Below are 72089 nucleotides of genomic sequence, written 5' to 3' on the forward strand. Positions count from 1 at the left end.
TCATATATACACACAGAAGGACACTATTCTACATATATACACACAGACGCACACTCTTCTACATATATACACACAGATGCACACTATTCTACATATATACACACAGACGCACACTATTCTACATATATACACACAGACGCACACCATGTAGAATGTAGAATAAATAATGTGATAACACTATTCCCTGGGTCAGCATCATTACAGTGATCCAAGTTTATACAGTTTTTATATATTTTGCTATTTTTGTATGCTAAAATCACTTTAAAAATTATTTGTTTTGGTTTTGACGCATTCCAAGAGCCATAACATTTTTATTTTTCTATCAATAGAGGTCTATGAGTGCTTGTTTTTTGCAGGATGAGCTCCAGTCTTCATTTGTTACATTTTTGGGAACATAATATTTTGGTCACTTTGTATTTCATTTCTTCTTGAGGCAAGATTAACAACATCTGCAATTCAGAAATCATTTTTTATTTTATTTGACATGCTATCTATGTAGTATAAATAATGTGGTAAATTAATTTTGCAAGTAATTACAATTACGTCAATATCAAATTTATAAAGATTTTTCTATGTATTGCTGATTTTTTACACTTAGAAAAAAGTAAGATTTTGTATCACCGCATTTAAAGACCCTTAGCAGTAACTGCTGTTAAAAGACATATTGGCAGTCACTAGTCAGTCAGTATGGGTTAATACACAAAATCCATTGTAAAACAATTAAATGAGTAAGAAAATTGTGATGCAAAAAGTTATCATAATGTGTTAAAAATTATGTTAAACTATAAAAGTCTGTATGCTTACCATCTTACTGTTAGATTGGCTTCCCGGGTCTGCCACCCTGTTGTAATTGTGGGCAGATGTGGGCATTGCTCTACTCCTTCTGCCTAAATGGCTCTTAGCTGTGAACTCTCAATCAGCACTGCTGGAGTTAATCCTCCCCACTGCTGGATGCTTTCCATCATCACTGCAGGAGTTAATACCTCTAAGTGCTCTCAGGCCATCTGCAGGTTAATGGGTTATTACCCTCCCATTTAGCTGAACTGAGGATCCTCCTCTTTGCCCGAGTGTTGGGGTATGTTTGCCTGTCACCTAGCAAAGGCCTCCTGTTTCTGTCTTTGGGTGCTGCCCTGTCTCTGCCCAGATTTGTTGACTTACATAGTATCATTGCACTCTGCCTGTCCTAACATCGTTCTGGATTCTGTTCATAGCTTGCATGGTTTCATGCTGCTCTGTACCAATGTGTGACCTCTAAAGGTTAGCTGCCAACCACAACGGAACTACTCTTGAGGTAGTGGCCTGCTCGGTGCCCCACTGGGAAGTCCTGATCCCTGTACAGGGGTTAAAGAGTGAATACTAGGGACCCATCAGGATAACGCCCTCAGGATTAGCCCAAAGTCAAGTAAGTTGGTTGGCACAGTTGGTCCACACTTTCTGCCTGTTGCACTTGCAATGTCCAGTTTAAGGGCTTGTTCACACACTGCAGAATTGCAGTGGATTTATTCTTGAGATTTGAGAGCAGAGAATCTACAACAGATTACAGTACTGGAAAAGTGAATGTAATTATAACAAATGTTACCCAAACACTGCAGTACACATTTTCTGCACTGTCTGGTTACAGGGAAACCCCTCTACAATATCAATGCCTGCATTAAAATAACAAACTGACATATACTTACCCCCTGACACCCCAACAACACCAGGATATAGTGCTGCAGCTTGCTGCGGTCCCGGTGATTGTGGTCTTGATCATCAGGATTAGCTCCTCAATGGAGGGAGTCCTAGGGGATCTCCAGCTCATAGACAATGGAGGAGAATATGGCATGCTAGTTCCTTCACTGGACGAGATATAAGATTATTCTCCAATAGTAGGACAGCTAGTTTAGGAGTCTTGGGAATATTTGTTCCCATGAACCTTTTTTGGAGGGAGAATACCTTACTCCAGAAGGTAGACAGCACCACCAAAATATGTGGAAGAGTATACCTGCATGATCACATGTTCTTCAGCACTGATCACTTGTACTAGGATAGGATCGAGATAATTTTGCCTTGGTATTATACCACCCACTGAATAACTTCAAATTTACCTCTAACCAGTGGGACTTAATTGATGATCTTTTAGCACATTCAAAAGAAGACAACCACTGGCCAACAGAAAACTGCTCCCTGAGATCCTTCTCCCAGTTCAAAAGATAAGCTTTCTTTGTGCCTCCCATATCTCCCAAGGTGGCATCATAGCACACTCTAATAAGTGAGCGGGGGGCAAGGGTAGAGTTGTTAGGCATTTTGTTTAGCTTGTAGTGGAATGCCACCCTCTGAAGAAAAGAGGATCCCAGAAGACAGCGGATTTGTAAGTACTTAAAAAAGTCCTCTGAAGGAATTTTGAATTTCTCTACAAGGGCTGAAAAAGGGAAAAGCATGTCATCTCGCATTAATGTGCATAATTCCTCTACTAATCCATGTATTTGTGCATAAGTCAGGGATAAGGAAATCAAGGATTCCCAGTGGTAGTTTGACTATATTTTTTTCCTGTCTGACTTCTCCTGCCCTGGCTGACCCTCACTATACAGGCAAACAGAATCTCATTATTAACCCTTTTTGGGACACACCAATTGCTTGAATATTTTAAACACCAGCTGAACTGATGAAGGGGTTATCCTCAAAACGCGTTTTCATATGCTGATCACGTATTTTATTAAATAAAAGGCGTTTTCCACACTTTTGGTCACTTCCTACATGCTTTAACCTGGAGTGTTGTGCCTTCTTCACTGCCAGTTTTCAGTCCTATTCTCTTGCTCTATCCCGCCCACCCAGGTAGTGCATCACCTGGTTAGGCAGCACCTCCACCATTGAAGATACCACTCTACTGTCTTCACCACATATGTAGTTTCATCCTTCACAATAAACACGACTGTACTGTTTTATCTCCACCCCTCTTTTTCCTCCACGTCCACATCTTTGAGATTGTGTAGCTTAGAGTACAATATGATGAATTCATCAGCTTTGTCCTGACAGTGTGATAGCTTTATCCAGAGCCATCTTGCTTAAAAAGAAAGGAAATTTTGGATATAGAGTGGTGTGGTTTAGCAATTTTGGCCATCAGACTTGAATGGTTGTTAAACGAAGCGGCGTAGTAATTCATTCAGAAGAACTTTACCGTCTTATTATATTCCTCAATTAGGACACAATGCAGAAGTGCCAAAGTGACATAAGTTCTTTATGGAACACATCTGAGAGGAATAGAATAATTGCATAGTCTGCTTTAAGTTGGAGATCTGTGAGAGAAGATCGTTTATATGTCATTGTGTCGCTAACAAGTGGTATATACCTCAGTGGATACACAGTATTGAATGTCAGAATGATTTTGATCATTCAGATGGAGATTCTGGTGTAGAAGCTTTAGCTTAACGGTTGCATGCTTAGTGACTGGGAGTGTTGGCTCTCTTCCAGCTCTCTACATGTATTCTTCTGCATTGATTTTGATATTTCGCTTGCTGAGACGGGTTCAGTAGACGAGGGTTTTGACATATACTGAACACAGGGATGGCAATCCTCTGACAGTTGTGGTTTTAATGATATGACATAGCAAATACTGAAGATAGGGTTTGCTACATTTGACAGTTGCTATAGGAAGTTCCCTTGCCAAATTAAAAGAAAAACGGAAAGTGACATTATTACTTAGAGTGACACTAATGCTTTGTTGAGGCACATATGTGTACCATTACTTTGTTGAAGAACTAAAGGGCATAAATATCTTGTTACTTTTCAGGGCCACAAAATAAACACCATTACCTTCTGGTTTGGCACCATGGTAAATTAAATGGGTGTTATCCTCCTTGGACTAATAAGTCCTTAACCCTCTTGTGTCTGATTTCAAATTGGATGTATATTAGGGTTTCATGAGCTTGGAAAGAACAAGACAGACACTAGCATCTTGTGGTATCCAAGTAATTATCTATTAATAGCATCTTGCTACATATACAAACAAAATAAAGTAACAGTGGAGATACATAACCTTAAAGTCATAGGAACTCAGGACAGGTTCTAATTAGAGATGAGCGAACACCAAAATGTTCGGGTGTTCGTTATTCGGAACGAACTTCCCGTGATGCTCGAGGGTTCGTTTCGAACAACGAACCCCATTGAAGTCAATGGGCGACCAGAACATTTTTGTATTTCGCCGATGCTCGCTAAGGTTTTCATGTGTGAAAATCTGGGCAATTCAGGAAAGTGATGGGAATGACACAGTGACGGATAGGGCAGGCGAGGGGCTACATGGTGGGCTGCATCTCAAGTTCACAGGTCCCACTATTAAGCCACAATAGCGGCAAGAGTGCCCCCCCCCCCCACTGTCAGCATAAAGATCGTTCTCCTCTGCCACAGCTGTAACAGCTGTAGCAGAGAAGAACGATGTTTGCCCATTGAATTCAATGGAGCCAGCAATACAGCAGGTTCCACTGAATGCAATGGGCTGCCCGCGATCGCAGGATGAATGGTCGGAAAGGGGTTAAATATATAACCCCTTTCCTACAATTCATCCAGAAATGTGTTACACTAAAAATATATACCGGCGTATAAGGCGACCGGGCGTATAAGACGACCCCCCAACTGTCACCTTATACGCCGGTAATACAGTGGAGCAAAGAATAAAAAGCATTACTCACTTTTTCAGATGATCTGCGGCGCTCCTGCAGGCTGTCGCTCCTTCCTGGTTCCCGGCAGACTATTCCTTTCTCCACGAAAGGCTTTAAATCCCTGCCTCCAGAAACACAGCCAATCACAGCCAATGACAATGATGTCATTGAATGGCTGTGATTGGCTGTGTTTCTGGAGGCGGGGATTTCAAGCCAATCACAGCCATTCAATGACATCATTGTCATTGGCTGTGATTGGCTGTGTTTCTGGAGGCGGGGATTTCAAGCCTTTCGTGCAGAAAGGAATACTCTGCCGTGGATTAGGAGGGAGCGACAGCCTGCAGGAGCGCCGCAGATCATCTGAAAAAGTGAGTAATGCTTTTTATTCTTTGCTCCACTGTATTACCGGCGTATAAGGTGACAGTTGGGGGGTCGTCTTATACGCCCGGTCGCCTTATACGCCGGTATATATTTTTAGTGTAACACATTTCTGGATGAATTGCAGGAAAGGGGTTATATATTTAACCCCTTTCCGACCATTCATCCTGCGATCGCCGGCAGCCCATTGCATTCAGTGGAACATGCTGTATTGCTGGCTCCATTGAATTCAATGGGCAAACATCGTTCTTCTCTGCTACAGCTGTTACAGCTGTGCCAGAGAAGAAGGATTTCTCTTCTATATGTTCTCAATGGGGTCAGCGCTGCTGCCGCCGGCCCCATTGAGCGCATATAGAGAAGATTTATGGCCCTAAGAAGGACCGTTGGGGTTCTTGACACCTAAAATACTCCTAACACTCTCCCTATAGCAGCTCCAACACGATAGCGCTTTCCCTAAACTCATGTCAGAATGCATCCATAGCGAGCCGCGGGAGGGGCAGATTTCAATACTCGGGTGACACCTTATCTCCCCAGCCACTCACAGCAGGGGGGTGGTATAGGGCTTAAACGTTGCAGGGGGAAGTTGTAATGCCTTCCCTGTCTTTATATTGGCCAAAAAAAAGCGCTAACGTCTCAGGGAAGAAAGTTAAATTAACCAGAACACCGCATGGTGTTCGTTACGAATAACGAACATCCCGAACACCCTAATATTCGCACGAATATCAAGCTCGGACGAACGCGTTCGCTCATCTCTAGTTCTAATCTCTAATTATTAACATATGTTTATGCCTTAAGGTGTGTGTTACTACTACAACACATGATGTCTAAGAAACAAGAAGAAATGAAACTTGCACTATGATCATTAGCCTAAAAATGCAAAAGTAGGGGTTGAAGCTGTCTTTATCAGTGAAGGGGACTGAAACCGCTCTCAGGAGTTTTTCCCTTGGAATGATACATGGGAGAGAATACAAGAATCTTGCCCATGAAAGCGTATAGTATTGAAGAAGTTAACTATTTAGCTGCTACTATTTACCTGCTGCTTATTCTAGCAGGAGGACATGCAATATATATATATATATATATATATATATATATATATATATATATATATATATATAAATTGCCCAGTCTAAGAGACTTGATGTATTAAGTCCCCTTATCCCTCACAATCCCACCTTTGTGACCACTATGATAGGCTAGGATAGGATAGTTCTAACAATTGCTGGTCCCCACAGCACTAAGTATTAGGGGAATTCTCCATACCTATTAGTGTGCAACAATACAATTTTTCAGGGCATTATCATATCTGGTTGGTGCAAGGGCCAAAAATTCCTTAATGGAACCTTCACAAGTTAAGTACATTGTTGGTGAGGTGAGTGTGGCCTTGACGACCGTTTTTGAGATTATGCCTTTAACACAACGAGAGTAACAAACAGAGAAGTCCTCCTGAATCATATAAGACCTGATATATCACTGGACGGCAAGTTGACCAGACTCATACTCATGTATTTTGGCCATCTAAAGTGAGCAGAGTTGCTAAAAAAATCTATAATGCTTGGACAGATCAGTGGCAAAAGAAGACCTGGCCACCAAAGAGTATGATGGCTTGATACTGTCAAAGCTAAGCCTGGCATGGATATCACACAACTGAAAGAAGCAATGCAAAACCGAAAAACATGTGGGGAGCTCGCCTTTAAGATCACTAAGGGTCTTGAATGACGGAACGGTTGACAACAACGACAACAATATAACATCCAACAATAAAACCAAAAAGTATCAACCCCCAGAGTTTTCTGCTAGTTTATCAGATAATGAAATCATACCTTGTAAAGCCTTGGTGATGTTCCACCTGGTGCTGTGTTGTTGAGTATAAATGTGCAGTAAGATGCTCCAATCATTTTGCAAACACCCTTTTTTCTGCTAGCATCATGTCCAGAGCAATCCTATTCTGGAAAGTCATCACAGAGGTGGGTCGGAGTTGTTCTGCAATTTCTCTTATGACATCACTTGTGTAGTTTACAAATCTCTGTTGATAATACAAATAATTAATCCAATTCACATTCTTATTGACTGTCACTGTTGCAAAGACAGATTATAGCACAGCAGCAACCTGATCCTGTGCCTTAAATTCTTCCGAGACACCTTTTGTTATAATTAACCGGTCTAATAAGGAAACGCCATGTTTATCTGAGGTTTATAACCCCATGGAGAACCTGTATTCCAGCCCACACTATACCAGCTTTTAGAGTTTGAACCTTTTTACCTGTTTGGGTGGATGCTACACATACATAAGTGGTTCAACTACTTATCTCTTTTCTCCATACATTATCTTTGTAGGGGCAGTTTACCAATGAACAGTAGTTAAATTGCCATACCACCTTACTGCTGTATTATTGTTCTACAAGGTATATTGTCCGTCTTTGATGGATACAACTGCGAAAAAGATAAAAGGGATTAAACAACTTAAGAGAAAGCATACGGTTATCATGGTGGGGAGACTTTTGGTCGGGAGCACTTGGTATGGACCATTAAATCTGGGTTCCAGAGCTTTGCAGATGTGTCTTTTGGTAACTACCCAGTGTCCTGGATTCACAGAATGGGTTCCTTCTAAGCTGTCAGAATCTGGAAGGAAAACATAAACCTGAGAATGAACATTAGTTAGGTTTGTGGGAACAATAGTTTGTCAATCTATCATGCTGCATCTGGAGTTATTGTAGAAAGTACAATCCTAACCTTGGGGCCGACCCAAAAAGTACCTCATATGGGCTAAGGCCTGTTCTCCTGTTAGGTGTGTACCTTACGAAGAAGAGGGACAGGGGGAGGCACTGGGTCCATGGTTTGTTGAGTTCTGCCATGGCCTTCCGAATCTTTGTTTTTAACGTACAATTTAATCTCTCTACTTTAGCACTACTTTGTGGATGGTACAGAGCATGAAAGGCCTATTCTACCCTCAATGTTTTCGTTACTTCCTGCATCACTTCTGCTGTGAAGTGAGTGCCTCGGTCACTCTCAATTGTCTCTGGTGCACCGTACATGCATACCACCTCAGAAATTAGTTTCTTAGTGGTGGCAGTGGCGTTTGTGACCGAGTAGGTGAGCCTTCCCAACCTGAGAACGGACCCAGGCAGACCAGAACGTACTTGTACCTGCCCACCCTTGGCAGTTGGATGTAGTCTTTTTAAAGACACTGGAATGGGTAGTCGGGATGAGGTATGCACTTCATGGGAGTCGTTGTTCTGTGCAGCCAATTACAGGCTGCAAACTTCCACGGCGCATGCTCCTCCCACTAAGAGACTACAGTTGTGAGTGGTCACAACTGCAGTTTATTGGTGCACTGCCAGCAACATGATTGGTTCAGCTGGCAGAGCACTGACTGTGCAAGGCAGAGTTTCTCAAAGTGTGCTCCACCAGCAATTGCCAGGGTCTCCGACGGAGGGTCTAGGTTCCCTCTATACTCACCTGAGCTGGCTTCAGCCTTGCTATGCCAACCGCAGGTCCTGGACTTTAATTTATAGGCTGTACGGACACTGCTCCAGAGTCGAGTAGAGCAGGGATCAATGGTGGATTATAATAGGGGTATTTGGGGTGACCCTGGGCCCGAGACTGCAGTGGGCCCACGGCCATCCCAATTGAATTGCCCCTATTGTAATCCACACTGCTATACTTCCAGCTTCATTATGGGACCCTATTAATACTGGGGCCACAATGGGGGACTCTGTCACTTTTGGTATGGCAATGGGGGACCCTATTACTACTGTGGCAATATAGGGTGCTATCACACCTGGGGCGGCAATTGGGAAGCCTATTACTACTGGAGCCACAATAAGGGTCACTATTACTACTGGGGACAATATAGGAGACACTATTACTAATAGGGCAATATAGTGGTCAATATTACTACTCGGGCCAATATAGGGATCATTATTACTACTGGGGCCAATATAGGGGATGCTATTACTACTGGGGCAGCAATGGAGAGTGCCATCACTATTGGAGCTGCAATAGGCGTCAATATTACTACTAGGGAGAATATAGGGGACACTATTACTACTGGGCCAATATAGGGGACATTATTACTATTGGGGCCAATATAGGGCACACCACCGGCATTCCTCTAGGGGTCGTAATTGTGCTGATGGGGTCCAGAGGCCCACACTAGAGATGAGCGAGTATACTCACTAAAGGCAATTGCTCAAGAGAGCATTGCCTTTAGCGAGTACCTACCCGCTCGAGACTGAAGGTTCGGGTGCCAGCGCGGGGGAGCGGTGAGTAGCGGCAGTCAGCTGGAGGGAGCGGGGGGGAGCGAGGGAGAGAGAGATCTCCCCTCCATTCCTCCCCGCTCTCCCCCGCAGCTTGCTGCCCGCCGCCAGCCCCCGAACCTTCAGTCTCGAGTGGGCAGGTACTCGCTAAAGGCAATGCTCACTCGAGTAATTGCCTTTAGCGAGTATACTCGCTCATCTCTAGCCCACACCATATACAAAATGCACTCTGGTTGGCAGTGAGATTGGCCTGGAAATATAATCACAGTGTGTAGCTGTTGGAGAGGAGAGGAGGGGAGGCAGATGCACGCAGTGGAGCATAGCTGGATGATGATGTCATTATCCAGTTGCTTCTGGACACCATTTGCACAGTGTCTGTACGCCCTCCTCTTACTGTGCTAGGCACTAAAGGTGTGGTGGTTCTATAACTCTACCCTCTCTGCCTGTGTGAATTGTGAAAAAAAGTCACCCCTCCAGACAATTCAAAGTTGCAAGGGTTATACTTTTGTCTAGTTTTACTACAGGTTATCCCTTATATACAGGATAGAGAATAACCTGCTTGTTGTGAAGGTCTAACACCGCTGAGAGACCCCCAGCAAGAACAGGGATCCCATGGGGTCCATCCTCAATGCAGGGTTAGGGCTTCTTCAGATGAGCATGATTTGGGAATATTTTTCTGGCATGATGACATGAAGCCCCTGGTTGCAATAGTTTTGCTTTCCCTAGTGCAGCGATTCCCAAACTGTGCACCATCAAGGGCTCCAACCAAGGGCCTAGCCATCGGCTGCTCACCACAATAGTGATTACCGGCCGGCAGCTCCCCAGCTGGTAATCACAGTGGTGCTGCTGGCGGTGCTGATGGGGGTGCACACTCTGATATCAGTGTGCACCAGGAATCCTCCTCCTCTGAGTCCTCTCCTTGTTACTTTCAGATTAGAGGACAAGGGAGGAAACGTTCCGGGCTCACACACTGATGTCAGTGTGCACCCAGGATCAGTGCCAAGAAGAGGAGTGGTGGTGCTGACTACAAGGAGGAGGCAAGTATATGGGCTTGGGGGGCTAATATTACTGGGGCAACTGAAAGGATTAATATTACTACTGGGGCTAATGTGGGGTTAATATTACTGAAGGGGTTAATTTTACTGGGGCCACTGTGGAGTTAATATTACTGGGGCTACTGCGGGGCTATTATACTTGATAGGGTTAATATTACTGGGGTTACTGTGGGGTTAATATTACTCCTGGAGCTACTGTGGGATATTATTATTACTTGGTTACTGTAAGGTTAATATTACTACTGGGGCTACTGTGGGCTATTATTATTACTGTTGCTACTGTGTGGTTAATATTACTACTATGGCTACTGTGTGGTTAATATTGCAGCTAGGGCTACTGTGGGGTTAATATTACTACTGGGACTACTGTGGGGGTTGCTATTACTACTGAGGCCACTGTGGGGGTTACTATTACTACTGAGACCACTGTGGGGATCACTATTACTATTGAGGTCACTGCGGGGTTTACTATTACTATTGGGGCCACTGTTGGGGTCACTATTACTACTGGGGGCCAATATAGGGGATACTATTACTACTGGAACTACTGTTGGGGTCACTATTACTAGTGAGGCCACTATGGGGGTCAGTATTACTACTGAGGCCACTGTGGGGGATCTGTATTACTACTGGGGTCACAATAGGGGTCACTATTACAACTGGGGTGAATGTAGGGGGCGCTATTACTACTAGAGCTACTGTTGTGGTCACCATTACTACTGGGGCCAATATAGGGGATCATTATTACTACTGGGGTTGCATTAGGGGTCACTATTACTACTGGGGCAAAAATAGGCGTTGCTATTACTACTGGGGCCAATATAGGGGGCGCTATTTCTATTGGAGCCACCAATATAGGGGTCACTATTACTGCATGGGGCGGATTTGCTGCAGAATTTACAGTAGCTGTAGCAGCAAAGTAGATGAGATTTTGAAAAAATCTGCCCAAAAACCATGCGGATACTGACATGCGGTGCGGGATTTAATTCCACTGCATGCTCATTTTAAATATAATGTATATCAATAGCCCATCCAGTGTTCCAGCATTCCTCCCTGTTTTCTTTTTTTTAAAATGGCCCTGTACTTTTTATAACAACGGAGTGAAAATTATATGTTGTGATAAGCCACACTCCTAACCCCTCCCCTGACCGCACCCTCTGTCCTGCTTTGGGGCTCCACAAGAAATTTTTGCTTTAAAAAGGGCTCCATGTCTAAAAACGTTTGGGAACCACTGCCCTAGTGTGATTCTCGCATGAGAAAAACTAGGCGGCGCCCCATCTTTCTTGACTGTAGTTTTTGTACGTGCTAAGAAATATAGGGCTGGACCCATCTTTCTGTTTTATTTTTTCACATTCAAAAGAGAAAAAAAGACTTTTAAAAGCTTCATGTGCAAATACACTGCATAGAGGCAAGCGTATTTGCGCATGTGCCCATCTGAAGATGCCCTAAAATTGCAGGGGGTGAACTCTGCTGCGGATCCTCATTGAAAATCTGCATCTGTAATGTGGATTTTGGTGTGGATTTTATGCTAACCAAAATCTGCACCATTTGAGTTCCATCTGAACATACTGTAAATCACACCAAAATAATCTAAAGAAGAGTCCCACACAGACCATGCAGGTAATATTGTGGACAGTTTGGGGTACTGGTACACAAGGAGAACATATGAGAGCTTGAGCGGTTCAAAGACAGGTAACTAAAATAATAAACAGAATAGGCGGACTACAATACCAAGAGAGGTTATCATTTGTTGTGGAAAACTGATCCCTTGAAGGCAGGCTATAGTACCCTGTTGTACTACCTCTAGCTGGGATATAAGATGTGATACAGGTGGGCATGGAGGCTCTAGTACTTTGTTATACCACCTCTAGCTTGGATACAAGATGCAATACTGGTGGGCATGGAGGCTCTATTACCCTGTTGTACCGCCTCTAGCTTGGATGCAAGATGTGATACAGGCGGGCATGGAGGCTCTAGTACCCTATTGTAACACCTCTAGCTTGGATACAAGATGTGATCCCAGCGGGCATGGTGGCTTTCGTACACTGTTTTACCACCTTTAGCTTTGATACAAGATATGGTATGGCTGGGCATGGAGGCGCACAGTTATGTATTATACCCTGCTGCATATCTGTACACATTTGCTGTAACTGAGCCTCTAGATCATCCAAACTCGTAGGCTGTGGAAGTTGATGTTCCAGATAGACCCATACACATTCTATTGGTGATAAATCTGGCAACCACGCAGCCACTAAAGTGTGGCAATGTTGTGGTGGCGTCCTGTGACCCCCTTGTGTGTGCAGCCAAGCTACTTCCCTGGAATGATGGGAGATGTTTTTGAGCACAAATAGAATGCCTAAGCTGCAGTGAAGACTAACACTCACATATTTAAAGGCATAGATAAGAGGGAGCAGAAGTGAGGATGAAATTGTACCAAAATGAAAGTGATGGGAGCAGATTTTGGCTTTTATCATAACAGTAATACCTTTAAAAAAATGAATAATTCTCATAAAATCATCCTTAATTTCCCTTGAACCAGTTTGCAGGATTAACTACACATCCCACCCTGAGCGGCTATTAGAGTCTTATGTGTAGGAGAGAGAAATTTTCAATCCCAGTCAATATCTGCATTAGGAATTGGAGTTTAAGCAACATTTACAAACCCAATAGATCAACAGTACTTATAGTCAGACTACATTCTACAGCATATATTTTCCATTCACATCTTGTATCTTTCCTATTTAGCTTTCTATTTGCACAAACTTTGACTAAGACATTTTGATTCACTTCATTTATTTTTTCTACATCACGACAACCTTCTTTTTCTCAAAACGCTGTATAGTTCCATAACCACAGTCAACTCAATATGCTGCTCAGGTATATTCAATTTAATCAAGCAGCATATAGCTCCCCAGTAAGACTCATACATCACAAAGTCACTCATGCTCTTCCCCCTCTGTGCTATCACACATTTTCTATACTACTCTCCTGACAGTATTCCAGGAAATGAAGCGGTTAGGTGGACTTTTCTCTGACTGGCAATAACTCTTAAAGTTGCCCAGGTCATCAAAATCACAAACAGCAATACTACAGTTATCAGCAGTGCAATTTTCAATTCCAACCCCACTCCTTAGTGTTTAAGCATTAAACCAATCAGCCTCACACATTACACACATCTCTGAGGTGGACAGACCCTCCCTTCTCTGTGTGTCTGACCAGCAACAAATTCTAACTTTGAGACTCAAGGGGAGGGTGGCAAGAGTTAAAATTTCCTCTCAGATTCATTCAATGCTACAATAGCCTTCATTCTTTCACTCTCTTATCCCAGGACTGTAAAATAGAAGTTCCTTGTTATTTTCATCTCTCTTTCACAGAACCATTCAACCACACCCTGTTTTTGCCTTGGACGTTCAGCGCCCAAGCCAGACAAATGTCCTGCTAATCTTGATTTTATTGTCTACAGTTCTTATATGTTCATCCTCCCGCATAGGGAGGTAGAGGTACCTGTGAATTCACAGGCATCATACCAGAGCTAAATTTTTTTTCTGTTGTCCTGTACACATATCTATATCCATACATCTTTCCGCTATTTCTCCCAAGGTGACAAAAAATGATACTCTTGCACTTTCTTAATACTATCATTATCACTTAATCATCCTTTCTCTTTTTTTCAACACTGACCTCCATTCTTTCTCATTAATTCTTTTTCTTTCTGACATATGTAATCCCTTCAAAAACAATTTGCATTTCTTCACTGCGTACTTTCTCTCTCTTTGACTGTCTCTACTGCTTCCTGCTATCAGTGCTACTGCTATCCACTTTATCCTGTCTCTCTCAGTGCAGACTCTACCTAATACTTCTAAGGAGACAACATTTATCAGATCTGGTTTCCTGTCTCTCAGTGCAGGCTCATACCTAACACTTTTATTTATTCATCAGATTTTCTAACTGAAATCTGGAACCACTATGGCTAATATCCAACAGCACTATACTGAATTTTTTTTATAGCAAACATCACAGTATTAAGACAGACAACATATCATCAAGACACAGATGGAAGACAGTGGTTCATTGTCATGTATAACTGTATCTCTTAATGAACCATACAATATGATACTTGTACCCAAGAATTCAAAGTACTCACACGGAGGTGAGTAGGCGGAGGACACGGTAAGGATGAAAACTCCTTACCTTTGTGCACTTTGTTGCAGTCCGCCGTCACCAATCCCATGGGAGAACTCCTTTCACGTGCTTGGATACTTGTATTTCGAGAGGCTTGTCAATCCCAGTTTTTGGCACCAGTTATTATCGCAATTGGACTAGCAGCTTCTTAGCCCTTTTGTGTCTGATTCCAAATTGGATGTATATTAGGGTTTTACGAGCTCGGAAAGAATAAGAGAATACGACAGATACCAACATCTTATGGTATCCAAGTAATTATCTGTCTATTACGGTAATAGTATCATGATTTTATATATATATATATATATATATATATATATATATATATATATATATATATATATATATAAAAATAAATGACTCAACAGTAGAGATGCATACTCTTAAAGTTAACTAAGGATAGGTTCTAATTTCTAATGATTAACATATGTTTACACCTTAATGTGTGTGTTACTACTAAAACACGTGTTTTCTAAGAAACAAAAAGGAATGAAACTTGTACTATGATCATTAGCCTAAAAATGCAAAAGTAGGGGGTGAAGCTGTCTTTTTTTATCAGTGGAGGGGGCCGAAACTGCTCTCAGGAGTTTTTGCATTGAGAACACTGTGCATAGGAGAGAATACAAGAATCTTGCCCATAAAAGCATATAGTATTGAAAAAGTTAAATATTCAGCTGCTGCTATTTACCTGCTGCTTGTTCTAGCAGAAGGACATACCATTTTATATTATATATATATATATACATATACATTGCCTGGTCTAAGGACTTGATGTATTAAGTCCCCTAATTCCTCACAGGAGTATTATTACTGTGTCAAGTGCAAAAGAGGGCCCTATTAGGCCCTGTTCATATGGGCACTAACTAGAGATGAGCGAGTATACTCGCTAAGGCACATTACTCGAGCGAGTAATGCCTTAGCCGAGTATCTCCCCACTCGTCTCTAAAGATTCGGGGGCCGGCGCCGGTGACAGGTGAGTTGCGGCGGGGAGCGGGGGGGAGGGGGTGGAGGGAGGGAGAGAGAGATCTCCCCTCCGTTCCTTCCCGCTCTCCCCTGCCGCTCTCCAACCCCCGCCGGCCCCCTAATCTTTATAGACGAGCGGGGAGATACTCGGCTAAGGCACTACTCACTCGAGTAATGTGCCTTAGCGAGTATACTCGCTCATCTCTAGCACTAACCAAAAATTTTCAGATGCAGATTTAAAATGATTAGCATTTTCAGCAGTCACCAATCCATACACTCAATGGGTCTACCCTGTATGTTAAAAATCTGATATGTCCCAATTTTTTTTTTCTGCAACAAAGATTTAACATCCATGCTGTATTGACTATGACATGCATTATCTTTTGGGACACTTTTGGATATAGATTTCACAACATATTTGATGCTGAATGCGTGGGGAATCAGCAGTGGGTCATAATAGAGGCATTATTTCTTGTAATGGGCAGTATGGGGTGATGAATACTTTGTGGGGCAGTAAAGGGGCAATAGTACTATATTACATGGGGCACTATTGATATCAAGAGACAATAAGGCACTTAATGGGGCATTGGATGTACAGATCTAGCAGCTCCAACCCATGCTGTATTAGTGAGCTTGTCTGTTAATGAGTCATGCTGAGCTGCGGTCTCAGAGTGGCTATGCTAATTGTATAGCACCGCTGCCATTCACCTCTTGTTTGGTGGTGCTACATCTGTAGCAGCAAGATGGGGAGAGTGTGCAAAGATGAGTTGTAGTGGTCTAAACTATGGGGCTGAAACATATATCTTAGAGCTAATTCCTCTAATCTTTTAGGACAGTAGCAACACCCCTAACTGCTAGTTCTGCATTAACTAGCCACTTTAGAGACACAGTGAGGCAGCAAAAAGTTCTGGGCTGGGAGGAGGATGGCTCAAGCTGAATTTTTGCACCAAGGCACACAAACTTTTTGCTATGCCAAGATGGTTGTCTTCATGAGACAATCAGTGTAAGGCTGCATTCACACGTACGTATATCGGCTCGGTTTTCACGCCAAGCCGATATACGTCATCCTCATCTGCAGGGGCGGGGGATGGAAGAGCCAGGAGCAGGAACTGAGCTCCCGCCCCCTCTCTGCCTCCTCTCCGCCCCTCTGCACTATTTGCAATGAAAGGAGGCGGGACAGGGGTGTGGCTAAGTTCCGAGAATTAACCCCGGCCCCGTCCCGCCTCTCCCCATTGCAAATAGTGCAGAGGGGCAGAGAGGAGGCAGAGAGGGGGCGGGAGCTCAGTTCCTGCTCCTGGCTCTTCCATCCTCCCCCTCCCCCCTGCAGATGAGGACGACGTATATCGGCTCGGCGTGAAAACCAAGCCGATATACGTTCGTGTGAATGCAGCCTCAACCAGATGGAATTTTTTCTTGACATTATTAGAATGGCGGATTCCTTCCAAATATACCGGATTCCTCACAATTTACACTGCCTCCAACATAATGATCATTGTACGTTTAGTACAAATGTCCAAAGAAAGAATAAAAAACAAGCATGCCCTCGCTCTTTAACAAACCAAAGTATATAGCTTTCAGTGATCCGGCAATGCGAAATAACTTACAATGCATGGAGTTTGTCGTTTATTCTACATGAATTGTAAGTTATTTTGTATGTATTTAAGAATGTCTATGAAATTGTATGTTTGAAGCTTGAGAAAGGCATGTTGGTTTTGCAGAAACGTCTTGCTAATAAATGCTATTACTTTGATTGATGATCTCTGCTTGATCACTAAAAGCTATACACTTTGGCTTGTTTTTTATTTTAGCTTTGTACATTTGTACAAATCTATCAGCTCCAGATTATTCTGGTTGCTGTAAGTGACCCAGAACGGTTCTCCACCATACTGGATAACAGCCCAAAAATTCTTTACACGCCTGCTTGGACAGTAGGTGCCGGACGGAATCCTAACCAGGGTAAACCCACCAAGCACCAGGTGAGTTGCTCTTCACTCTCCACAATTTTTTATGTTAACCTCACAAGGTGCATTTCTAATTTATATTGATTGTGCGTTAAGTGTTGCATTTCAATTTTTCAGAATTATGTTTGGCTCATTTATTCTAAAAGGTATGATTCTATTCCACATAACTCTGGCTGTGTTTCTAGCAGCTCCCAGAACATCTCTGTTCCTCAGGCTATATACAAATGGGTTTAACATCGGGACCACAGCCACAAAAAGCATTGCGAGAATTTTGTCTTGTTCATCAGAATCCTCAGATTCAGGTTTCAAGTACATGAAGATACTTGGCCCGTAGAATAATAAAGCTGTAATGATGTGCGATGAGCAGCTAGAAAAAGCCTTAAGTTGCCCATTAGAGGCACGAATCTTTACAACTGTGGAGATAATTCTTACATATGACGTCAAAATAAAAATCAAACTAAAAACTACCAAACAGATGTCTTCAGTTGAGATGATCGCTTTTATAGTCTCAGTATCACTAGAAGAAAGTTCCATCAGTGGTATTATGTCACAAAAGAAATGGTTGATTTCATGAGAGTAACAGAATGATAATGTTGAGATCAGTGAGGTTAGCATTATTGAATTCACAACACAGTAAATCATGCTGATAGTAGCTATAATAAAACAAACTTTTTTTGTCATGATCAAAGAATAATGTAGAGGAGAGCAAACTGCCACATAGCGATCATAGGCCATACAGGCTAGAATGTTATTCTCAGCAGTTGAACAGAATATGAAGAAGGACAGCTGAGTGATGCAACTGTGGTAGGAGAAGGTTTTGTCCTCTGTTATGATGATGGACAACATCTTTGGGAGAATAGCAGAGACACAAATGGCATCAACAGAAGACAAATTACACAAGAAGAAGTACATTGGCGTGTGAAGTTGGGGTACAGCACAGACCAGGGCAATGATAATCAGATTTCCCACCACAGCTAGTAGATACATGAATAAAAACCCAGCAAATATAAGAATTTCATTTATTCTGGAGGTGGAGAATGGAGTCAGGTAGAATTCAGTCACTGTAATGTTTTCACAGTCATTCATCTTTAATATCTGTAATAATAGAAAGGATAACAGAGTCTTACTGTATGTACGGTAGGGAACTTTTTACCGCTGATGTTTGAATGATGGTCTAAAAATTCTGCATTTCTTATAATACAGAGCCATAGATGATCGTAAATTATGCAATTCTGCCTTTCTGCAAGCACTACATAGACCAACAAGTAGGAGTCTTGTAGGTCTGCTGCACAGCTAGAAAAGACAATGTTGGTTCTCAATCCCAATCAAGTCAAGTAGTTTGCCCAACCCATTCAGATATACAAAAGTTGTAGTAGTGTTGCCAAACCTGCACCTTCAGGCCTCGGTCAGACGGGCGTTTTTTCGCGCGACTTGCGCATGCGATCCGCGCATATATAGACCCAATGCTTCGCAATGGGATCGGTCACATGTCCGCTTTTTATGCGGATGTACGATAAATTATAGGACATGACGAATCGCAGAACACGCCTATCTGCGTTCTGCGATTCCTTGTGTCCTATATATGCGCTGTCATTCAATAGATGAGAGCTGCCTCTGATTGGTCCCTGCACTCAGCCAATCAGAGGCAGCACTCACTCACCCATTCATGAATTCATGAATGGGTGAGTGAGAGCTGGCTCTGACTGGTGAGAGCTGTGACCAATCAGAGGCAGCCCATTCAGCAGGCGGGGATTTCACTGCTGAATACTACACAGAGCAATTCAGGAGAACTGCCAGACGGACACGGCTGAACTCCGTCTGTACGGAAAAGGTGAGTATACTTTTTTTATTTCTATTTTTACACATTTTAGGATGGTTTTCAGGGAAGGGCTTATATTTCAACCCGCGCTCGCCGGCAGCCCATTGCTTTCAATGGAGCCGGCTGTATTGCCGGCTCCATTGAATTCAATGGGCGAACATGGTTCTCCTCTGCCACAGCTGTGCCACAGCTGTGGCAGAGGATAGTGGGCAGCGCTGGGCCGTTTTGCAGAAAACACTGCTAGCTGCAGATTTTTCGGCGAAACGTCGGCCCCGGTCACGCGATTTGCGGATGCGCATCCGTCATGCGATCCGCAAATTGCGCAAAAAAACGCCCGTCTGACTGAGGCCTCACTCTGTCAGACCTCTAGGGCAAGCCAGTATGTTATATTTTCCTAATTTGTGAGCCGTGGTCATGCATTCAGACTGCACAGATCACAATTACCCACAAAGCAATGATGGACCTACCACTGTGTGTTGTGCATGACACGCGCATGTAGCAGAGCGGTGTGTGGGGTGTGTGACACGCGCATGTAGCAGACCTGTTTGTGCTGTGTGTGACACGCGCATGTAGCAGAGCTGTGTGTATCAGTGACATGCACATGTAGCACAGCTCTGTGTGGTGTGTGTGATATGTGTAGGAATTTTAGTAAAAAGAAAGTCCGCCTACATAGGTGTGAAAAAAATCTTTAGCCTTTATTAATAATCAGTATCACAATATACTAAAAACTTGGAACGCGTTTCAGTCAGTGCCCAACCTTGTTCACCCATCACCTTCTTTTTACTAAAATTCCTATTGGATATCGTGAAGGCCTACACAAACCGCCTAGGATGGATACATAGCTGAGCCACAAGGATCAAGTCTATGCGGTAAAGAGGGTGAGCGTTTGTTTATTCTTGTTATAGTGTGTGATATGTGCATGTAGCAGAGTTGTGTGTGGTGTGTGTGACACACGCATGTAGCAGAGCTGTGTGTGTCTCTTACACACGCATGTAGCAGAGCTGTGTGTGGTGTGTGTAAAGCACATGTAGGAGAGCTGTGTGTGACATGCATGTAGCAGAACTGTGTGTGCTGTGTGTGACGAGTATGTAGCAGAGCTGTGTGTGCTGTGTGTGATGCGCATGTAGCAGAGTTGTGTGTGGTGTGTGTGACACTCACATGTAGCAGAGCTGTGTGTGTCTGTGACACAGACATTTAGCAGAGCTGTGTGTGCTGTGTGTGATGCCCATGTAGCAGAGCTGGGTGCAGTGTGTGTGATGTGCATGTAGCACAGCTGTCTGTGTGTGACACGCACATGTAGCTGAGCTGTGCGTGACACTTGCATGGAGCAGAGCTGTGAGTGACATGCATATAGCAGAGCTGTATGTGACGTGCATGTAGCAGAGCTGTGTGTGACATAGATGTAGCAGAGCTGTGTGTGACATGCATATAGCAGAGCTGCCTGTGACGTGCATATAGCAGAGCTGTGTGTGTGTGACGTGCATGTACCACAGCTGTGTGTGTGTGACATGCACATTTAGCTGAGCTGTGCGTGACACTTGCATGGAGCAGAGCTGTGAGTGACATGCATATAGCAGAGCTGTATGTGACGTGCATGTAGCAGAGCTGTGTGTGACATGGATGTAGCAGAGCTTTGTGTGACATGCATATAGCAGAGCTGCCTGTGACGTGCATATAGCAGAGCTGTGTGTGTGTGACGTGCATGTACCACAGCTGTGTGTGTGTGATATGCATGTAGCAGAGCTGTGTGATGCATTGCACCTCCAGAAACACTGGTGCTATCATTTCCTGATAACTACTAATAATATGAACTAAGAAGAAATTTTAAAAATCTTCTATAAGGCAGGAGAGCAGGCAGTTCCAAAAAAAGACAACCAGAAAGGCTACTCAGGGGTTACCAAGTAATTAAATTAATTAAATGCACAGAGGGGGCAAGGGGGCCATGACTATGGAGCCCATCCAACTAGGCTATAAAGGTGAATTTTACTGCAGCCAACTAATTGGCATTAAAGAGAATTTCCCCTATTGAGGGTGGCTTGCCACGAGCATATGTGTATGCGTACATACGTGCACGCCAAAGCGCCACTGCCTATATAGCCTGTATATGGATTTCCCTGTTGGAGGATGACTGTGGTTATTGAAAGCACAGTGCAGCCAGAAAAAATTATGCGCAAGGCTGGGTATTAATCAGCGACTATGACCCCCAGCAAACACGCAGTAAACTGAAGACGGTCACAGGCAGCCCAAATATAGTATTTTTTTACCAATTTTTGGGAAAAAGCCCACTGCCTGTATAGCCTCTATATGGATTTCCCTGTTAGAGGATGACTGTGGTTATTGAAAGCACAGTGCAGCCAGAAAAAATTATGCGCAAGGCTGGGTATTAATCAGCGACTACTACCCCCAGCCCACATGCAGTAAACTGCAGATGGTTACAGGCAGCCCAAATATAGTATTTTGTTACCAATTTTTTTGAAAAAGCCCACTGCCTATATAGCCTGTGTATGGATTTCCCTGTTGGAGGATGACTGTGGTTATTGAAAGCACAGTGCAGCCAGAAAAAATTATGCGCAAGGCTGCAGTAACACCTAGCTGGGTAATAGTTAGCGACTACTACCCCCAGCAGACACGCAGTAAACTGAACACGGTCACAGGCAGCCCAAAGATTTTTTTTACAATTTTTTTGAAAAAGCCCACTGCCTATATAGCCAGTATATCTCTTTCCCTGTACCACTGTCCCTGCCTCAGCAGTACTGCCCCATACTCAGTAAAATGAATGCAGACTGAGGACGCTATGGTCTGCACGCCCGATATACAAAAAAAAAAAAATTGTGCAAAACTGCTAAAGCAGCCTCAACAGTACTGCACATGGTCAGATGTGGCCCTAAGAAGGACCGTTGGGGTTCTTGAAGACGCTAACACTGTCCCTATAACAGCAACAGCACTTTCCCTGATCTCTCGTAGTGTGTGTCTGTGGCGAGCCGCGGGCGAGGCAGATTTAAATACTCGGGGGTCACTTGATCTCACCAGCCACTCACTGCAGGGGGGTGGGATAGGGCTGGAACTTCACAGGAGGAAGTTGTAATGCCTTCCCTGTGTTTCTATTGGCCAGAAAAGGGCGCAAATTTTTCAGGGAAGAAAATGAAAGTGACTCGAACACCGCATGGTGCTCGTCTCGAGTAACGAGCATCTCGAGTACCCTAATACTCGAACGAGCATCAAGCTTGGACGAGTACGCTCGCTCATCTTTATGTATTAACCCTTTCCAATCCACTGTCTGACGTCTGAAGACATTCTGATTGAAGGCTGTACAGCTATAGATGTCTGAAGACGTCTGGCAGGGTATTCTAACTGTATATTACTGGCAGCTCTGTTGTCATGGGCCTCTCCAGCATGTCCCATACAGCAGTACTGGCTATAGCCAGCAGATGGTACCATTGTATAATGACAGACAGAGAAAGACCCCTAGGGAACCCTGAATCCAAAATTGGATTGCAAAGGATTAACTACATCTCCTAGCCATGGTCCTCCCATTTGAAACATGCCGAGGTCCAGTTCTATCCTTTCTCCTGGTTCCTGTATCTACAGAGGCTTTGGTTACTAGCATTTTGATCGTGCAAAAGAAATAACGCAGCATGCCATATTTTCTTGCTCATTTGTGAACCCAAATTGCTTATTGAAGTCAATTGGTATATGCAAGTCTGCACAAAATACGCTAGGAGATGCACAAAAAAACACTGAGTAATTGCAGTGGTGAAAGAAAATATAAGAAAAGATCCAAGGTTAAGACAATGTGGAAATTTGTTTTTTAACAGTATAATCTCATAAATAGAGATGAGCGTGCATGCTCGGTTAAGGCAGTTACTGGAGTGAGCATCGCTCATCTCGAGTAACTGCATACTCGTCTGAGCAAATGCGGGAGGTGGCAGGGGTGAGCAGGAGTGAGCGGGGGTTAGTGACGGGGAAGAGAGAGAAAGAGATCTCTCTCACTCTCCCCGCCACTCCCCCCACCACGTCCCCCCCCCCCCGCATTTGCGCGGACGAGTATGCAGTTACTCAAGAAGAGCGATGTTCGCTTGAGTAACTGCCTTAAACAAGCATGCACGCTCATCTCTACTCATAAACCTTTTTTGAAAGCAATTTTCTAAACCAATTTACACCTCTTGCTGGACAGAGCACCTTTAATGCCAGTGACTTTAAAGAAGGATATATCCCCCTTGCTAGCTTTCCAAAAAATGTCTGGGTGCTGCAGACAGGGAATATCTCAATATACTTGAGGAAGCTTAGAGCCAGATATATGCTCAGCAATATGTAGTTTTAATTTATGTGAGTGGTGTTACAATTCACAAATGAATTAATATAAAAAGCCTAGGGTATTGTAGAGGAAGAAAATGTTTTATTTTATTTTAATAAAAAAGCATAGAATACTTCCTGATTGGGCATATCTAAAACAACCTTTAGTCATGAGCCAATTTTGAGATGTCGAAGTAGTATTGTTGTATAAGTTAGGAGCTATCATGTTGACTATTGTATGCATTTTCTTGGCAACAAATTTGATAACAGGCTCAACCATTCATTGAATTCAATGAATCACTGAGCACTGCCTCTGATTGGATGAGCGCTGTGACTAATCAAGGGCAACGTTCAGCTGTCATTCAATGAATGACTGAGAGCTGACTATAATTGGCAGCCAATCAGACCAGTACTTTCTGGAGGCAGCAATTTTTAAGGTGCGACTATTTTGTGCCTGTAAAAGATGGACATGTGAACACTACATAGGGAACGAATGGTTCTATCTGACGTGCTTTTTTTGCACTCATGGGTGCGCAGGAAAAAATGCTTGTCTGACTTCGTCCTTAGGGTGTGCCTGGTGTTATCTGAACGGTGTGTAAAACAATTGCATTGTCATTTAGATTGTGCCAAATAGTCATATTTATTTTACGATCCTACTGTGGTAACCATGCTGGTGCAACCTGTCAGAAATAATTCATTAATCGAGGGGGCGTGGCCTAACGGCCATATTGAGCAGACACACAGAAGGATAGCTCAGTTGGAAACTGCACTAACCTGTGCTTAATAACAAGTTTCCCTTACTCCCAGACCTCTCCTGACCCTCACTGGTTCACTCGGGTGCCCAGGGGAAGAAAAAGATTTCCTGCAGAGCAGTCACGAACTCCGTGAGAACATCCCGTGAGTTGGGGCCTGGCTGATTATTCCAAGCCGGGGGCCACTTTAAAGGAAATACATCCCCAAAGTTCTCTAAAAGACCCTTCAATAAATGGTACTTTAACAGCCACCTGCCCAGTGCATCTAAAGGAGTGGCTATTGCGTTACTCTCCTCAATCCCTTTTACCCTTGACAGCAGACTCTCTGACACAGAGGAACAAATGCTTTTCTCAAAGGGGAAGATCTTCTCAAAGATCTGCACACTGGTAAACTTATATACTGCAAACAAAAACCAGATCCCATGGCTATTAGATGCCTTATATAAGCTCACACTCTTTGGGGAAGGGAAAATAATATTTGGCTCAGATCTAAATCTTACCCTAAACCCCATCCTAGACTCCTCCTTGGGGAGGTCCCTTGTCTCCCAAAAGGCATGGAAGAAATTGCAGAAAACTCTTCAAGATTTAAGAGTTATGGATGCCCGGAGGATGCTCAATCCTTCAGTTAGGGACTTTTCCTTTTATTCCCAGATACATGACACACATCAAAGAATAGACTATATATTCAACTCATCCTCCATGATCCATCAGGTAAAAACCTCAAATATAGGAAATATAACTGTCTCAGACCATGCCCCAGTCACAGTAACCTTAATTCTAAAAGCCTCCCCACAAAGAAATTGGTGTTGGAGATTGAACGAATCACTACTAGACGATGAAGAAGCAAATAATACTATTTCCTCTAATTTGAAAACATTCTTCGCAGAGAACACACAATCTCTAGACAAACACCAACTTGTGTGGGAAACTCACAAAGCATATATCAGAGGAATTTTCATAGTATTAGGATTGGCACAGAAAAAGTGCAAACAAAAAGAGATTGAAACTGTTCTGGCCCAAATCTCCAATCTAGAACAGCAATCTAAACTAAACAGGCACAAGAGGTACAAACCGAAATAACTAAACTGCGAGAACAACTAAAAGACATACTAAATAATAAATTTGCAAAATCTCTACTATATTACAAGCATCAACTCTATGCTCACGGTAATACAGGTGGTCGTCTCATGTCCTCCCTTATCAAGAAAGCTAGAGGAAAAACGAACATCACAAGCATTAAAGACAAGTCAAGAAAACCACACATGGCGCCTGAAGGAATAGCTCAAATTTTCCAAGAATTCTACTCAGAATTGTACGATTTAAACAAATTAGATAGCAACCCGCTAGTTCCCAGAGACAGTAAACTTGAAGATCTAATGCCTAGCTCTCCCTTCCTTGAACAGAGACGAGGCCTCCGTGCTGACTTCACCAGTTTCTCTTGAAGAATTAATGGCTGTTTTAAATAGCTTCCCTTAACTAAAAGCCCGGGCCCAGATGGCTTTCCCTTACTATATTACAAAAAATTCCATGACTTATTGCTCCCGCAATTAGCTCTTTCTTTTAATACTTTGTTGGATGGCGCTAACCTACCCAAACAAGCAGAGGAAGCCTACATCATACTTATACACAAAGATGGGAAGGACCCCCTCCTGTGTGGTAGCTATAGGCCCATATCCCTCCTACATCTCGACATTAAAGGATGGGCAAAACTCCTCTCTAGAAGAATCAATAAAACTATTCCAAAATTAAACAATGAACAAGCTGACTTTGTCATAGGCAGAGAGGGAAAAGACAGCTCTACACGCCTCCTGCACACAATTAGGTATTCCCAAAATAAAAAAAATCTCATTCATTCCGTTAGGAATTGATGCGGGAAAAGCATTTGACAGAGTAGATTGGAACTTCATGCGGGCCGTCCTGAACAAATGTAACTTTCTGCCCAAACTAACTCGAGCAATATTCACATTATACTCTGGCCCACATGCTAAAATTAAAGTTAATGACACTTTCCCCCCTCCCTTCCCTATAACTAATGGTACAAGACAGGGATGCCCTTTATCTCCCACTCTTTTCAGCCTTTCTCTGGAGATTCTCCTTCAAATGGTAAGACAGAATAAGGACATTAAGGGGATTGAGATAAACCACTACTCGCTTAAAACAGTAGCGTTCGCAGATGACATCCTATTTATCTTAACCAATCCAGAACAAGGTTTACCAGAAATCAACAATATCTTAGAATTATATGGCTCTCTCTCTAATTTCAAAGTAAACACTTCTAAGGCCTTAGTCAGACGGGCGTTTTTAGCCGCGATTTGCGCATGCGCATGCGTCCGGCGATTTTTTAAAACCATTGCTTTGCAATGGTATCGGACACATGAGCGCTTTTTATGCGCTCGTCCGATAAATTATAGAACAAAAAATCGCAGATCGCACCTATCTGCGATCTGCGATTCCTGTTCTCTTCTGTATATGCGCTCAATGGGGCCGGCGGCAGCAGCGCCGACCCCATTGAGAACATATAGAAGACAAATCATTCTTCTCTGCCACAGCTGTAACAGCTGTGGCAGAGAAGAACGATGTTTGCCCATTGAATTCAATGGAGCGGCAATACAGCCGCTCCATTGAAAGCAATGGGCTGCCGGCGTGCGCGGGGTGAATTGTCAGGAAGGGGTTAAATATATAAGCCCTTCCCTGCAATTCATCCTAAAATGTGTTAAAATAAAAAAAAAATGTATACTCACCTTTCCGCTGCAGCCGGAGTCCAGCCGCGGCCGCTGTCAGTTCTCCTGAACTGCTTCTTGGCACTATTCAGCCGGCGGGGCTTTAAAATCCCCACCTGCTGAATGATCTGCCTCTGATTGGTCACAGCCCTGACCAATCAGAGGCCGGTTTCACTCACACACCAATTCATGAATTCATGAATGGGTGAGTGACTGCTGCCTCTCAGCGCTGAGCCAATCAGGGGCAGGTCTGACTCACATCCATTCATGAATTCATGAATGGGTGTGAGTGAGGCATGCCTCTGATTGGCTCAGCGCTGAGCCAATCAGGGGGCAGGTCTGACTCACACCCCCTTCACACCCACTGCAGGACGGCCGCGCGGAGCTCCGGCTGCCGGCAGAAGGTGAGTATACAATTTTTTTTTATTTTTACACATTTTAGGATGAATTGCAGGTAAGGGCTTATATATTTAAGCCCTTACCGACAATTCATCCCGGGCTCGCCCGCAGCGCATTGCTTTCAATGGAGACGGCTGTATTGCCGTCTCCATTGAATGCAATGCGCTGGACAGCTCCGGCCCGTTTCTAATGAAACGCGGCTAGGAGCAGATTTTCGGGCGATTTGCGGGCGACTTGCGCGCAGCGGTCACGCGATTTGCGGATGCGCATCCGTCATGCGATCCGCAAATCGCGCGAAAAAACGCCCGTCTGACTAAGGCCTTAGTCAACAGTCCTCAATATATCCTTCCCCCCAGAAGAGGCAAAAAATCTTCAAAAGTCCTGCCAGTACAAATGGGCTGACACACACATCGAGTACCTAGGAATCCAAATCCCCAAAAATCTAAACAACCTCCATGTCCTAAATTTTTCTCCAGTCTTAAATGAGATCACCTCACTTTTACATACTTATGACTTACCAGTACTCTCATAGTTTGTCCGGAAAAACTTATTACAAACATACATAATACCCCAGATATTATACAAACTACAAATGCTGCCAGTATATCTCCCAATTTCCTTCTTCAAATATATTAAATCAAGCTTTTCGAAAATCATCTGGAAACATAGGAGACCCTGACTAGCTCCCAGCCTGTTGGTCCAGAGGAGCGAGTATGGGGGTATTAATCTCCCTGACATGCTACAATGGTATAAATCATTCCAGCTCAATAGATGGCCGGAATTGACAAAACCCTCAAAACAATTGTGTTCTCTTTAGCTCAGGCATCCTATGGAACAACCATGTCAAGAGATTTATGGCAGCCTTCATGTAAAATCTATAGAAGTCCTTCATTCGACCCCCTGTTGAGAAGTGCTTGCGAGACCTGGGATTCTCTCCGAGGGGATCTGGCTCCATGCCCCTCCCCTGTTGCCCCCCTGGATCTAGTGCCAGACTTTCTGGGGCTTAACCTAGACCCGCATACTAAAAGGATCTGGGCCACCCTAAAGGACCATACAATATCTGATCTTTGGTCCCTGCGTACTTCTAAGAGTTCACAACTCGTTGAAGACCTCTTGTCTCAGGCAACAGGCCCGCCACACAACTCATTACAGATAATGCACCTAATAAAAATCTTAGATAAATTCAATAACTCCTTCCCTTCCACCCGACCGCTTACTGAAATGGAACAAATTATTGTAGCTCAGAGCAGCTGCAGCAGGAAAATTTAATCCATTAAAAAAAGTTTATTGCCCTCCAAGACACCCTAGACCAGCTTTTATCCTATCTTGGGAAAAGGAACTTAGCATTAAACTATCAGACAAGGAGGTGAGGTCGATTTTGAGCAGCTCTCATGGCCATTCCAGGTGCGTCAGACTACAAGAAGGCCACTATAAGCTGTTGACAAGGTGGTAAAAAATCTCCTGAGTGGCTTTATGCTTATAAACTATCAAGCTCCAACAAATGTTGGTGATGTAATGATCATGTAGGCTCTCTAACCCATATCTGGTGGTCCTGTCCAATCCTACACTCCTATTGGAATCAAATCGAAGCAATAATACGAGAAATTCTCGATGACGCCTTCACTCTCCTTCCTGAACACGTGCTATTGTCTAAACCTTCTCCTCTAATGCTAATCTCATTACTCACCTTATCCTAGCAGCCAAATCTTTAATTTCTCTGATGTGGTTTCAGCCTATAGCTCCAACAATCACCCAATGGGTGGCTAAAGTGAATGACATTTGTAGATTCGAGGAGTTAACGAGCTGGTCTAATAGATCCCACGAGAAATTCAGAGCAATGTGGGACTCATGGTCCAGAAGTCATTAGGTACACTCTCCCTCCTCCACTTTCTCCTTTTGCTGCCATGATGAAAATGCTAAGGGTTACGAGTGACGGTTTTGATGTCACAACTCATTTGCAACATTTATCTAATGTTCTATAGATACTTTTGGTTTATGCTACCTCCGGAGTCCTACTCTCTTATTATATGATATCTCCAATATAATGGACTACCCCCCACCCCCTCTCCCCCCTTTCACCCTTGCCTAACCCTACCAGTCTATTCTAGCTTATCTTCTTCTTATTCTAACACTTGGAAAAAGTTAAAATTCATAAATGCATTTTTTGATAAGATGTTCATACAAGTTCCACATGTTGTAACTAACGCTGGAATAATTTTGCTATACTTGTAATTGCAATAAATAAAGAATTAAAAAAAAAAAAAAAAGAACTAATGCATCAATCTTCAGTATAATCATTTTCTAGTAAACATACCCTTTTTGCTCTAATAAACTCTCCTACTGGGAGATTTTTAACTACATGAGAGAGGTAGAAACTCTGCATATAATAAGGAGTTGCCAGAGGGGGCTTCCTATACAATTTAGTATTAATTTTCTTTCATAAAGCGTCTCCAGTAGGGAAGACATCAAGAAAAGAGAGACATAATGTAGCTAAAGTTGAAAGAGATAAAAATTAATATTACTGCGATAGGAAACAAAATCAAAAACCGTGCTTGGGGAATCTTACCAAATAAGGAGAATGTCATTTAGATATCTCCCATGCCAACAGATTTTTTGCAGAAATTGATTAATTTAACATATTATTAACACCACACGGTGAACACCATTAATAAAACTAGGTACACTATCTTCGCTATTCCAAGCATTGTCTCTATTCACAGATCTGTCTGCAGCAACTTTGGTGCACGGATGACAACTGCTTCCTGTCACTACAACGCTTCAAAACAGCAAAATCACATATAAACAGGGGTTCTCCATATATTTTCTGATTACATACAGAAACAATACTTTTGTGGTAAAGTTACTGGATGACAGGATTAACCCAACGACCATTGCTAATATGTTTCTAAATTACTATCAAGAGCTATATAACATTAAAGGCCCTTTTGTAGACTCACATTGTAACACTTTAAATAGGACAATACAAGAATAAGTGCAGGGAGCCGGTTCTCCTGAAATCAACACCGAGACTAGTACATCCTTAGATCAGAACTTTACAGAGGACAAAGTTGACACAGTCATTAAATGTACCCCAGCAGGCAAAAGCCAAGGCACAGATGGGATCTCTTGGTTCTATAAATAAAATGTAGGGAACTCCTTACTTCCTTCCTCACCAAAGTGTATAATTCCATCTCACCACTCTTACTGTTCCCATCTGAATCTCTCTCCGCAGTCATCACTGTCATTCCCAAACTGGGTAGGGATCCTTCCTTGCAGTGCGCTTGTTACATGCCCATCTCTCTGATCAATATAGATATTAAATTATACTCTAAATGCTTAGTGAACAGACTTTATCCAATCCTCCCATCATTAATACATGGAGACCAGGTGAGGTTTGTGGGGGTCAGGAAGCTAGAGATAACACCAACAAAACCCGACTTTTGATAAAAGCTAGTAAAAAAATTAATAACCCCTTTTTGTTTAATTTCGGTAGTTCCTGTAAAAGCCTTTAACACAATCCTCTCCTTCTATGACAGACCTTCGGTGCAGGTCAGAACGAACTGAACACTCTCAACTTCATTCTCCATTAATAATGGCACCGGGCAGGGCTGCTGCCTTTCTCCGTTACTCTTTGAACTAGTCATGGAACATTTAGCTATAGCCTTGCGGCGAAACCCCATTATAAACGTTCTCATTATTGGCTCCCAGCAGTATAAGACATCACTATATGTTGATGATTTGCTTCTGTATGTCACCCTGCCCCGTATTTCGCTCCCATCTATTCTGGCAGAAGTACGAAAATATGGGAAACTCAATAACTTAAAAATAAATATCACTAAATGTAAGACATTAAATATCTCCTTACCATCCTCTTAAATCAGCCCTTATCGCAGCAGTTCCCATTTATATGGCGAAATTCCAATATCAAATACTTGAGACTAATACCTTGATAACTCTCTTCTCTTTATGTCCTGAACTATCTCCCCTTATTGGACATTGAAAGACTTAAACAACTATGACAACAAAAAGTACCATTCCTGGTTTGGCCGAATAAACGTTCTAAAAATTGACATCATCCCCTGTTTCCTGTACTTATTTCAGACCTTGCCTATCCAGCCCCCAGGATCTTCTTCAAGCACGTACAATCTGCCTTTACTGAATTTATATGGGGACGGAGATGCAGTCACATTAGCTACCAAACCCTCTTAAAACCTAAACCTGCAGGAGGAGCAGAGCTCCCTGATTTTAAACTCTACCACACGGCTACTGTCCTCTAACGACTGTATGTCTGGCACTTTCATCGGGAGTCCAAACTGTGGATCCAATTGGAAACTGACATTGTGGGAACTTCTCTAAAAACTTTACCATGGATACAGCCCTCATTCAGACCCCACAGTAGGTAAAATGCTCCCTCTTTGCCCCAGATTTCCTCACCACATGGGATAGGATTCCAACAAAAAAAATTCTATCCAGACAAAGAGGCCCTCTGACTCCTCTCTTCCAGAATAAATTGCTTAGAGAGAATGTTTTGGAACATATGTAAACAGTTAGGAACAAGTAAATTTGACCCACCAGTCAATCTAAATGCCACATAGCTATCTTTTTGGAGCTCTGGCCTTAATCATTTACGCTTATTAAATAACCATGTAATATTCATAAAACCTCAAGAAAGAGGAAAAATTATTAAAATGAAAAGAGGCATACAAGATGGCTTATAAAACAGGAAAATGGCTATGCAAAAGATAGAAAATTGATTCATATTCATTTCACTAACAGTTCCCCCTTTTGCGGCTACTTCATCATGCTACACAGCTCCTCATCATACTGTCAACCACATGACCTCCTCCCTCATCCCAAAAACTTGAGCTAACCACTAGGGAATGTGTTGCCTTACCTAACCAGGAAGATGGAGGTTCCTAGGAGCCATCCATGGTTCTCTGATTACACTCACATAGAGTAGTCCCAACTCGTCCATAAGGCCTCTATTCTAACCCTTGGTCTGAGAGCGGAGGATTCACATATGCTGCATACTGGGATAGATGATGAAGCATGACACAACCATTTAGTCGTATCTGATTTGGATTTCACCTAAACAATATATCCATATTTTTCCTTTTTAACAAAACATAAACTACAAATCTGTGTTAATTGACCCGTGAATCAATTATTGTATGTATACTAGATCAGGTATGCACTGAATGCAACAGCTAAGGAATATGTAGCTTTTCCACTGTACTACAAAGTGTGCAGAAAAATAAGCGAAAAGCCAAAAATACACTGAACCAGCAATCGGGAAGTCAATCAAATTAAGAGTTAGTATGAAATAACAAATACTGCAAAATTTCTTATATCTATGACCAAATAACATCAATTGTAGCTCTGTTCTGTAGAACAGCATCTTAAGTACCTTATACATCCACTAGTAATAAGCCAAAAGCTTATAAGGTAGTATTAAGTGCTCTTGCTAAATCACATGACATACCATTTATTACCATTTCACTAGATATAGCTAGTCCCCAGACCCCCACTAGTGATGCTCCCAGAGCTATTACTTCACTATTACTCAGCAGTGTGGAAGGCCTATCACAGGCTTCGGCCAGTACACAGGATTCCCTATAGCTCTAAACTGTAGTCAGGTGTTTGATGCATGAAAATACCTAAATGTAACAAAATACAAAACATACTGGCATATACCACTCTTCAGGCAGCTGTAAGGTAATCTAGCACTATTATGTATTGGTTAGTAACAGCAAAAATGAATTAATCTTGAATTGCATTAACTATAACAAGAATAAACAAACGCTCACCCTCTTTCCTGCATGCACTTGATTCTTGTGGCTCAGCTATGTATCCATCCTAGGCAGTTCATGTGGTCCTTCACGATATCCAATAGGAATTTTAGTAAAAAGAAAGCCCGCCTTCATAGGTATGGAAAAAATTTTTAGCCTTTATTATTAATCAGTATCATAGCATAATAAAAACTTGGAACGCGTTTCAGTCAGCGTCCGACCTTGTTCACCCTATGCTAGACAAGAAAACACTGAAACTATTTATAATACACATACAATTAAAACAATAGAAACATGTGGGATGGAATCCAAATCCCCCTCCTCATGAATAAACATCTTATGATGACACGCATAGACCTTGCAGCAGACTCCTAGAAATTCAGTAAAATGTTTCTGGACAAAACATCATTTCATGTAATTTTGAAATATCTTTATGACAAGAATAATGAATATGTAGAGCAGCTTTCTTAATATGTAATGATTAAGATATAGTGCAACCAAGGGCTTATTATCATTGAAGTTATTAGTATTCTTATTATAGCTTCAAAACGATGTCCAAAACAAAAAACTTTTATTATCAGCCAATTGCTCTATATTATATCTACGCAACAGCAAAAAAAAAAAAAAAGGGGGGGGGCGGGGGCTATTATCATAGATAGTGATCCCCAAAAGAAAAATTCTTTTATTACCCAGATATTGCTGCATATCTTATCTAACAAATAGCAAAAAAAAATTATATATATATATATTTGCTCTTTATTCACTTCTTTTTCCCATTATTTAATAAATATAGAATAGGTCTGATCGATAATTAAAACCATTCGTAAATCTAGTTCCTAAAGTCATAATCCAGAAAGCTTCCCTTTTATCGAGAGCTTCCTGGCTGACTTTAAATTTCCTCTTGCAATGAACTAGTTCTATACCATAAAACAGTAATCTGTCAATTCTGCCCTTATGATGATCGACAAAATGTCTGGCAGCTCCAGATTTCTCTGATTCTCTATGTCTAATATAATACAGGTGTTCGCTTATCCTTTCTTTTAACCTCCTAATGGTGCACCCAATGTACTTCTTGTTACAACCCGTGCATACTATATCGTATATTACGCCTGTACTTTCACAATTAATGTAGCTTTTAATAGGAAAATGTTTTGTTCTTTCATAATTGTAATAGTTGTAAATAGGTTCGGTTTTGTCACAAACATTACATCTATTCCTTCTGCACTTGAATGAGCCCTTGTGTTCTAACCAGGTTCCAGATTTTTTATTTGGTGAATGGAATAGACTAGGGGATAGTAGATTGCTCAAATTTTAACTTTTTTGAGGAGACACACGTAACACCTGTTTTTAAGATTTTATCTATATCATTATCCGGTCTTAAAATAGGTAGATGTATGAATGATTTCCTAATGTCATCAACATTTCTACTGAATGGTGTGGAGAATACCACTCCTCTATCACATGTGTTGGTTCTCTTTATCCATGTAGTTCTATACCGATCACTTAGAAGATCCGCTCTATCGATTTGATCGACTTTGAGTTTAGCTTTTCTCAAACTGCTCGTACTGTAGCCTCGTTTCTACCAAATTATTTTCTCATGTACTTTATATTCCTTATCGTCTGAACAGGCACGTTTAGCTCTAATTAGCTCTCCTACCGGAATAGCTCTTACGGGTATGACATAAATTGTAGTCAGGTGTTTGATACATGAAAATACCTAAATGTAACAAAATACAAAACATACTGGCATATACCACTCTTCGGGCAGCTGTAAGGTAATCTAGCACTATTGTGTATTGGTTACTAATAGCAAAAATTAATTAATCCTGAATTGCATTAGTTAGTTAGCTAGCCCATAAATAACACACAGGGCACACACAAATATGCAGCTGCTAAATTCCACACCAAAATCCACAGGTCTAAGGGCTCAGTCACACGGGCATTTTAATGTCTGATTATTCGCATATTAAAAAAGATTGCACTATATGGAACCAATGCTTTCCAATGGCAGCTGTCACACGTGCGAATAGAACATATGGGTGGCAATGGAGGTGGTCAAGCGTATTTTCTTTAACGCACACAGTGCAATCTATTTTGAGCCCTTTTCAATTCTGCATCAAAATCCACAGGTCGACTGCAGATTTCGGTGTAGAATTCACCTCAGCTTGTGGTTCATCCTGCAGGCTAATTCTGCTCTGTGTGAAAGCTCTGATTTGTATTGCTGTCCTCTTGTTATTGCGTTATAATACTAGAGACATATAACACAGGGCAGATTTGCTGCAGACATTTCTGTGACTGCCCGTTCCTCTGAATGCTGCTTGAAGAGGTCCTCCCACATAATGCTGAACTGTCCCAATTGAAATGTATTGAAAAGATTTTCAATCAAATACAAAGATAAAATGTAATATTTTAGCTCAAAATGTGCAACATTAATAGTAAATTAATAATAATTATTGTACAACCTGAGAGATTTTAGATGATATAACGGTAGACAGTTACAGAGGAGATGCTTCATGCAACCCGGCTCTAGATGTGAGCAGGAAAGCTTTACTTACTCAGGCTTTTAAAGAGATACAACTGCATTAGAGACTAAAAGATTGTTTTGCCCTAAGGTATCTCATCTCAATTTAGCTTAAAGGCTAAGGACTCTTTGGGGGATTTTTTAAAACTACCTTGTATGTTTTTCATTAATCCCTTTGAGTGAATGAGGTTATCATTGTTTATCTTCTGTAGCTTGTATGTCTTTTATACAAAAAAAAGTTGCTTGATACTACTTTCAGCAATAAGGGTCAATGTTTCCATTTTATACATGACTGGACAGGGATGCCCTCTCTAAAGAAATTACAACTGCTGGATAAATGGCCTTAGAAACATAGGAAGAGAATGGAGGAAGATCAAAAATCAGGCTTTTCTATCGGGGGTGGGGGGTTGGAAAACCTAGAACCATAATGGAGAACCCATTATGATCTTTGCAGTGGGGCTCACTCCCTTCTATTCATGTAAATCCTTTACACCCTGTTTTTCTCCCTCTGATTTTTGTACACTGTGGGCCAAGTGGAGGTCAGCAACAATTGTTCAGTGCAGTAGAGTTGAATTGTAAGAGGTGGTACCAACAGTAGATGGATTTCCCCTTTAAGGGGAAGCTGTCACCTCCCTACAGCACCATAAACTAAGTTATGATGCTGTTAGGGGATGTTACAAGGAGCCCAGTCATGTATTAGTTATATTCACTTTGTTTGCGGTCAACCGCCGAAGTTCGCATGCCGCACAACAATCCAACTCTTTTCATATGGCTGTATGAGCTTTCTCTCATACAAGTGTATGGGAGGGCATGCGCATGTTAATCTGAAAAGAGTAGGATCACCATACCAGGTGATCCTCACCAGCTGATAGCAAAGGAATATGGGAGTAGGTGAGCATTAAAAATATACCATCTAGCTCCCTGAGACTACCCCTAACAGCATCATAAGTTAGTTTATGGTGCGGTAGGGAGGTGATAAGTTCCCTTTAAGAATAGATTGCAGGCTACAGTGCATTAGATGTCTTTGATTAAGGTCAGACTCACAGGGCCGTAAGCATAAAACGCTGAAGAGGTCCAACAACATTTTACAGCTTTTTTACAGCTCAAAACCTATTCCCTTTAGTTGTGCAGTGTCGGGAATATCACATATTCACTAGATTTGTATGAATATGGGTACAACATTAGACCCACAACACTGTACTTTACAGAAGTTACTGAATAGGATGGCACTTCTTTTTGAGTATTTCAGAGCCTTTATATTTCTGGCTCCCAGGATATAAACTTAACTCACTACTGGGGATGCGGCCAGACATCACAACTGCTCCTGTATGTTCTCTATCATCCTGATGACACGGTCAGAATGGGAAGCTGACTCTAGAAACTCATTGATGCCACCACAGATGTAGTTTAGGGAGTCAGTAATACTAATTACAGCTAGTTAGCCCAGTGTAGCCGGCCACCTGATACCATCCATCAGGCGGCTACAATGGTGCCTATCTAGCTAGAAGAAACTATGGCTTATTAGCACTGGAGAAGATAGATAGGGTTCTCCCGCAGCAGCTATGTATCGATCTTTGGCTTTAACCCTTTCATTCTCTATACCTCTCTTTTAACATCTAAGAGAAAATCCACTTGACTGGAAAATAGGGGATCAGCAGGGGAAAGTCAATACTAACACACCCGTGAGTTCTGATATTGTTACGTACTCTAGCGTCACTGGTGTTAACCCCTTCCTCATTGAACCCATAATTGCTACTCTTGAGGAACAACCTGCTAGTGTCATTGCTGTTAACCCCTTCTTTACTGGACCCATAATTGCAACTTTGAGGAACAAATCTGCTTCAGCAGAAAAGTCAGAACATGTGGAGCACATCCCTGCATAATGTGTATGTCTTTCCTGCTGGCTCCAATTTAACCCTTTCATTTCCACTTGCCTATCTTGGACTGGTGGTTGATTTATTTCAGCAGAATAATACTTAGTGTGGTATATTACACAGAATGGTGCACTTATATGACCTCCTCTCAATTTATCCCGGATCTGAATATTACAGGGATAAATTTGATATATAGTAACATAGTATGTTAGGCTGAATGAAGACAATGTCCATCTAGTCCAGCCTGTTTCCACCCTCTAATTGATCCAGAGTAAGGCAAAAACCCCAAGAGGCAGAAGCCAATTAGCCCATTTGGGGGAAAATTCCTTCCCGACTCCATAATGGCAATCAGAATAATATCTGGATCAACCTTGATAGTTTCTACCTGACTGTAAGACCTGGAACTACAAACCAGCTGATCCCCTAATGTCTATATCCTGTAATATCCTTCCACTCTAGAAAGGCATCTAGTCCCCTCTTAAACTCTTAAAATGGATTTTGCCATCACCACGTCCTCAGGTAAGGAGTTCCACAGTCTCACTGCTCTTACAGTAAGGAACCCCCTCCTGTGTTGGTGATGAAACCTGCTTTCTTCTAGACATAGCGGATGTCCTCTTGTTACCGGCGTAGTCCTGGGTATAAACAGATCATAGGAGAGATCCTTGTATTGTCCCTTCATGTATTTATACATAGTTATTTGATCGCCCCTTAGCTGTCTTTTTTTCCAGGGTGAATAATCCTAATATTGATAGTGCCTCTGGATATTCTAGTCCTCCCATTCCATTTATTAGTTTAGTTGCCCTTCTTTGAACCAATGCAAGCACTGCAACATCCTTCCTGAGCACCAGTGTCCAGAACTGTACACAGTATTCCATGTGGGTCTTGACAAGTGCCTTATATAGTGGAAGAATAATGTTCTTATCCTTCACCCCTATATAGAAGTGCCAGCTCTAATATCTACATATTCTGCTTTCAAATAGGCAGGTCTGGAGTAAAGAGCATATACAGAATGAATGGGGTGTAACACTAATAAAAAGGATAGGTTTTATCAGAGTGGCTGAATGTGGAGGAGAGAGCATCAGAATAAATGCTGCTCTTTATATTAGGTTATGGGCTGCTGACTCCGAGTTATTCAGACAGAACATACGGACAACCCCGTTTAAGTCAGTATCTTGGGAGCCAGAAATATAAAGGCTCTGAAATACTAAAAAGGAAGTGCATATTCATACAAAGCTAGTGAATATGTGATATTCCCGACACTGCACAACTAAAGGGAATAGGTTGTCACTGGTTGGGGGTGGGGGTGGGGGGGGGGGGGGTTGCCTTACACCCCCATACAGGGTGTAAGGCAGCTACTGCCAATGCAAATAAAATCATGGGACTCCAACCTACCTCTTTGGCCTGGTAGGTTCTATAGTCACAGCCCCCTTGACACCCACAGGGGGCATACCATGGTATTCTCCATAGTTAATTTAAGCCCTTGAGCTCCTTTGAGTGGCTTCTTTCTAGCCTTCTTTTGAATTACTCTCTTTTCTGCTTTATGAAGGATTGTAATTTATTTCTTATTATTTCATAAAATACCATCTTCTTACTCTTGATATTTTAATTAAACAAATCACAACTGGGATTTGATTTTGATTTTAAAGATGAAATGGTGGAATTTATGTCAGACATCGAACTTGCTCACTGGGAGTCTGGTGACCAGAATTCCACTTCAATTCGATTCAACAAAAGAATTCATTGTTTGCTGTATGCTAAGTGGGAGCGCAATCATTGTTTTGTGGTTAATTGTGTTCTTTGCAGGCTGAACATATGCCACATACCACGAGACAGGCTAAAGCGAAGAGTGTGAATATGAACCTTACGTTGGAGCAAGCGGTATTAAAAACAAAATCCGGGCCACAGGACCAATGGTCGGGGCAGGCAGAGTTCAACCAAGTCCAAGTCACGATTCCAAGTGTTAAGAAACCAAAAAAGTGGCAACAGCACTTAACATACATTTGGTAGTGATGGGAGTGACCCGTCTTTCTTTTTAACAAAGAAAAATACGCTCCAGCAGGGAAAGAAGACTTGCGAATGAATCCCCAGTTGAGATTTTCTCTGCCATAGCTTGAGTCTCTGGAGGTGATAGCGGTTATGCCCTGCCTCGAGGAGGTAGGTTTCCTGGCAGCAGATCAATTGGGCAGTCATAGGGGCAGACATTCCTCATCCTTTTTGTCAAATACATCAGTGAAACCGTAGTAGGCCTCTGGCAGACCCTGGAGATTCTGAGACACTGAAAGGAGTTGAACAGGCTGTATTGGAAGCAGGCACTTGGACTGGCAGGAAGACACCCAATGTAAAACCTTCCCAGACCTCCAATCCAAAGCAGGCCTAAAAACAGTGAACTCTGGTGGACTTTGGGAGGACCAGCAAAGAAATCTTCTCAGAGGGAAAAATGCCTACTTTCAGATCCAAAGGCTCTGTAAAAAACTGAATGGTCTCAGAAAAAGGGCTTGCATCCACCATTGTCACCACAAAAGGTCTCTCAAGCTGTCGGATAGGAAATTGGTAATGGTCCACCATAGCCTGCTGAAAGAAGATCCCTGCCGAACCAGAATCCCAGAAGGTCGACACAGTGAACTGAGTACCAGAGATGGACAAAGTCATGGGTAAACTCACTCTTGGAGAGAATTGATCTTTACCTAGGGTAGCCTCTCCTACTGACCCTAGGCTTGAAAGCCCCAGCTTAAGAGGACTGGTACAGACCTAATGCCGCTGGCCTCCACAGTACATACACAGATCTTTGGAAAGTTTGAGAATGCGCTCCTCTTTGAATAATTTTGAGCCTTTCCACCTGCATAAGCTCAGGACCAGGAGCCAAGGAGGTAGACAAGGGAGTAGAAAGCGGCTTTTGAAATTTGGGCACCAGTTGGATAGTTCTCTTTTTCTGGGCTGCCTCTTTGATACTTTCCTGAAAACAAAGATCTATTCTTGTAGCCAGAGAGATCATAGTGTCCAGAGAAGATGGAATTTCACAACCTACCAACTTGTCCTTAATTAGAGATGAGCGAGCACACTCGTCCGAGCTTGATGCTTGTTCGAGCATTAGGGTACTCGAGATGCTCGTTACTCGAGACGTACACCACGCAGTACTCGAGTCAATTGCATTTCCTTCCCCACATGTTTAGCGCCATTTTCTAGCCAATAGACATGCGGGGAAAGCATTACCACTTCCTGCTGTGACATGCCAGCCCTATCCCACCCCGCCAGCAGTGAGTGGCTGGCGAGATCAAGTGACTGCCGAGTACTAAGCGGTCCCGCCCGCGGCTTGCCTCAGACACATGCTGGCAGAGGTTAGGGAAAGTGCTACTGCTGATATAGGGAAAGTGTTAGTGTAGGATCCTGTCTTCAAGAACCCCAACGGTCCTTCTTAGGGCTACATCTGACTGTGTGCATTACTGTTGTTGCTGGCTGGGAGCAGTAATGCACCATTTTTTTTTTCATCTCGGGCTGTGCAGGCCATTTCATCTATAGCGTTATCAGTCTGCAGTCTATTATACAGAGTTTAGGGAAAGAGCTGCTGCTTAAATACGGAAAGTCAATGCAGAAATGAAGAACCAGGCAGCATTCATTAAAATCCTCTTCTTTATTGGAACATGAGGAAGCAAGCAGCCACGTATCGACCCTGTGCTCGGGTCTTTATCAAGAACCCTTGGAGTGCTGCTGTGACTCTTTTTTCTTCTTGTAAATAGGGAAAGCGTTAGAGTAGGATCCTGTCTTTAAAAACCCCAAAGCTCCTTCGTTGGGCTACATCTGACCGTGTGCATTATACTTGTGGCTGGCTGGGAGTAGTAGTGCAGCCATTTTTGTCTTACGCATCTAGGCCTGTTCCCAGCCTTTCAGTAATAGCGTTCTCAGGCTGCAGTGCTGTACAACCAGCTCTCACCGTCAAACTGCACTCAAATATTTCTTAGCCTGCTGCGAACGACTTCATTTATACCGTTCTCTGTCTGCAGAGAATTAGACAGAGTGTTGGGGCACAGCCACTTCTATAGGGAAAGTTACATACAATATACAGTCCGTATCCTCCGTGCAAAAACCCCAAAGCTCCTTCGTTGGGCTATATCTGACTGTGTGCATTTTAGTTGTGGCCTGCTGGGAGTTGTAGTACATCTATTTTTGTATTACACATCTAGGCCTGTTCGCAGCCTTTCAGTAATAGCGTTCTCAGGCTGCTGTGCTGTACAACCAGCTCTCACCGTGAAACTGCACTCAAATATTTCCTAGCCTACTGCGAACGACTTCATTTATACTGTTCTCTGTCTGCATTGAATTAGACACTGAGTGTTGGGGCACAGCCACTTTTATAGGGAAAGTTATATACAATATACAGTCCGTATCCTCTGTGCAAAAACCCCAAAGCTCCTTCGTTGGGCTACATCTGACCGTGTGCATTTTAGTTGTGGCCTGCTGGGAGTTGTAGTGCATCTATTTTTGTATTACACATCTAGGCCTCTTCCCAGCCTTTCAGTAATAGTTTTTTCAGGCTGCAGTGCCGTACAATCCCGCTCTGTGTCTGCTGTGCATTATACAGAGGTCTCACCGCTAAACAGTACTGTAATATTTCCTGGGCCACTACAAAGTATTTGAGTTCTGCCGCTGTGCAGAGCGTCTCACAATACCCTTTCCTTGGTGGCGTTGAGATAGCCGCAGTTACCAACACTATCCACTGGCTTTGGAGTCTTCTCCCACTCCACACAGCCTCTATTATCTACAAGTCTCTGCAAGCAGTAAATTACCCTTAGGTATCAGGTTAATATTTTTAAGTCACAGCATAGAGCCTCCACTATCTACAAGTCTCTGTGTGCGGTGAATTAAGCCACAGTTGTCAGTGCTGTACAGTGGGGTAATTTACTTGGGCCCTGCTCTATTCGTAATCTGCCATGATGAGGAGTAGGGGTAAGGGTGGAGGACGTGGACGCGGACGTCCAAGTGAGGGTGTGGGGACAGGCTGAGTTCCTGGTCGTGGGGAATCGCAGACGGCTGCTGCGGGATTAGGAGAGAGGCACGTTTCTGGGGTCCCCAGCTTCATATCACAATTTATTACAAACAGAGCAGTGTAAGCAGGTCCTGTCGTGGATGGCAGAAAATGCGTCCAGCAATGTATCGACCACCCAGTTTTCTACGCAGTCCACTACTCCCGGCCTAGGGACTGCAACTCTGAATCTTCTAGCTGCTGCTCCTCCTTCCTCTCGGCCTCCTCACTCCATGAAAATGACATATTCTGATGAGCAGCAGACTCCCAGGAACTGTTCTCGGGTCCCTGCCATGAGTGGGAAAAACTGGTTCCTCTCTCACCAGAGGAGTTTGTCGTGACCGATGCCCAACCTTTGGAAAGTTCCCGGAGTCCGGGTGATGAGGCTGGGGACTTCCGGCAACTGTCTCAAGAGCTTTTTGTGGGTGAGGATGATGATGAGACACAGTTGTCTGTCAGTGAGGTAGCAGTAAGGGCAGTAAGTCCGAGGGAGGAGCACACAAGGGATTCGGAGGAAGAGCAGCTGGACGATGAAGTGACAGACCCCACTTGGTTTGCTAAGCCTACTGAGGACAGGGCTTCAGAGGAGGAGGCAAGTGCAGCAGCAGGACAGATTGGAAGAGGCAGTGGAGTGGCCAGGGGTAGAAGCAGGGCCAGAGTGAAGACTCCCCCAACTGTTTCCCAGAGCACCCTCTCGTGGCAAGCCTCCGTGCAGAGGGCTAGGTGTTCAAAGGTGTGGATGTTTTTTAGTGAGAGTGCGGACGACCAACGAACAGTGGTGTGCAACCTGTGTCGCACCAAGATCAGCCGGGGAGCCACCACTACGAGCCTCACCACCACCAGCATGCGCAGGCATATGATGGCCAAGCACCCCACAAGGTGGTACAAAGGCCATTTAGCGCTTCCGGGTCACACCACTGCCTCTTCCCCTGAGCCCCAACCTGCCACACAGATCCAATCCCCCTCCTAGGACACAGGCACAGGCACAAGCGCCTCCCGGCCGGCACCCATGCCTTTACCTCCACCGTCCTCCACTGCATCCAGCAATGTCTCTCAGCGCAGCATTCAGCTGTCGCTAACACAAGTGTTGGAGCAAAAGCGCAAATATGCCCTCACCCACCCGCACGCACAAGCTTTAAACATGCACATTGCCAAATTAATCAGCCTGGAGATGCTGCCGTACAGGCTTGTGGAAATGGAGGCTTTCAAAAACATGATGGCGGCGGCGGTCTCACGCTACTCGGCCCCTAGTCGCCACTATTTTTCCCGGTGTGCCGTCCCAGCCCTACACCAGCACGTCTCCCGCAACATTAATCGTGCCCTCACCAACGCGGTTACTGGGACAGTCCAATTAACCACGGACACGTGGAGAAGTACTGGCGGGCAGGACCATTATATCTCCCTGACGGCACATTGGGTGAATTTGATAGAGGCTGGGACCGAGTTAGAGCCTGGGACCGCTCACGTCTTACCCACACCCAGAATAGCGGGTCCTACCTCAGTGCTGGTATCTGCAGCGTTTTATGCCACCTCCTCCCAACCCTCCCCCTCCTCCTCCGCCACCTCTACCTCTCAATTAAGTAGTGTGAGCACGTCGCCAGCAGTTGGTAGCGTGCGGCAGCACAGCAGTGGGCAAGCGTCAGCAAGCCGTGCTGAAACTAATCAGCTTAGGTGACACGAGGCATATGGCCCCCGAACTGTTGCAGGGTGTGACAGAGCAGACTGTCCTCTGGCTTTCGCCGCTGAGCCTCCAACTAGGCATGGTCGTGTGTGACAACGGTCGTAACCTGGTGGCGGCTCTGCAGCTCGGCAGCCTCACACACGTGCCATGCAAGGCCCATGTCTTCAATTTGGTGGTTTATTGGTTTCTGAAAAACTACCCCCACTTGTCTGACCTGCTTAGCAAGGTGTGCCGCATCTGCGCACATTTCCACAAGTCCACCACGGACGCTGCCACCCTGAGGACCCTGCAACATTGGTTTCAGCAGCCAGAGCACCGACTGCTGTGTGACGTGCCCACACGCTTCAGATGTTGGCCAGGCTGTATGAACAGCGTAGAGCAATAGTAGAGCAATAGTGGACTACCAGCTGCAACATGGGCGGCGTTGTGGTAGTCAGCCTCCCCAATTCTTTACTGAGGAGTGGGCCTGGATGGCAGATATCTGCCAGATCCTTGGAAACTTTGAGGAGTCTACCCAGATGGTGAGCGGCGATGCTGCAATCATTAGCGTCACCATCCCGCTGTTTTGCCTGCTGAGAAGTTCGCTGCAAAGCATAAAGGGCGACGCTTTGCGATTGGAACAGGAGACGGGAGATGACAGTATGTCGCTTGATAGTCAGACCACTCTGATTTCTATATCTCAGCGCGTTTTGGAGGAGGAGGAAGAGGGGGAGGAGCAGGAGGAGGAAGGGGAAGAGACAGAGGGTACCTATGCTGCTTGCCTCTCACCTCTTCAGCGTGTATGGGCTGTAAAGGAGGAGGATACTGAAAGTCATCTTCCAAGTGAGGACAGCGAGGTGTTGCGTACTGGTACCCTGGCACACATGGCTGACTTCATGTTAGGCTGCCTTTCTCGTGACCCTCGCGTTAGACGCATTCTGGCCAACATGGATTACTGGGTGTACACCCTTCTTGACCCACGGTATTAGGAGAAGCTTTTCACTCTCATTCCCGAAGAGGAAAGGGGTATGACACTGATGCAATACCACAGGGCCCATTCTCTATCACTGGAAAAAAGGGGGAATTATTCCTATATTATTATTCCTCCTACTACTACTCCTCCTCCTAAAACAGCATGTCATCACGCTGCCTTAACCTTTGCTACAGGAATGTTACAAGATTTGCCTATACTTTTACTACTGAAATGTTACAGGGGTCTGCCTATCCTTCTACTACAGAAATGTTGCTGGGGTCAGTCTATACTTCTGCTAAAGGTATGTTACAGGGGTCTGCCTATACTTCTGCTACAGAAATGTTACAGGGATCTGCCTATACTTTTGCTACAGAAATGTTACAGGGGTCTGCCTATTCGTCTGCTACAGGAATGTTACTGGTGTCTTTACACTATGGGTGAACAAAGACTTCCCATAGTGGTGTTTACCTGTCTTGCACAAATACACTGACTGACTTAGGTAAGGTGCAGAGTGCCGGTGGCTTTCCCCTTGCCGTGTTGATTGAGCTATCTGATACCTACGCAAAATGAATTGTGTGGTGACACATGGAATTCCCATTGCTATGTAACTCAGGGCACCTTAGGTCCCACGTAGACTATAGAGGGTCCTGGTCATGGTTTCTTGGCCTTGTAATGCCACCTCCTCCTCCTGCTTGGGGTCAGGGGATCAGCACTGGGCAACATCTATTTTCTCTCGTGTTACCACAGTTATCTGAGAAACAGGTTTGGGCCAAACAACAGGAGCGTTACTGCATTAATGAGACCTTCACAGCTGTACTAGCATCGGAGTCCACTTTATGCCCACAATTGCTGAGGGTGTGTGCAGAGGCCTATGTCCTGGGCGAAATGCAACTGCGCCAGGTTTGGCCCGTGGAACTTCTTCCTCGTTAATCCAGTCTTTGGAGTGGTGAAAGCAACCACAACTGATTTAATGAGACCTTCACAGCTGTACTAGCATCAGAGTTGACTTTATGCCCACGATTGCTAAGGGTGTGTGCAGAGGCCTATGTCCTGGGGGATATGCAACTGCACCAAGTTTGGTCCATGGAACCTCTTCCTGGTTAATCCAGTCTCTGGAGTGGTGAAAGCAACCATAAGTGATTTAATGGGATGTTCACAGCTGTACTAACATCGGAGTCCGCTTTATGCCCATGATTGCTGAGGGTGTGGGCAGAGGCCTATGTCCTGGGGGAAATGCAACTGCGCCAGGTTTGGCCAGTGGAACTTCTTCCTGGTTCATGCAGTCTTTGGAGCGATGAAAGCAACCGTAACTGATCTAATGAGACGTTCATAGGTGTACTAGCATCGGAGTCAGCTTTATGCCCACGATTGATGAGGGTGTGGGCAGAGGACGAAGTCCTGGGGAAAATGCAACTGCGCTGGGTTTGGCCCATGGAACTTCTTCCTGGTTCATGCAGTCTTTGTAGCGATGAAAGCAACCGTAACTGATTTAATGAAACGTTTACAGGTGTACTAGCATCGGTGTCCGCTTTATGCCAACGATTGCTGAGGGTGTGTGCAGAGGCCGAGGTCCTTGGCGGAGTGAAAGTCTGCCATGTTTGGGCACTGTAATTGCTTCATATTTAATACTTTTCTTGGGTTTCATGGGCTCGCCTCTGCTGTGGGTGCCCAAAGATTTCCCATTGCGGTGTTTTAGCTATCTGGCACAAATGCACTGAATGACTTGGGTAGGGCACAGACGACTTTCCTAGCGTGGTGTTCAGCTACCTGACACCTACACAGAATAAATTGTGTGAGGACACTTGGATTTCCCATAGCTATGTAACTCACGGCACCTTGGGTCACACAAGGTGGAGGCTGGGACCGAGGCTGACCCAGGGCCCGCTCACGTGCTTCCCACACAGAGTATTGCGGGTCCTATCTCCGTCATGGTTTCTGGGGCTTATTATGCCACCTCATCCTCCTGCTTGGGGTCTGGGGATCTGCGTTGGTCGGCATGTATTATCTCACATGCTACAAATTACCCCAGTTATCCGAGATACAGAATTGGAGCATTCACAGGAAGCGTTAGTGATTTCATGAGACTTTCACAGGGTCACTGTATACCTGTGGTGGTTACTTTTGCGACACCTCCTGCTTCAAACCAATCTTTGGTGTTAGTATGTGCTGCTGCATTGTGGAGATGTGTAGAAGTGCTGGGCTGGCACCTGAGTCGCCTTTATGCCCATGTTTGTGGCTCCTGACAATATTGTGACGGAGGTGTCACGGGATTGGAATTATGATAGTACATCACTCTATCATCAATTCTCAACAGCATTGTGGGCTATCGCCCACACTTTCAAAGAGGGTCGCTGCCTGGCCCTGCCAACCTTCTGCAGTGTGTGCCTCCGGTTCCTCCTCATCGCAGACGCACTTAGAAATAGACATGAGGGTGGTGTAGCTATGAAGTGAGCGTGTGGCATGAGGGCAGCTGAACGCTGCACAGGGAAACTTTTGTGTGCGCTGTGGACGCAGGGTCGTGCGGAGGGTTGGACAGCATGTAACCCAGGAGAAGAGGCAGCGGTGTCACCCACAGGCAGTGATTGTCCTTGGTTGCAGGTAGTATGGTGCTTAGCTAAGGTGTGCCTTGCTAATGAGGGTTTGTTTGAAGTAAAAATTGTTAGGGGGGTGACGCCAGACTCTTGCCCCCATTTTAGCTTAATAGTGGGAACTGGGAGCTTCAGATGCAGCCATACATGCTGCCGCTGCCCTTCCCTATCCGTTTCTGTGGTGTTTCCATGGCTTTCTGATGTTTTCCAGTGTTTCACAAGTCATCAGCTATGCGGAGCATCGGTCCCATACAAAAATGCTCTCTATCCTTAATGCAATTTGGAAGACGCTCCCAAAATGCCGCTTCCAGAGCCTTGTTATTCCAGCCCAACTCTGCGGCCAGGGTTCAGAATTGAACAGCATATTGTCGTACCGTGAGACTACCCTGACATAAACGCAGCAGGGAGGAAGCAGCCAAAATAGTGTAACCAGGCTCCTCAAACACCCTCCGGAATGTCTCTACAAACATACTTAGGCTATTAACTATTATCTACTCCCAGAAAGGGTTAATCCAAGCCAGTGCCTATCCGGAGAGGTGTGACATCATGAAAGCTACTTTATTGCAGTTAGTAGGGAACAGGTGAGACAACAGTTCAAAATGCAAAGAGCACTGATTGATGAACCCATGGCATAGCTTAGGATCTCCTTCATAATGTAGGGGAGCCGATAAACAAGGACCAGATCCTGCCATGGAGGCTGCCTGTGGGGGCAGTGGTGGAGTTGCTGCTGCTGTGGAGGACCACGATAATGGTAATGTTGTTCAGAAAAGTGTTCGCATTGTGCAGGTACACTAGTACTTGCTCCTGGTGATCACAGTGTTGAGCCATCCCCTGGAACTGTTCTGAAAGTCTGCTATAGGAAGGATCAGCAGAGTCCAGGGCCAGAGTATACTGTTACGACCAGCAAGTGTGGACCCGCTGTGCCAACTAACTGGTTTGACATTGGGCTAACCCTAAGGGCGCCCACCCACTGGTGTTTGCGATTTCCGTGCGTGAAAAACGCAGCGTTTTCCGCGCATTTTTGGCGCGTTTTCCGCGTGTTTTTCGTGGCGTTTTCGCGGCATTTTCGCGCCTTTTCCGTTAATTTCCATTGACATTCATGGGTGCATTAAGAGAAAAATAAGGACACATATGCAACTGACAGTTCCTATGTTAAAAATTGCAACGGACCGAAAAAAAAAAACGCCAGTGGACAGGAACACATTCAAAACTAATTGCTCTTGAGAAAAAACGCAAAACGCGAAGGAAAAAAAATCGCCAGTGGGTGGGCGCCCTAAGGGCGTTATCCTGATAGTTCCCCAGTGTTCACGCTTTAACCCCTGAACAGCAATCTGACCTTCGATGCAGGGAACCAAACTGGCTATTACCTCCTGGGATAGTCCTGATGTAGTTGGCGGCCTGTCACGCACCACAAGACAGACCAAAGCGCAGAGTCTGGATACGGACCTTATGTCAAAGCAGGCAGTATAAAACAAAATCTGGGTCACAGGACCATTGGTTGGGGTAGGCAGAGTTAAACCAAGTCCAGATCACAATTCCAAGGGTTAAGGCAGAAACCAAAAAAAGTGGCAATAGCACTTAAAGTACTTTTTTTTATCAGAAATATACCAAATTACAGTATAAACACTAACCACTTTAAATAATTCAAGGTTCTTGGTATAAAATTTGATTAAATCATACGGCCCATCTACCTAATTCCATGTACATGGTATATCAAAATCAGAATAGCTAGCTGGGAACAGGAAACGAACAACACCAATGCTCTGGCAAGGAGGAAGTTCCCCAGAGCACCTCCCTGATGCTCAGATCAGCAGATGAAAGCACGCTGTGAGCCTCTTTGGTCGTTTTAACAGGGTTTTTATGTAAGATTCCTTGGGAGCCAGAATTCCACATGTCTTCTCTGCTGTGGGCTAAGCCACACCCCCACAAAGACCAATTATTTTAATATTCTACTACTAACTTTTACTCACTTCACATAAGTTACACCGATGTTAAGGCCCATTTACACACAACATTTGTTCAAACATTGGCTTTGGAGCAATAATCGTTGCATGTAAATGCTTCCATCTTTCACTCTTTGGCTGCATGATGATTTTTATGTGAGCTTAAAATACATCCTTCAGCTGGAGAGAGATAACAAGGACTGCACACTGTGTTCTGCATGGGAGCAGCTGATTACATTGTATTCAGCTGGCAGCCCTTTCAAAGACAATGCAGCTGAGTGCAAAGTCAAGACCACATGCTGGGATTTGCAAACAATTGGTGGAGGCTCATTTACATGCAAATGAAGGTAATAACCTGTTAATGGACATTAGTGTCCATTAGCAGTTTATGCAAAATGATCGCTAAAACTGTCAATCTTTTAATCATTTGAAAGATTTTCTTTGCGTGTAAATGGGCATTTACTTTACACAGTGTCAACTACTTATTCACCCCTCACTGACACTGGTTAATGTTTATCTCACTCTAGACATGACTGCAGTCCTACTTTCCTCTTCTAAGTATAAATTTACCTAAGATTGATGTGACTTGCAACTGAATCAAGTAGGTCACACCTCAGGCCTCCAGGCAGCCAGACCTATGCTGAAGCCTTTTTCTTCTCTGCAGAACTGGTGCATATCACAGGACCCAGCATTAGCTCCCCATGGGGAAAAGTTTCAGAGTTATGGATCTTCACTGGTTTTCTCGAGGATGACATTACCCCCATAGCCACAGCACACTCGCATCAGAACTAAACTTACCCAAACCAGCGATAGGCTCTTAGCCTAAAATGCTTCAGTAGTGGCCTGCACACTACTCTTGCAAAACTCCATTTTTCACGGTTAGCCTACCTAGTCTCCCGTCTAACAAGTGAACAAGTGATTATTGAGATAGCTCACCACACTATAATTTGTAGTGGAACAGTACCACTGTCCCCCTTTAGTGCTTTATGCCAATAGGCCAGTCATCCATCTATGCAGCTCAGTATGGACTTCAATTCCATTTCCCAGCCTCCAAACTGGCTCTGCAGATGTTCAATCTTAAACAGGCTCTAGGTATGACATGCTTTTTATGGTGGAGTAGGTCTCAGATGTTACAATACTGGTGAAACACTGCTAAAAAATTTAAAAGCTTGAAGGAAATGAAGAGAGCACAGTGAAGAAGTTGAAAAGCTTGAAGGATGGACACAATATATAAGCAAATCTAGGGAAGGGTAAGGAATAACCTTGAAAATACAGTTCACAAGAACATAGGACTTAAACTAGACAACATAGGTACTCATAATCTTCAAGCAATATCTGAATTTCCTTGTGATCTGAAGTAGGTCTAAACAGGAAAGAAGATGGTTTCCATAGAAGCAACATTGACTAATGGCAAAATAGCCACCAGTGGTAAGGAGTGAAAGTGCTGCTAGCCGTTAGTAGCCATTTCTTAGAAAAACAACAGAACCATGACACCAGTCCTAAATGTCACACTGGCCAATAGCAACTCTAAAAGCTATGGCATGATGAGCACCGATGCTCTCCTCTAGTAGGACCAAGCTGATTTTGAGCCTACCGGCCATCTATATCTTCTTTGTAATTGACAACAAAAAGACCAATCTTAAATGCAAAGCATTTTAGGGCACAGAAAACCTTCAGGAGATAGATGACAGTTACCTGACTATACCTAAAGAAGAGGCCCTATGCCTTGAAACATGTTTATTTGAGACCAATAAAATTGATATTTGATGCCAAAAAGCTGCTTTATTCAATACTTCTAAATTTAGCCTGCTATCATTATGAAAAAAGAATAGCGCCAGTCTTGCACTTTTCTCTGCCTATTTTCCTTTACATCAAAAACTCAAATTTATAGCATACACTTAAGTAGAAGCAAAGAGAGAACACAAATGTAAACGCCGGTTGTCTTACACCAGTAGGTGTCACTCTATAGACCCAGAAGAGCCCTTAAACCACAGAAATAGGATAAGTAGCCCAAACTGCTACCCCAGACAGGTGAGTTGCCTTGTCAACTCTAGGTAGTAAAAATCCTCCAAAATGGACCACAAAAGAACATAAGGGGAATGTCACTCAGCAGAAGGCATTAGAAATAAATGATAAAATTGTGTATACACTGCGAGGGATGAGAGACCACAGAAGCACTAGGATCGCGGCTCAACAGCCCAGAAAATCCAGGAGAGCTTTCAGACAAATTGTATTATGATTATAATTATAATTAGATCCAAGAGAAGAAAACTTTGATTATGTAACTTGTCTTCCCTCCCATTTTATTTTATTGGCACTTACATTTATTTTCTAGTTCTTCCACTGTGCGCCATTCCCCCCTTGTCTTTTTTTGTGGTCTATATTCCTTTACTGGTGGCCATTCAAATCCAGAAAAGGTGACTGTACCCTGAGTGACTCTATCATATGCATGATTGCTTGTTGTGTCTGGCAAATGACCAAAATAGGTGAGCAAGATTCCACAAATACTACATCCTTCCTTATATGTATATTATTTCTACATACTTTCATATGAGCCATTCTAACTTTTCTTTTTCTAGCATTTCACTGAGCTAATAAGACTGTCAATCCTGCAACCAGCCTTTCGTCACCCACTTTAGAAAAGTCTGATTTTTTAATTAATTTTTTTTTTGCCTTCATAACTCTTCCAATGACCCGATTATCCAACAGCTATAATCTAGCTGACCAACCAGGACTGGGATTCTCCCTAATGAATGACACAGCAGCCACATAATTTAGCCCCTATGGTGTGTCTATCGGTTAGTTGTACATAGGGCTTGTTCTCTGAATATGATAAGGGTCATTACACTGGTGATCCATCAATTCATGAATTCATATTCTTGATTTACATAAAATGGAAGCACTGACCCTTATTATTAAAAAATGAATATAATCATCACTAGAATAATGTTCTTCCCTACTGAATATTCTAGCAAAACACTTAAGCTAAATTGAGATAAGATGCCACAAGGGTGAAACAAGCTTTCTCGCTCTAGGGTATATAAATATCATTAAAACCGTGAGTAAAATATAAGCATAATCCTTTATATATATCCTGCTTTTACTCAGAACCGTGCTCTGTGAAGTATTTTCTTATGATGAAATCTATCAGTTTGTACAGTAGGTATCATTCATTTACCATTAACATTGCACATTTTGAGCAAAGATATTACATTTTATATTTTCTAATTAATTAATATATTTACTAATTTATTAATAATTAGTGATAAAAGACTGATGTGTAGAAATCACTTGTAAAATGAGAACATTCAGGATATCTGTATACATTGCAGATTTGTTGCAGATATCTTTGCAACTAAAAATCTGTCCAATACAATTGAATAGTTGTGTTGAGCGAGTCGAACCAGTAGAACCCTGTTTTGGGTTGAACTTTACTAAAGGTTCAATTTGGCACAAACTCAAACCAAACTTTTAGCAAACTTTTACCTGAAATAAGGTTCTACTGATTCAGTTCACTTAACACTAGTCCTGAACACTGGTGTATAACACTGTTTAAGAGCCATAAAAGCCCTTAGAAGGGACCTTTGACACTGGACGGAATATTTCCCTCAGCATTACAGAATGTGCTCTCCTGCAGCATATTCAGCACCAAAACCAGCACTGCTAACATGCGGATCTTACTTCAATACATTTGTAGTGGGTTTTTTTTCCAAGAAATATGAAAGTTACAACAACTTATGCCGTCAATCAGATACAAAGAAATGCATTAGTAGTCTAACATATAGTCAAATTTCATGTGCTCCTGGTATGAATTACATTTATTTTATCTTATAATGTATTTCTAATGCACATACCCAGGGCACAGTTTTTTTTGATGGTTGATTATATAGCGACATATTCAGTGTTTGTTTTTTTTTTTTTTTATTGAACTTCTATTGTTGTAAAACAGAAAATAGAAAAGATGAACATCAACTCTATAACTAGGAATCTATAAGCTAGTCATTAGTATGATCTCGTCAAATTTGCTCATAAAATTGCCACGATACGCCAACCAACTTTCAAACATGTATTGTTCCGCCATACGGTTTTTGAACTCCTCTATTTCTGGGGGGTTTGGATTTTTCCAGTATTTTGCAATGATAGTTTTAGCTGTCATTAAAGAGTGTGCTAATAATGATTTGACATTTTTTGGAAATTTTTCTGTACCTATCAATAGTAGAAACAATTTGGCGTCTCTGGGAATATGACAGCTCATTAGATTTTTTTGTAGAAAATGAATTACTTTATCCCAGAAACATTTTATTTTTGTGCAAGACCAGAAAATGTGTGACAGTGAACCTTTTTTACCACCCTCCCTCCAACAAAACTGTCTCCAATATTTGATCTATTGAGTAGCAGTGAGGGAGTATAGTGCCATCTGAGGGCTCAGTCACACTGCAAATCGCGTGACCGAGACCCACGATTCGCTGAAAATTCTGCACCTAGCAGCAGAGGAGAACGATGTTCGCCCATTGAATTCAATGGAGCCGGCAATACAGCTGGCTCCATTGAAAGCAATGGGCTGCCGGCAAGCGCTGTATGAATTTTCGGGGAAGGGCTTAAAATATAAGCCCTTCTCTGAAAAGCATCCTGAAAATGTGTAAAAATAAAAAATGTATACTCACCTTTTTGCTGCAGCCGGAGTTCAGCCGCGGCCGGCCGGCAGTTCTCCTGAACTGCTCTCTGTAGGATGCAGCAGGTTAGGATTTAAAATCCCCACCTGCTGAATGGGCTGCCTCTGATTGGTCACAGCCCTCAGCCAATCAGAGGCAGCTCTCACTCACGTTTCGGCCAAGATCACTATGGCCTTTGTCAAGCTTGACAAAGGCCATAGTGATCTTGGCTGAAACGTCGCTGTAGAATGCCAGTCTTTTAACAATAAAGATTGGGAGGTTATTTTAACCCGACTCTGTATGCTTTCTGGATGAAGGATCCCATTTACTTGCTGCCTCTCCTGGTGGATGTTTGGAATTTGGAATAGCGGATCCCAGGTGTCCGGGTCCGGATTGGGGCTTGCAAGACAAGTACGTATCTTGGAGAATACCTCTTATTACGTGGTGCTGCTGTGACTTGTGTGTATACTTACTTATTGAATGACTTTTCAGCATCTAGAGCTAACATAATTGTCAGCATCTGAGAAATCTCTATTGAGTGTAATAAATTTAAAGTTTTACATGTGCCATCCGAGGCCTGTCTGCCCCTCACAAAACCTATTTGATCTGAGTGGATTATATCCGGAAGGATCTTTAACATTCTACGTGCTAGTGTTTTGGCATTATGTCTATGTTGAGCAGCAATGTAGGTCTAAAATTTGCAGGAGTATTTGGTTCCTTGCCAGGTTTGGGTAAGACCACTATTGTCGCCTGAAGCATCTCCCTGGGAAAGCTACCCCTCTTCATAGTTGCATTGAACAAGTTATTTATGTGTGGTAATAATGTTGTTATGAAAGTTCTATAATATTCAGCAGAATACCCATCGGGTCCCGGGGCTTTTTGGTTTTTTAACGTTGATATTGTATCCGCTATTTCAGGGATAGATATCGGCGTGTTCAGAAATTCAGCTTGGGCTGATTTTAGAGTTGGCAAATTAACCCGCCTTAGGAATTCCTGGATAGATGCACTATTTCGTTGTTCTAATTGAGTTTCATTTTTCAAGTTATATAATTTACTATAATAAGAGCGAAATTCTTCTGCTATTTGTTTCGGGTGTATATTTTACATCTTTTTCTTGTTGATTCCATATGTAGTGTATATTAGCTTTTATAGTTTTTTTCCTTATTAAGTTGGCCATCCATCTCGAGGGACTATTGATTGAGGAGTATATGTTTCCTCGTTGGGAATTAACTTCCCTCTCAAAATCACCCAAAAATATTCTACGTAGTTCAAGTCTTAATTTGTGTGGATCGTCATGGGTCCTTTTTGAGGGAGATTATTGAAGTTCAATTTCTTTAAGGTGTATTTGGGTGAGAACATCATCCATTTTTATTTTGTTTTTTCTTTTTTATATTTGGATCCTAGTTTTATAAGGATGCCTCTCATATAAGCTTTGTGGGCATTCCAGAGATTCGTTGGGTCCATGTTTGGGGTGTCATTAAATTTAAAGTATTCCAATAAAGCATTCTGGATTTCTTCTTTATATTTTGTTAGGCCCATCAAATATGTGTTATCTCTCCATGTTTTGCTTGGTTGGCTAGAGTTTCCCAAATTAAATGATGTAACAATCGAGGCATGATTGGACCATGTAGCGGTGTTGATCTCTGCTTTTGTAATTGACGCAAGGAGAGTTCTTTCTACTAGGCATAGGTCTATTCGGGAGAAAGTTTTGTGCCTTGTTGAATAGTATGTATACTCTCTAGACGAGGCGTTAATACACCGGAAGGGGTCATATAGTGCTCTTTCATGTATCCATGGAGCCAGAGTGGCGTTTCTTATTGTTTTTGGGTTAGTTAAGTCGATATCCCTGTCAGGAACCAAATTAAAGTCTTCGCACAGCATCACTGGACCTCTCGCTACCCGATTAATTTTTTTCATGAGTTTATTTAGAAAATGTATTTGTTTTGTGTTTGGAACATAAACATTTACTAGTGTTATTTGTTTATTTTTAAGTGAACCAGTCAAGATTATCTAGCACCCCTTTGGATCGCAAATCTGTCTATCTATTGTGAATGTAACACTTTCTCTGAACGCTATTATTACCCCCACTCTTTGCGAGTTCCCTTGGTTAGTAGGGAAAAACTAGACATAGCAGCTAGCTTCTAGAGGACAAAATAAAGAAACATTTTAAGAGAACTATAGCAAGTTAATACTTGCATATTCAGTAGGGGTGAAAGTCCAGCTGCAACGGGACGGCACTTCACTTAGTTCTTTTTTGTCTCCGGTGTCCACAAAACATTACTAAGAGAAGATTTTCGGTTTGTTTCTAGGGGGAGGTGTCACATTCTTCATTTTGTTGGCCCCTTTTTGATCCGGCATTTGCATGCGGGTAGGGAATTTCTTGAATTGCCAATCCCCAGGTTTTCAGAACATTAGTTGCTGACTCTGGATTTTGAAAGATATCATGTATGCTATCTTTAATGGCAATGACTTTGGTGGGAAACCCCCATCTATAGGGGATATTCGCCTTCCTCAATGATGCAGTTACCCCTGCAAAGCTTCCTCTCGCCTCAAATGTTGCTTGTGATAAATAAACAAAGAGGCGTAGGTCAGAATATGGACTCGGCAGGGGTTGTGGTCTCCTGGCCACGTTCATGAGGGCTTCTTTTGTGCGTAAATAATGGATCCTTGCAATAACATCTCTGGGATTGTTTTGCTTTAGGAATTTCGGGCGAGGTTGTCTGTGTGCCCTATCAATTTTTAGGTCTTGAGCGGTCTTGAGTATATTTGGAAGTAGGTCTTGAGTATATTTGGAAGTAGTGTTTGCATGAACTGTGTAATATAGTTTGGGATATCAGCGTTTGTTACTTTTTCTGGTATACCCCGTATTTTTATGTTGTTGCGTCTATTTCTATCTTCTAAGTCGGTTAGCTTGTGTTGTAGTTTGGTGACTTTATCCTCCAGGTCATAATGAGCGCCTATCAGGGAGTTATGTGGTTTAACTATTTCTTCCATTTTCTTGTCGTTTTTTTCCATTTTGTTATTATTGTCCAGTAACAAGGAATTTACTTTTGAGGTTAGGATCAGTATATCAGCTTGGATGGTATCTCTGAGGGCCATCACTGCTTCTTTTATATATAGCTCAATCACTGGTTTCTTAGATGCTGCAAGACCATCCAGCTTTTTCATGTGTGTGTGCATTGTACAATTCCTCTCCTTCTGCAGTGGACATTTTTTGGCGCTGTTTTGCTGGGCTGCTAGATTGTGATTTACCCTCCTGCAATAACGTGGTCAGCGCCATCTTGTGTGACAGGAGCCCTGAGATAATGTCCCCTTTTTTTTACTGACCTCTCGTTGCAAGGTAAGGTTATCTCCCGTTGCTCACTGCCGCTGTCCCTGACGAATCCCCCGGCACTTCCTTCTTCTCCCTCCTCATTTGGGGGATGCTGTGTACAGCCAATGTGCTCTCTCTCCGCCGGATCGGAAGCCAGCGCTGTCCCGCGGCCATTGTAGAGGAGGACCTGCGCGCTGTGAAGAAGGATTCCAGCTTAGCCAGAGGGGGTCTGGAAGCTCTTCTCCTGGACATCGCCAGGTTCCTGGGCTTCTTCTGGAGCTTTTGCGGTATTTGCTGGTCTCCGGTGAGTGATTTAACATGCGGATTTTGATGTGGCATTGAAAATGGCAGAATTTTGCTGGCAATTTTGCATCAAAATCTGTAGTTAGTTTTGTGGACTTTGATATGGAAATCCAGAATGGAATAATCCACAACGCTGTTGCCGAATATTCCATCTCATATGAAAGCATCCTAACATTCAGAATGTTATACCGGACTTTTATGGTTCTTGGGCAGTGTTCTAAACCAGTTTTAGGGGTATTAGTGAACTTCCACCTGAGTTCGAACTAATTCGGAACAAACCAAACTTTTTGCAAAAGTTCATAGACCATGGGAAGCTGAACTTTTCAAAAGATTGTTCATCACTATTGGATAGGAATTTTTCTGCAGTATATACATGGATTTCTGCAGATTAATGGGACGGTCACAGAAAGTTCTGCAACAGATTTGCAGTGTGTAAATGTAGTTTAGCAGCCCAATACCTATTTGAACAAGAACGCTCTTGAATTAAAGTAATAAGATGGGCAATAGAAGTCAGAGATACCAAAGGAGCATTGCTTCCAAGCGTCATTTGGAGTTGAATATAATATATATGGAATTATATATATAATAAATCCTGATAAAGATTTATATATAGCTATATACAGGGTAAGGTAAAAGTCTTGACACATGCGTTCAGCTGGTGTAATAATAAAAAAATTGACTTTGAATGTGTGAAAGTATTAATTGGAAGGGAGGCTGCATTTTTTAGTGGAGAAGATGTTTTCGGGGGTGACCATTTTGAACTCAACCATACTGAATTTAGATCAGGTTTTTCAAATGGGAAGGGAGTCGTGTGATTTATCAGTCTTGGCTGGAATTTACTCAGAGACTCACTAGAAGGGTCTGTTTTACCTTATTGCTCTATCACACATTGGAAATCAATTTTATCATTATTACAGCAGTTAAACAGGTGTGTCCAGACGTTTTCCTCACCCTGTACGTAATTTCATCCCTTTCATAATCAGAGGTCAATGGAGTCTTAATGTCCAGATCAATAGATATTTTTTTTCCTTTTGTAGTCTGCACAAATATTTCCTTCCTTGTGGTACTTGTATTACTCCAATATGTCAAATAATGAACAATACAAGCAACTTTGCAAATAGTGTTAATAAAAAATACATGTTGTTTCATGAATACAGCTTTCACTCACACACATTTTTGATTTGCTACAGACTAAAAGTAAACACTGTGTTCATTTTCTGATCTTTATGCAAATAATAAAGATAGAAAAATACCTTTACAGCGCCATCTGTTGGATGGAAGCACTCCTTCAATTCAAAGTGACCTTATAACAAGTCAGGAATGATTGGGAATATTAAACCAAGCCAGAAACCATGCACAGACAGACTATTTCAGGGTACTTGCCCCTCATCAGTGTGCAATAGGATTCTCGCTTAGTCTGTGAGGGGCCTATGATGTGGGTCAGAAGCGGTGTTGTGTCTCCTTTAGGATAGTACCCAAAACGTGTGCGGAGATACCCAGGGGGTGAATGGATCAGGGGATGGTATAGTCCCTCCCCAAGGAGAGTGCCCAGAAGGGCTGAGTGCTGCCTATGATTGCCTGAATGCTGTGACCAATCAGAAGAAGCGCTCTGCTATTCATTGAATGACAGCAGAGCACTGCCTCTGATTGGTCACAATACTCAGCCAATCACAGGCAGCGCTTTCTGGAGGTGGGTATTTTTCAATCTCCTGCCACCAGAATGCAGAAGACTGCTGGGACGGGGAGAAGGGCCGCACAGTGCTTGTAGGTGAGTTAAATTTATTTATTTTTTCATATTGTGTCTTTTTTTAGTAATAGTATGGAGGCAATATCTCATCACTGAACAATGTAGCCTCTTGAGTGATTTAATGAGCAAACTTAATTTAAAAAACTGCTGATAACATATAAGTCTGTCCACAGCTTGTCCTATCAATATGCAGCATGATGTTCAGGATCAGCTAGGGTTCATTGGGACTACAAATCCTGACTTCCAAATGCTCCATTACAAGTGAAAAAGGGGGAAATATGTGGAATAGGCATGATGATAGTGATAGTTCATGATGCCAGTTCACAGCAGGCCGGAGTGAAGGGCAGTCGGATAGTTGTATTCCCTCCCTGGTCATGCTACTAACAAAGTTTTTGGTTTATTGGTAGTTGTTGGTCCTCTGATCACAAATTCATTTTAAAGCAAATGTACCTTAAAGTGACATACACACATTTAAATAAACTATATACATTCTGTTACATCTGTCAGCACTTGGTTAAATATTTGCCAGCACACCTAGTGTCTGTAGGTTCTGTCCTGACAAGCCAGAGTTAACAGCTCCTGTGCCTAGGTTAATTACCCTGCTAGTGTCTGTGAGGTGTGGTGGTGATTAACATGTCTGTCTGCCAATCAGCTTCTCCCGCCTCCCCATAAGATCCAGATCTTGCTGCCTGGGAGTTGACTATTATTTTTCCCAGTGATCCCTGAGCAGTCCTGTTGTTCAGACCTGCTGAGTTCTGGCTCTGGTACTTTGACCTGTTCCGAGTTTGTGCCGAGTGTTCTGCTACTGCTGTTAGTAGCTGCTGCGGGTTTACCAGTTTTTCCTGTCATATTTGTCCATCCTTTCAGCCTAGCCTGTCGGTACCAGTAAGTTGTTTTCTGCATAGGTATGGTGGTTCCTTCCTGTCTTGCCACAAGGCAGCGTAGGGTCAGTGTTGGCGGCCTGGACCTGTCCACTTTGGGGCTACCTCTAGGAAGGGACATTGGCGTGGGTGAGAGTCGGGGAGTCCCGCACAGTGCGTACCTGTGCACACTACCAGTATTGTAACATACCCGTGCCGTACGTACCTGTGCATACTACTAGTATTGTAAGTCCCTTACCGTGTGTTCCTGTGCACACTACTAGTATTGTAACGCATTCTTTTTGTAGTGATAAATTTGGATCACTACAACTATGTGTCAGCCTTATATTCTAGATGCTGCTCCACACATAATCTCCAGTAGCTCCCAAGACCTTCTCTGTTCCTCCAATAATCATCTCCTAGATTTCTTAAGCACATCCCCTATACTCTGGAACTTGGTACCCCAGCACTTTTGACTCACCATTATAGGAACTTCCAAGAGTAACCTAAAAAACGATCTCTTTTGGAAAGTTTACAGGCTGCAATAATCTTGTAAGGATTACACAACTGTATTGGCTCTCCTACTTTCTTTTACCTCTTTCCCTCATAGATTGTGAGTCCTCATGGACAGGCTCTTCTATCTTTGTATACAGATTTTCATTCAGTAAGCACAAATGTATTATTTATTTTATTATTAGCTGTTATTCATGTTATATATCTACATTCTACAGTATTGCAAATGTACATCATTTAAGTATTATCTGCAGAGAAGTTCTAACCATTCACAAAAAATCAGTTTTTCTTTGTTTTATCACAAATACTCAAGATGAATGACTTTGAAAACATTACAGTGACCGAATTCTACCTGACTCCATTCTCCACCTCCAGAATAAATGAAATTCTTATATTTATTGGGTTTTTATTCATTTATCTGCTAGCAGTGGTGGGAAATCTGATTATCATTGTCCTGATATGCACTGCACCCCAACTTCACACTCCCATGTACTTCTTCTTGTGTAATCTTTCTTCTATTGATATCATCTATGTGTCTGCTATTGTTCCGAAGATGTTGTCAATTATTATAACAGAAGACAAGACAATCTCCTTCTTTGGGTGCCTCACTCAGCTCTACTTCTTCTTATTCTGTGCTGTTGCTGAGAATAACACTCTGGCCTGTATGGCTTATGATCGCTATGTGGCGGTTTGTTCTCCTTTACATTATTCTTTGATCATGAGAAAGAAAGTTTGTTTTATTTTAGCAACTTCCAACATGGTTTTCAGTGCTGTGAATTCCCTAATGTTAACCATAATGATAGCCACAATATCATTTTGTTACTCTGACAAGATCAACCACTTCTTTTGTGAGTCTAGAAGTTTAATAGCACTTTCTTTTAGTGACACCACAGGAAGAGAAATAGTTGTTTTTGTGGAAGACATCTGTTTGATAGTTTTTACTTTTATGTTAATTTTGACCTCATATGTAAGAATTATCTCTGCAATATTAAGAATGCACTCAGCAAGAGGACGACTCAAGGCATTTACTAGCTGTTCATCACACATCATTACTGTCTTATTATTCTATGGACCAAGCACTTTCGTGTACTTGAAACCTGAGTCTAAAGATTCTGAAAAACAGGACAAAATTCTCTCAATGTTTTATATAGCTGTGGTTCCAATGTTAAACCCATTTGTATATAGCCTGAGGAACAAAGAAGTCTTGGGAGCCATAAGAAAATTAACCAAAACAATCAAGCAAATTCCATGTTGTTAAACATACAGTATAAATGCAGCACCGTTTCCATAACCTGATACACAAAGGTTTATAATTGGTCAAAAATAATTATTTTGAATACAAATATATTCTGGAAACTGAAGTGCTATGGAACATAATAAATTACATTTAGGGCTTATTCAGATGACCGTATATCGGCCGCGTATTCACGCCGGCCGATATACAGCGTCCCTCTCTGCAGGGGGAGGAGGCTGGAAGAGCCGGGAGCAGTGCTCTGAGCTCCCGCCCCCTCTCTGCCAACTCTCCACCCCCTCTCCCCTCTCTGCACTATTTGCAATAAGCGGTGGTGGGACAGGGGCGGAGCTAATTCCCAAAACTTAGACCCGCCCCCGTCCTGCCTCCTCTCATTGCAAATAGTGCAGAGGGTCGGAGAGGGGGTGGAGAGGAGGCAGAGAGGGGTGGGAGCTCAGAGCACTGCTCCCGGCTCTTCCAGCTTTCTCCCCCTGCAGAGAGAGACGCCGTATATCAGCTGGCGTGAATACCCGGCCGATATACGGTCATCTGAATAAGCCCTTAGGCTGGAATGGCACACTTTATTGTTTTTTTTTTTCAAAACCCCACCTCTCTTTGTGGTTTTGCTGCCAGCACTTTTATCCTGCATGTTAATGTAAATAAAGTGTTCAGATGTATACTTTAGGTCTATAGGAAATTATGACATGAACTTCAAATAACACATTTTTGAATTGGCGTTTTTCCACACTAGTGGTGTGTTATTTAGGCTTATGGTTATTTTTGAAAATCACAGCATGCTCTGGGAATGTCATTTTTTCAAATTAGATTCTGTATAGGCAAAGAAACTGTTTGAAAAACCTACATGTAACCAAACAAACACCAATAAGAAAAAAAGGTCAAAGAAAACGCAATCATCATCATCAAAAAAGGACCACTAGAGAAAAGACCCTGAAGGAAACCTACAAATCTTTTTTGGTTGGCTTGAGTATATCTTTAAAGGATTTACAATGTAGTTGCTATTCTACAGGATGGATAATGAAAAAGTAACTTGTGAAAGCTATCTAAAAGAAACTTAATGTTGCCCATAGCAACCAATCACAGCTCAGCTTTCATTTTTCTTCAGCAGTTTAAGAAAATAAAGATGTTATGATTGGCTAACAAGGAACAACAAAGACAGATTTTCCTTTAAACAGCTTTCACAAAAGTCTGATGTAGGGCTACTTTTCTATGGCCCACTCTGTAGGATGTAGTTTTCTTGATGTTTTATTGGGCCAATTAATGAAGGCACCAAACCCCCATCTTGAGTGCACTTCAAGATTTGCTGAATGCGGTGCCAGATTCAGTTAAAGGGGTTTTGCTACTATTTAAAAAAAACAAAAAACATTTTAACAGCTGAGCATGGTATGAATAAATTTTAATGAATGGCTGAGCGCTGCCTGTGATTGCCTTAGCACTCAGCCAATCAGACACAGCCCTTTCGGCAGGCGGGGGTTTTAAATCCCCACCTGCTGAAAGAACTTCAGAGCAGTTCAGGAAGGCCAAGCAGCTATATGCGCCTGAGCCCCGGCAGCAGCAGAGAGGTGAGTATATATATTTTTAATTTTTTACGTATCCTATGGATGATTTTAGGGGAAGGGCTTATCTTTAAAGCCCTTCTCCGAAAATCACTGCAGAGGTTGCCGGCAGCCCATTGCTTTCAATGGGGCTGCAGAAGCGCCGGCTCCATTGAAAGCAATTAAAGTAAATCATGCTCCTGTGCCACAACTGTGGCAGCTGTGGCAGGGAAATTCTTCATCCCTGCGCAGAGTCCCCATGTCACAGTATTTAGTGATGAGGGGACTCCCCACGAAGATGAAGAAATCATCCGTGGGGACTCTCCACAGAGATGAAGAGGATTGTGATCTTCTCTGTTTGTTGTCAATGGGGTCAGCACTGCTGCTGCCGGACCCATTGACCACAAGGTGAAGCCCCTGGATGTGACAGCAAAGTATAAACCCTAAAACAAAAAATACAAAAGAAGGGAGGAGGGAGAAACACACTAAGGCCTTAGTCAGACGGGCGTTTTTAGCCGCGATTTGCGCATGCGCATGCGTCCGGCGATTTTTTTAAAACCATTGCTTTGCAATGTTATCGGACACATGAGCGCTTTTTATGCGCTCGTCCGATAAATTATAGAACAAAAAATCGCAGATCGCACCTATCTGCGATCTGCGATTCCTGTTCTCTTCTGTATATGCGCTCAATGGGGCCGGCGGCAGCAGCGCCGACCCCATTGAGAACATATAGAAGACAAATTATTCTTCTCTGCCACAGCTGTAACAGCTGTGGCAGAGAAGAACGATGTTTGCACATTGAATTCAATGGAGCGGCAATACAGCCGCTCCATTGAAAGCAATGGGCTGCCGGCGTGCGCGGGGTGAATTGTCGGGAAGCGGTTAAATACATAAGCCCTTCCCGGCAATTCATCCTAAAATGTGTTAAAATAAAAAAAAATTGTATACTCACCTTTCCGCTGCAGCCGGAGTCCAGCCGCGGCCGCTGTCAGTTCTCCTGACACTATTCAGCCGGCGGGGCTTTAAAATCCCCGCCTGCTGAATGATCTGCCTCTGATTGGTCACAGCCCTGACCAATCAGAGGCTGAAAACACTCACACATCCATTCATGAATTCATGAATGGGTGAGTGACTGCTGCCTCTCAGCGCTGAGCCAATCAGGGGCAGGTCTGACTCACACCCCCTTCACACCCACTGCAGGACGGCCGCGCGGAGCTCCGGCAGAAGGTGAGTATACAATTTTTTTTTATTTTTACACATTTTAGGATGAATTGCAGGTAAGGGCTTATATATTTAAGCCCTTACCGACAATTCATCCCGGGCTCGCCCGCAGCGCATTGCTTTCAATGGAGACGGCTGTATTGCCGTCTCCATTGAATGCAATGCGCTGGACAGCTCCGGCCCGTTTCTAATGAAACGCGGCTAGGAGCAGATTTTCGGGCGATTTGCGGGCGACTTGCGCGCACCGGTCACGCGATTTGCGGATGCACATCCGTCATGCGATCCGCAAATAGCGCGAAAAAACGCCCGTCTGACTAAGGCCTAAGAAATAGTTGGATCTCCCTCTGTAGTTGGTTATCGCCAAAACATATACGTGTAATACACACCACGATCTTTGATTTATTAAATTGTGTGTGCTACAGGGCCCTTGGCATCATAATGATTGTTAATGGAGGTGAAAGTACATTGTTTATATGTAGATGCCACTGTTCAAATGTAACCTCATAGGTGATAAAACACCAGATGCCTGTATTAATAGTTAGTGTTGGATGTTCTATAATTTTAAATTTGGTTGCAATTAGAGATGAGCGAGCGTACTCATTAAGGGAATTTACTCAGGCAAGTATGGGCATTTTCGAGTACATGCCTGCTTGCCCAAAAAGATTCCAGGGCCAGCGGAAGCTGGCGGAGGGGGGGGGACAGGGGGGAGATCTCTCTCTCTCCCCCCTGCTTCTCCATGCTCACTCCCGCAACTCACCGCTCGCTGGGCCCCGAATCCTTTTGGACAAGCAGGCATATACTCGAAAATGCCCATACTCGCTCAAGTAATTTGTCTAAACTAGTACGCTCGCTCATCTCTAGTTGTAATGTCAAAAAATCAATATCAATAGACATAACACATAACACACATTCATTGTAGCACCCATCTAGTAACGTAATTAGCGATAATCTCCTTTATGACAACTATGAATTGACCAAAAGGACCATTGTTTGATTTTAGGTGCGTTTCAAACAAATTAATGGTATCATCAGGGGTTATACAGTTAGGGCCAGAAATATTTGGACAGTAACACAATTTTCGCGAGTTGGGCTCTGCATGCCACCGCATTGGATTTGAAATGAAGCCTCCAAAGCAGAATTCAAGTGCAGATTGTAACGTTTAATTTAAAGGGTTGAACAAAAATATCTGATAGAAAATGTAGGAATTGTACACATTTCTTTACAAACACTCCACATTTTAGGAGCTCAAAAGTAATTGGACAAATAAACATAACCCAAACAAAATATTTTTTTTTCAATATTTTGTTGCGAATCCTTTGGAGGCAATCACTGCCTTAAGTCTGGAACCCATGGACATCACCAAACGCTGGGTTTCCTCCTTCTTAATGCTTTGCCAGGCCTTTACAGCCGCAGCCTTCAGGTCTTGCTTGTTTGTGGGTCTTTCCGTCTGAAGTCTGGATTTGAGCAAGTGAAATGCATGCTCAATTGGGTTAAGATCTGGTGATTGACTTGGCCATTGCAGAATGTTCCACTTTTTTGCACTCATGAACTCCTGGGTAGCTTTGGCTGTATGCTTGGGGTCATTGTCCATCTGTACTGTGAAGCGCCGTCCGATCAACTTTGCAGCATTTGGCTGAATCTGGGCTGAAAGTATATCCCGGTACACTTCAGAATTCATCCGGCTACTCTTGTCTGCTGTTATGTCATCAATAAACACAAGTGACCCAGTGCCATTGAAAGCCATGCATGCCCATGCCATCACGTTGCCTCCATCATGTTTTACAGAGGATGTGTTGTGCCTTGGATCATGTGCTGTTCCCTTTCTTCTCCAAACTTTTTTCTTCCCATCATTCTGGTACAGGTTGATCTTTGTCTCATCTGTCCATAGAATACTTTTCCAGATCTGGGCTGGCTTCTTGAGGTGTTTTTCGGCAAATTTAACTCTGGCCTGTCTATTTTTGGAATTGATGAATGGTTTGCATCTAGATGTGAACCCTTTGTATTTACTTTCATGGAGTCTTCTCTTTACTGTTGACTTAGAGACAGATACACCTACTTCCCTGAGAGTGTTCTGGACTTCAGTTGATGTTGTGAACGGGTTCTTCTTCACCAAAGAAAGTATGCGGCGATCATCCACCACCGTTGTCTTCCGTGGACGCCCAGGCCTTTTTGAGTTCCCAAGCTCACCAGTGAATTCCTTTTTTCTCAGAATGTACCCGACTGTTGATTTTGCTACTCCAAGCATGTCTGCTATCTCTCTGATGGATTTTTTCTTTTTTTTCAGCCTCAGGATGTTCTGCTTCACCTCAATTGAGAGTTCCTTTGACCGCATGTTGTCTGGTCACAGCAACAGCTTCCAAATCCAAAACCACACACCTGGAATCAACCCCAGACCTTTTAACTACTTAATTGATTACAGGTTAACGAGGGAGACGCCTTCTGAGTTAATTGCAGCCCTTAGAGTCCATTGTCCAATTACTTTTGGTCCCTTGAAAAAGAGGAGGCTATGCATTACAGAGCTATGATTCCTAAACCCTTTCTCCGATTTGGATGTGGAAACTCTCATATTGCAGCTGGGAGTGTGCACTTTCAGCCCATATTATATATATAATTGTATTTCTGAACATGTTTTTGTAAACAGCTAAAATAACAAAACTTGTGTCACTGTCCAAATATTTCTGGCCCTAACTGTATATTCGAAAGTACCACTTTCTTTTATGGGTCAACTGATGCTGGGTACCTCATATACTGCTTGCATTGGTAGTTATTAGAGATGAGCGAACACCAAAATGTTCGGGTGTTCGTTATTCGAAACGAACTTCCCGCGATGTTCGAGGGTTCGTTTCGAATAACGAACCCCATTGAAGTCAATGGGCGACCAGAACATTTTTGTATTTCGCCGATGCTCGCTAAGGTTTTAATGTGTGAAAATCTGGGCAATTCAAGAAAGTGATGGGAACGACACAGCAACGGATAGGGCAGGCGAGGGGCTACATGTTGGGCTGCATCTCAAGTTCACAGGTCCCACTATTAAGCCAGAATACCGGCAAGAGTGGGCCCCCCCCCCTCCCAACAACTTTTACTTCTGAAAAGCCATCATTAGCATGGCATACCTTTGCTAAGCACCACACTACCTCCAACAAAGCACAATCACCGCCTGCATGACACTCCACTGCCACTTCTACTGGGTTACATGCTGCCCAACCGCCCCCCCTCCCCCCCACAGCGCACACCAAAGTGTCCCTGCGCAGCCTTCAGCTGCCCTCATGCCACACCACCCTCATGTCTATTTAGAAGTGCGTCTGCCATGACGAGGGACCGCAGGCACACACTGCACAGGGTTGGCACGGCTAGGCAGCGACCCTCTTTAAAAGGGGCGGGGCGATAGCCCACAATGCTGTACAGAAGCAATGAGAAATAGAATCCTGTGCCACCGCCATCAGGAGCTGCACACGTGGGCATAGCAATGGGGAACCTATGTGCCACACACTATTCATTCTGTCAAGGTGTCTGCATGCCCCAGTTAGACCGGGCTTTTTAATTCATAGACACAGGCAGGTACAACTCCCTATTGTGAAGTCCCTGTCGACCGACAGCATGGGTGGCTCCCTGGAACCCACCGGCGGTACACAAAAATATCCCATTGCATTGCCCAACACAGCTGAGGTAGTAATGTCGTGCGTAATACAGGTGGGCTTCGGCCCACACTGCATGCCCCAGTCAGACTGGGGTTCTTTACAAGTGGACACATGTAGGTTACACTCCGTGTGCACCTACAGCATGGGTGACTCCCTGGAACCCACCGGCGGTACACAGAAATATCCCATTGCATTGCCCAACACAGCTGAGGTAGTAATATCGTGCGTAATACAGGTGGGCTTCGGCCCACACTGCATGCCCCAGTCTGACTGGGGTTCTTTAGAAGTGGACACATGTAGGTTAAACTCCCTGTGGACCCACAGCATGGGTGGGTGCCAGGAAGCCACCGGCGGTACATAGAAATATCCCATTGCATTGCCCAACACAGCTGAGGTAGTAATGTCGTGCTTAATGCAGGTGGGCTAAAAATTTATTTGATTACACTGTAGGCGAGGGCCCACAAAAATTGCTGTATCAACAGTACTAATGTACATCCCAAAAATTGGCCATGGCCAGCCAAGAGGGCAGGTGAAACCCATTAATCGCTTTGGTTAATGTGGCTTAAGTGGTAACTAGGCCTGGAGGCAGCCCAGTGTAACGAAAAATTGGTTCAAGTTACAGTTCCAACGCTTTTAAGCGCATTGAAACTTTTAAAAATTGTTTAGAAAAATTATTTGAGTGAGCCTTGTGGCCCTAAGAAAAATTGCCCGTTCAGCGTGATTATGTGAGGTTTCAGGAGGAGTAGCAGGAGGAGGAGGAGGAGGAGGAATATTAGACACAGATTGATGAAGCAGAAATGTCCCCGTTTTGGATGGTGAGAGAGAACGTAGCTTCCATCCGCGGGTGCAGCCTACGTATTGCTTACGTATCGCTGCTGTCCGCTGGTGGAGAAGAGAAGTCTGGGGAAATCCAGGCTTTGTTCATCTTGATGAGTGTTAGCCTGTCGGCACTGTCGGTTGACAGGCGGGTACGCTTATCTGTGATGATTCCCCCAGCCGCACTAAACACCCTCTCCGACAAGACGCTAGCCGCAGGACAAGCAAGCACCTCCAGGGCATACAGCGCTAGTTCAGGCCATGTGTCCAGCTTCGACACCCAGTAGTTGTAGGTGGCAGAGGCGTCACGGAGGATGGTCGTGCGATCGGCTACGTACTCCCTCACCATCCTTTTACAGTGCTCCCGCCGACTCAGCCTTGACTGGGGAGCGGTGACACAGTCTTGGTGGGGAGCCATAAAGCTGTCCAGGCCCTTAAAGACTGTTGCACTGCCTGGGATGTACATGCTGCTCGATCTCCGCACCTCCCCTGCTACCTTGCCCTCGGTACTGCGCCTTCTGCCACTAGCGCTGTCGGCTGGGAATTTTACCATCAGCTTGTCCGCAAGGGTCCTGTGGTATAGCAACACTCTCGAACCCCTTTCCTCTTCGGGAATGAGAGTGGGCAGGTTCTCCTTATAGCGTGGGTCGAGCAGTGTGTACACCCAGTAATCCGTTGTGGCCAGAATGCGTGCAACGCGAGGGTCACGAGAAAGGCATCCTAACATGAAGTCAGCCATGTGTGCCAGGGTACCAGTACGCAACACATGGCTGTCTTCACTAGGAAGATCACTTGCAGGATCCTCCTCCTCCTCCTCCTCAGGCCATACACGCTGAAAGGATGACAGGCAATCAGCCGGTGTACCGTCAGCAGCGGGCCAAGCTGTCTCTTCCCCCTCCTCCTCATCCTCCTCATGCTCCTCCTCCTCCTCCTGTACGCGCTGAGAAATAGACAGGAGGGTGCCCTGACTATCCAGCGGCATACTGTCTTCCACCGCCCCCGTTTCCGAGCGCAAAGCAGCTGCCTTTATGGTTTGCAGGGAATTTCTCAAGATGCATAGCAGAGGAATGGTGACGCTAATGATTGTAGCATCGCCGCTCACCACCTGGGTAGACTCCTCAAAATTACCAAGGACATGGCAGATGTCTGCCAACCAGGCCCACTCTTCTGAAAGGAATTGAGGAGGCTGACTCCCACTGCGCCGCCCATGTTGGAGTTGGTATTCGACTATAGCTCTACGCTGTTCATAGAGCCTGGCCAACATGTGGAGCGCAGAGTTCCACCGTGTGGGCACGTCGCACAGCAGTCGGTGCACTGGCAGCTTAAAGTGATGTTGCAGGGTGCGCAGGGTGGCAGCGTCCGTGTGGGACTTGCGGAAATGTGCGCAGAGCCGGCGCGCCTTTACGAGCAGGTCTGACAAGCGTGGGTAGCTTTTCAGAAAGCGCTGAACCACCAAATTAAAGACGTGGGCCAGGCATGGCACGTGCGGGAGGCTGCCGAGCTGCAGAGCCGCCACCAGGTTACGGCCGTTGTCACACACGACCATGCCCGGTTGGAGGCTCAGCGGCGCAAGCCAGCGGTCGGTCTGCTATGTCAGACCCTGCAGCAGTTCGTGGGCCGTGTGCCTCTTATCGCCTAAGCTGAGTAGTTTCAGCACGGCCTGCTGACGCTTGCCCACCGCTGTGCTGCCACACCGCGCGACACCGACTGCTGGCGACATGCTGCTGCTAACACATCTTGATTGCGAGACAGAGGAGGAGGAGGAGGGTGCTTTAGTGGAGGAAGCATACACCTCCGCAGATACCAGCACCGAGCTGGGGCCCGCAATTCTGGGGGTGGGTAGGACGTGAGCGGTCCCAGGCTCTGACTCTGTCCCAGCCTCCACTAAATTCACCCAATGTGCCGTCAGGGAGATGTAGTGGCCCTGCCCGCCTGTGCTTGTCCACGTGTCCGTTGTTAAGTGGACCGTGGCAGTAACCGCGTTGGTGAGGGCGCGTACAATGTTGCGGGATACGTGGTCGTGCAGGGCTGGGACGGCACATCGGGAAAAGTAGTGGCGACTGGGAACTGAGTAGCGCGGGGCCGCCGCCTCCATGATACTTTTGAAGGACTCAGTTTCCACAACCCTATACGGCAGCATCTTAAGGCTGATGAATTTTGCTATGCGGACGGTTAACGTTTGAGCGTGCGGGTGCGTGGCGGCGTACTTGCGCTTGCGCTCCAACAGTTGCGCAAGCGACGGCTGGACGGTGCGCTGAACTACACTGCTGGATGGGGCCGAGGACAGCGGAGATGAGGGTGTGGGTGCAGGCCATGAGGCGGTAGTGCCTGTGTCCTGAGAGGGGGGTTGCATCTCAGTGGCAGGTTGGGGCACAGGGGGAGAGGCAGGGGTGCAAACCGGAGGCGCTGAACGGCCTTCGTCCCACCTTGTGGGGTGCTTGGCCATCATATGTCTGCGCATG

At 43.7% G+C, this 72089-nt stretch overlaps 2 protein-coding genes across 2 annotated transcripts; one reads left to right on the forward strand and one right to left on the reverse strand.

Moving 5' to 3' along the window:
- Positions 1–17537: 17537 nt before the first annotated feature.
- Positions 17538–57531, reverse strand: LOC136610247 (olfactory receptor 5AR1-like). The gene is made up of 4 exons (XM_066589482.1): positions 57280–57531; positions 40045–40221; positions 34862–34921; positions 17538–18527 (listed from the first exon to the last, which is right to left on the reverse strand). The coding sequence occupies exons 1-4, from the start codon at positions 57529–57531 to the stop codon at positions 17538–17540; spliced, it is 1479 nt and encodes a 492-aa protein (XP_066445579.1).
- A 3950-nt stretch (positions 57532–61481) lies between these two features.
- Positions 61482–62426, forward strand: LOC136610248 (olfactory receptor 5AR1-like). The gene has a single exon (XM_066589483.1). It carries the CDS (start codon positions 61482–61484, stop codon positions 62424–62426), a length of 945 nt encoding a protein of 314 aa, XP_066445580.1.
- The last annotated feature ends 9663 nt before the right edge of the window (positions 62427–72089 follow it).

This window comes from Eleutherodactylus coqui, chromosome 2 (assembly GCF_035609145.1).
Source record: "Eleutherodactylus coqui strain aEleCoq1 chromosome 2, aEleCoq1.hap1, whole genome shotgun sequence".
Taxonomy (NCBI): domain Eukaryota; kingdom Metazoa; phylum Chordata; class Amphibia; order Anura; family Eleutherodactylidae; genus Eleutherodactylus; species Eleutherodactylus coqui.

Bases quoted from the DNA above. Each gene is read 5' to 3' on its own strand.
- LOC136610247 (XM_066589482.1), bottom strand. From the start codon at position 57,531: ATGGCCCTCAGAGATACCATCCAAGCTGATATACTGATCCTAACCTCA. The intron at 34,922-40,044 runs GTAGGCATTTTT...TGTTACATTTAG, and splicing joins CAGAGCCTTTGGATCTGAAA to GTATTTTCATGTATCAAACA. The intron at 18,528-34,861 runs GTAGGAGAGCTA...CTATTATTACAG, and splicing joins TACCCGTAAGAGCTATTCCG to ATATTAAAGATGAATGACTG.
- LOC136610248 (XM_066589483.1), top strand. From the start codon at position 61,482: ATGAATGACTTTGAAAACATTACAGTGACCGAATTCTACCTGACTCCA.